Genomic DNA, 71,130 nt, shown 5'->3' with positions numbered 1-71,130 from the left:
GAAATTCATGATCAATAACAGGACAGACGCACGAAAAAACTGCCGTCAATTTGTTAAAAACATGGCTTCGGATAAGTAAAGTTACCGGGACTTTCGAGAAAGGGGCTCCCGGTCACTTTTTACCTAAGGCGGTCATCCAGTTGTATAAGGAGTCGTACCTTAGTTGGGAGTTAAAACAGCCTCGTACTACTCTATAAACTTTCTAAATGCGACCGCCACAAACGACATAGCAAAAAGTATATCCATTCGAGAATCTTACACATATATTCTTATATCCAAATTTGCTTACAAGAGTTTTGCAATTATAATGAAGGAAAGGTGCTAGCTAACATTATCTTTACGTCGGACTCATGTGAACCTTCATGTTAATGTCTATTTAGCAAATAAAAATCACTTCACTCACAGAAAAAAAAGAAACTGTCTTACGGGACTTTGAGCTTGTATGTTTTATTGACAGTTCTTTGGTCAGTTCAACTGTCACCTCAAACAGCACTGTTGAGCTTGTTACCCAGACGTTTTTAGCAGAGTAATCAGATCCTGCAAGGCTCCTGCGCCCTGTGGCTTCAGTCAACAGACGACAAGGCTTACACAGTTTCTGTATTTTGACCTTGAGGTTATACATGTATATAACAAAGCTATTTACATCACTGATGTGTTAAGCTACTTTCCAGCACTATTATCTCTGTTTCTCTTCTGGCCCCCTCCTCCACCTCCTCTTCCACCCCCTCCTCCACTATGATCTCCTCGGCCTCCGCCTCCGCCACGACCACCACGCCCTAATGATGAAACAAATTTAAACCAATGAAAACTAACACTTTTATTGAATCAGTACATATGGGATTTTCTCAACGATGCTATCTTCACAGGACTGCCTTCTGTAGCTTTTTTGCAGAGTCATAATAGACAAAACCACAGGATAACAATTCAAATGAAAGCTACTGAGCAGTACATTCACGTGGCACTGTTTTTACATTGTACAAGATGGTTCTAACGTTTTTTAACTTAAAAGTCAGTGAATGAAACCCTAGTGTGTGAACATTAAAAAGAAAGCCATAGAGTAGCATTTTCATGTAGTACTGTTTATTGAGCTGTACAAGGTGGTTCTAACTTTTAGGTCTGTGGAGGAAACCCTAGTGTGTGACCATTCAAATGAAAGCTATTGAGCAGTCCTTTCATGTGGTACTGTTCATTATGCTCTACAAGGCAGTTCTACTTGTATCAGTTAAGTCTGTGGATGAAACCCTTAGCAAATGTGTGACCACTAAACTGAAAAGCTATTTAGGAGAACATGTAGTTTCATGTTTGCCCTTTGGCCTTCTTTGGAGGAACAGTAGGGGTTTAAAATGCAGGTGTCCGGTAATTTGTCATACCTGGTCTTCCTGTGCCTCTGCTTCTTCCTTGTTTTACCATTTCATATTTTACCATGTCAATAACCTACATGCAAGATGCCAAAGATGTTAGCTTCGCTGAGCAGATTTTGGTTATGATGTCAAGGCCAAAACCTGTAAACATTAGTGATACCCCAAAGCAAAGGATGATGATTCTATTCATTAACCTATTCATACCTCATCTGGAATCCTAAGATATTTTATGTTGCTACCCCTGACATAACATTCAGGTATCTTCTAAAACCTGTCTCCATCCTGAAAGGAGAAAACAGAGGTCATCTATTTAACAAAAGGCGATCAAAGCATGACAAAAAGAGTTTCATAAAACATTTTCAGCAAGAGGGCAACTGGTTTTCACAGGCGGGCAACATGTTTGGAATTGAACTTCTTTATAAGAAAAACTTTCCGCTAGATGGTCAGACCAGGTAGGCAAAATCATCCTCACATCTGGCCAATTTGCCCTGTGCCTGGCCCTTAATGAAACCCCTGCAAAATTGCACTTAATGTATGCAATGACATTTCAGCAAATATTTGCAAGGATACAGATAATTTAAATACAGACAAGGGTAGCAACTGTAGCTGTTACTGAAGAAACTTACTCTGGAAGTACAAATGACTTCTCTTAGATTTATGTTCATCCAGTTGTCACAGCTTACAAGATGTCCATTATATGCCTCTCCTTTCTTTAACTCTACCAGCTGTGAAAAAAATAAGAAAAGTTCTGCCAATGTCAAAATTTGTACATTCATATATCAGAAAATAAAGTCTGTAATTTATTTATTTTTTTGGATTAGTATAGGTGCCTCAGACATAGTAAAGTTTGCATATGAGCCAAGTGGCCCATTAGGCCAAAGCTTATCCTGGTTTCTGTGGCATGAAGTGACTAGGAGTATTTCTATTCCCCCCTGCATGGGATGCTAGACCACCCCAGGGCTACCCCAGCATTAAATTCACCTGTGTGCATTTATACACCTGGGTGAAGAGAGGCACTGTGAAAGTAAAGTGCCTTTCACAGGAACAGAACACAATGTTTCCGGCTAGGGCTCGCACCCGGACTGCTTCACGTGGAGTCAATTGCACTAACCATGAGGCCACCACGCCTTCTGATGCCTGACATAATGTCATTGAAATGTATACCCAAGAGAAACACAGACATAAAATGAATGTCACTCCATTGTATTGTACAAGTATATGCACTGATCCACAGCTTTTAAGATTATTTATAGTCCATATCTTGTTTTACAAGTTTTTCAGCACAATCACTCAGAATCACTGCATGCTCTTCACAATTGAAGGGGTACAGGAAAAAGACCCTCAGTGACATCCGATAGACTGCAAAATTCTCCTAGCAAATTGCTTTTCACTTCCTTGTACAGAAAAGGAGAATTTGACATGAGATCAAGAGTCACTTAGGGCCTTTTTCCATGCACCCCTTTAATTATACCAAACATTTGCAGAACAGATTTTAATCCTCGAATTCCTAATAACACTTTTCAACGAGTCTTTCTTCATAACGCGAGCAAAAAGCCAGATGTACCTGTAGCAAGTCTTATTTGTTCACTAACTGCTAGTTTTGAGTACATTTGGTGGACAGTAAAATTCTCAGAACTAGCACGAGAGGGAGTTTATGTGACTAGTAAGGAGAATTAATATTTCGAGCTTAACAAAGAGAGGGTTTAACGGTCGCATACATAAAGACCTGTTTTAAAACCTGTTTAAAATGCATCCTCATTATAACAAATAACAAAACAAAAATGCCTGGACTGACCGAATTCAGTGCGCGTTTTTCAGAATCATGGGGTTTGTGGGTATTTGCATTCCCTCGCTCACCCCACCACCCAAAGCTTCATCAATTTTTCCATGGTCTGGCTTAGAAACACTTGCTATGCAGGCTATGTTTAGTTTATGAAGGTCAATACTTATAAAGAAACTAGAACATTTTTGACAATTGACAAGATCAACAGCTTTAATTACTTGTTGTTACAAGGAGGAGAACAAATCCTTTGGGGAAAAAAACCAAAGAACTCTTTTTGTCTAATCAAAAAAAAAAAAAGAGCATGGATGTTCACAAGTAATCTTGACATCAACAACTATCATTGAACTTAGCATCAATCCTGTCAAAAACTGCAATCTGCTGGATAATTCTCAAGGTTGAATTTCATCCTATTATGGGATATGTACACCCATGTACACTGTGTACCTGTTCCTCAAGGTGACTAAAATAAAAGTGATACACTAGTCCATGACATATAAAGAAAAACATTGACTGACCTGCCGTGTTTGATGTATTTTCCTCCACTGATATTTTTGTCATTGTTTCTTGTTTGCCCTGATAAGAGATACATGTTAGTACGAGTTTTCTTTCTTTTTTTTTATTTGCAGTAACACAAGGGAATGCAATGTTTACAATACAATTACGAACAGTACACGTACACTAGTTAGACTAATTACAACACTAGCTCTATTTACATTATATTGCTCTAATTATTTACACTATTTAAATTACAACATCTACACAACTTACACTACTAACAAATACAGAGACAACAAGGGGTAAAGAAAAAAAGGAGAAAAATAGATAATTATCATTTTTAACAACTTGAGGTTGTTTTGTAGAAACATCAAAAATAGACCAAAGGTATGTGGTACATTATAGGTAAAATGAGTTATGCACATGAGAGGAGATTAGAAATAGCCTAATGGGTAGGAGATAAATACAGATAGGTATAAAAAATATAATCTAAAATATTAATTAAATCCTTATACATCCTGTGACAGGCTTCCATTTCTTTGTGTCTCCACATTTTGTTTCTATTTCATACTGTAATTTTAGTATGCATATGAAATGCATATGATTCAGATGATCATCTTTTGTTTTAGCAAGCGATATGTGATATCGTGCTAAGAGAAAGCAGTACCGGTAATTGATAAGAAGCACAAATTGAGAGATATCTGGCCTCAGACCCAAAGCAGTAATATTTGTCAAAGCATAATCTCTAGGAAGTATTAAAGTTTAAGTGTTTCAGCCATTCAGTAAGTTTATTCCAAAAGTGAGAGGTTTGGTGGCGTGACCAAAGAAGATGAATTATTGACTCAGAGGAGGTGTGACAAAAACTGCAATTTTCATTGCCCTGTAGACCTACATGTATTCTAAATAAGAAGTTATTGGTTGGCACACATCTATGTAAGAATTTCAACTGAAACTCCATCAGCTTAGTGCTCTTTGTGCATTTTTTAGCTAAAAGATAGATGTAGGCAGCAGTCCAATTTATGTTGTCATTCATTGGTAGGTCACAATCCTCCAGCCACTTCTTTTGACTTGACTCTGGGGTTAAACTCCTGTTACTAACCAGTTTTTTTTATATATTAATGTGCATGTAGTTGCTTTTTTGACTTGTAAAATTCTTGTTGTAAGTGGCTCATATTCGTGGTCGGTGTTCTGTAAATCTTGAAAATTAGAATCAGTCTGAAAAGACTTAGTCACTTTACAGCCGATATTAATCCGTAGAAGCTGAGAGGGCAAGGGTCTACTTCATACTTACAGTGGAAATCATTTAACGAGAAAGTTGTTGTCTGGTCCTAAAACATGTTTCACCCGAGTTATTCCCTTAGTGAACCAATTTTTTTAAAAAAACTGTCTTGTTGGCTATCTTTATTGGGGAGTTATGCCAAAGTTGTTGATCCAGAAAGCGCTCTTTCAATGTTATTTCATGTTCAAAGTTAACTTCTGCCCAGATTCCTAATAGTTCTTTTAAAAAGGCATCCGAACTTGTTATTGTTGATAAGGTGACTCTAATGTTGAGGTTGTAGGAAAAAACGTTTTGACAGCCATATTTTTTGGGGGTTATATCAAAAAAGATATTCCACTTTCTCTTGTTGTTGGTATCTATTAAATATTTTTATACAAGTTGAGTTTCTCACAATTTCTTACTGCTAGTAAGTATACTTACATATACATGTAAGCATTGTAAATTTAACTGATGGAATTAGAACTAATAAGATAACTTAATATGTACAAGTGTAGGCCCTTGCAAACAACATTACTGATACCAGAAATACAAACTGACCTGATCTAACTGTATCTGAGTCCTCCATTGATCTTACTGTGTTGTTGCTTACTTCTTGTTTGCCTGATAATAAATGAAACTGTTTCAGTGAGAGACTTATCAGTTGTTGTTTATGTTTGAGTGGAAGTTATTACATGCAACATTGAAAATTGATTTCAACAAATGATTTTAAAAAAATTGATTTTTTTCAACAGAAACTTTTCTAGCAATGCATATTAAAGAGCAACTTTCTACAGTTCATATTTTGCCACTAAGAACTGTATTGAAGATTTCTAGGACTTAAGAAAATAATCCAAAAATAACCATAAAAACAATGTATGAAAACGCTGCAACAGGAATACTGTAGACTGTTCACAGTCTCCCAATTTTCTGTGAGATCGTAGATGTCAATTGTTGAGTTCGACAGGCCGCCATGTTGGTCTCTTGATGCGAGCGAAACTAGGGAGAGTACAAAATGCCTGTGGGTAGGGGTGGTGGAGGGCATGGCGGGCAGAAAAAATCCCTATTTTTTCCACCAGTTCACCCCCACGCTATTAACCCCATCACCCCTACCTATGGGCATTTTGAACTCTCCCCAGTTTCACTCGCATCAAGAGACCAAGATGGCAGCCTGTCGAACTCAACGATCAACATCTACGATCTCACGGAAAAATAGGCGACTGTGAACAGTCTATGAACACTGCAAAATTGCTTTCTCCAGGTAATTAACCCCTTGATTTAGGTAGTTCCTTATATATACACCATTAACAACTGCATCGCTAAAATGGAGGTTGGGTGCCTGAGATATCCAGGAGCTTCCACTATTGGCAGCCAGCTCCTATATGAAGACCGCTCCCATGGCTGGCAAATCCTGGCAACCCAGCCATGAGCCCTCACACAGTAAGAGAAACAGGCACCCGTCACACTGTTGAAACAGTAGAAAGAGGGAGGGAAAGGGGAGGGAGGGGAACTGCCTGCAGGATGAGCTGCCACACAACAAAAAGTGTCAGACATGCCTCCTGTATGTATGCCACACTACGATCCACGAGCACATGGAATTCCGATGCATGTGCATATGTATTGACATCACTGACTACCAAGGGAACACAAGTGCTCTTTGTTGTTAACTCCACTAGATTGCATTTAACTGCATTTAACAACTGCATCGCTAAAATGGAGGTTGGGTACCTGAGACATCCAGGAGCTTCTACTATTGGCAGCCAGCTGCTAGATGAAGACTGCTTCCATGGCTGGCAAATCCTGGCAACCCGACCATGAGCCCCCATGGCATGCCGAAGGACCTCCAAGAAAAGCAACAGCCAGCTCAGAGAGAATGGGGCTCATGGTGGAGGCAAAGCCAGAGCCCCACGAAACAACACCCAAGTCCAGAGGCACCCAGCTACTGAACGCAATTAGTTAAGGTAAGTATCATACCTGGTAGGACATTCTACCAGCTACACTGTATAGAAAGGATGGTGCCCACAGGTTTGCGCACGCACAAAATATAAGTTTCACTCCACCAGCATCCCATGGACTTAATGAGGTAGTCAAGAACGCCTCTCTGGGCGGGCAGAGTTGCAGTGCTGATTCTAAAGCTGTGACCTGAGAACTTCTCAGGAATGCCAGCTGCCTGTAAGGTGGATTGCAGAAACAAAGATAGAAGAGCCCTCAAAAGAGGCCCAATACCTAGTCCATGAAGAGGACGGTAGCTTGTCAACACAGAGACAGGACAGAGAGGTGCAGAGCCACAGCCAAGGAAAATGAAACAGACATGCTGAAAAGGATCAGTCTAAGCACACTTAATGAACACTCTAAAGCTTCGAGAAATTGACTTGAAGATCGGCTGGAGTCAAGTCTACAGAGGGGTCAAAAGAACTATTCTTTGTGAATTGCCCGGCTCGAAGGAACCTGAAGAAGCCAAGGCAACAGGTCGCCCACAGCATGACATTATCCGGGTTAGATAAATCCAAGGACTGGACAGGTGTAAAACACACATAAGGACAGCAGTCACAGGCTGGTGTTGAGGGAGTTTTGAAACCTGAAGTCATTTAATCCCTCTTTAAACTCATCACAAATAGATGAGCTTGGGAACTGTTGCCTGAAAGGTTAGCGGGGAGCAGAAGCCGTATGCAGAAGGGGTGGTATCCATGGCAGCCCTGGAAGCGGGAGCCACCCCCAAAAGCAGCCTCTAACTGGCACCGTCACACCGAATGAATCAGTGGAAACAACTTACCTGACCCATACTTACCTAGAGACCAGCAACCAAGAGGGAGGGAAGGGAAGGGGCGAGAATCCGCAAAGATTCGCCAAAATACAAAGCAAATGATCCGCAACGATAAGCTGGCAGCACAGTACATGCAATGCAATGTGACACAACAGCCCTGCAAATCTCCAAAGGGTCGCCCCGCAAGTCGTGTACTGTAAAATGGGAAATTGCTGACTGCATTGGTTTGAGTCTAACTTTGCCTAAATCATATTTAGCCACATTAAAAGACATTTGGAGAGTGGGTCTGGATAGCCATAGTCAATGTGTAAGGAGCAAACTGCCAATAATTAAACCTTAATGGAAGAATGATGAAGGCGATCTGCTGAGTGGGCACAGAAGTGCATCAAAGTTTGTTCACTGGCAGGTGGGAGAGAGTGACCAAGATCAGAGGGAATATCCTAACTGCAGAATTCTAGGAACTGGCATTGAGCTAAGCCACAAACTTGACGAGTTGAAGAGGAAAGGCCATTAGCCAAGTAGAATTGGCACGTTCCAGTCAGTTCATGAGAAGCTGGGCCAGCAGCGACAGCGGTATTGGTGTAGCCATGTGAGCGGCATGTGGAGTTAGATGATGGAAACGCTGGAAGTCAAAACGAGATAAGGCATCAGCAATAGAATTGTCCCACCCAGGTGTATAAGATGTAGTAAAGGCAAAAGTATTATGGGCTGCTGCGAGGGATAAGTAGCGAAGAAGTACCATCATGTTTGGATCCTTTGAGGTGCCTGATTGTAGAACGCTGACTACCGCCATATTATCCGAACAGAACTCCACCCGTTTTGTGGCCCATCTGTGGCCATAGCGTAGCTGCCACAACTTCAGGGAAAAGTTCCTCGTAGGCTATTGACAAAGGTTGTTGAGCGATGGACCATTCAAACCATTCATGGTCAGAAATTGCAGCGTAGTCAAGAGCTCCAGCTGCACCAGAAGACACTGAGAAATCAGGTAAAGGTGCCCATGTGGGGGAGAGCAGAAAACTAAGTCTGTCCCAAGAGATGAAAAGTTCACATCACCAAGAAAGGTCTACAGTAAGTGGAAGTCTTGGTTAAGCCCAATGGGATGGTTGTCTCACCGGAATGCCAACAGTAAATTAATCATACGCCATATAAAAGTATGTCCCTGAGGAATAACTTTGCACACGTGATGGAGGGTGCCAATGAGAGATTCCAACTCCTTCCTTGTACAATGCCGTTTGGCAGACTAAGATTGTAGTAGGGCAGCAATGCACTAAAACTTGTCACGTGGAAGATGAGCCTGGAGGGTGCAGGAATCCAACTCAATACCAAGCACAGTTAAGCAGGTAGAGGGTCCCTCCGGTTTATCCGGGTGAAGAGGAATACGCCAGTCCTTAAAGAGCCGGAGGCATGTATCAAGGTTGTTCTGGCAGGCAGGAGAGTTGGCAGGACCCAATGTATAGAAGTCGTCAAGATAGTGCAGAAGGAAATTCAAGATATAATTGTGTCTGAGAATCCACTCTAGCAAATCTGCAACAGACAAAAAAATGAAGGGTGCTGAATGTAGCCCAAAGGGAAGAGCCATATCGATGAAGTAAATACCCTGCCATTTCATGCCAAGCAAACAGCGGTTCTCTGGATGGACTGGAATGTTTTGATAAGCACTTTCAACATCAAATTTGGCCAGAAGTGTACCTCAGCTGAGGGACATGATCCCACTAATAACGTCATCCGCCATCATGTACTGTACGGAAAAAGGTTCTTTTAAAATGCCATCATTGATGCTATGACCCAATGGACCAGATAGATCTAAAATAAGCCATCACTTTCCAGGTTGGCGCTTCTTAGGGATCACCCCAAAGCAACTAATGTGGAGGTTTGGAATTGGTGAGATAAGGAAGGGGCATGCTACATGACCTTTCTGAAGCTCTGAAAGTAGGTACTGATCGATCCCTGATGGCTGAAGAGATGCTGATAGCATATTATGGACTGCAGAAGAGCCATATCAATGAAGTAAATACCCTGCCATTTCATGCCAAGGTCCAGTCCACCAAGGGGTCAAAACCATGACAAAAACCATTCCAAAGACCTGTAATCGCATAATCCACTTTCACTTGATCGGCGTGAAAACGAAGTTCACATCAAAGTTTTTGAGCATCAATGGGGGTAGCCCTAGAAGGAAGGACCAAATCTTGCAGGTACTGGCAACCAAGCACGTACTGGAAAGGGGGACTCCCTGGGGCCGGCTGCTTGTTGGTGCAGCTTGTGCAGAAGACACAACCACCTTAACAGGAACAGGAAACAAATTATGTGAAGTTTAAAATGAATGACATAACTGTACACTATTGTTCACTGAAGAGGTGTGCATCCTGGTCACAGTCTCAATGCCACTGGCATTTGCTCCCTGGAGGGGTAGAGGATCATGAGGGCTGAGCATGCAACGTTAAGGCCAGTAAGGGGCAGTTAACACTGGCATGCTCTCCTCCACACTTCTCACAGCAGTGACAGTAACTACATCGACCATAGGGCCAGGCATAGGTGCCATTATGCCAGGATCTGGGTATGAAAGTTGTACAGATCACTGTACATACGGGACCAGTCAGCCAGACTTGACGCAGCTGCGTCTTTCGGAAAGGCTGTGTCATACTGGAGCCATGCCTTGCCGGAGAACTGGCAAGCGGTCTGCAAAATCAGGAGCTTGTACTGGGTCATGTCACCATCTAGATGGGTGGGTGCAACAAAAGATCCACATATACACTGTAGCTAAAGGCTTCCACCCAGGTTACAAGATCTGTAATCTCTCGTACCCTCTTCTTGAAAGACACAAGCAGTTTCCCATCCAGGTACATTTGGGGCTCGGAATCCTAGGCCTTGACATTTTCGGGTAACAGGTCTGTAGATCAATGAATTGCCCAGCCTTTATTTTTGTAACCAGCTTCTCCGGGATGGGTGAATATCCCGGGTTGACGACAAAAGGCTTGTGCAGCAAAGAAGTGACTGAGTGAGCCAAGGTAGGTGTGGAAAACGCTGGAGAGAAGAACTGGCTGGTGGCGGGTAGCGCCCCGCTCGAGGCACCATGGGAGCCAAACAACCATGGATGTGAAAGAGATGAATTACCTAACATACAGTAGATGGAAACGAACAAAGGTACAATGATGTTACCTGCAGAGAGCCAGGCCCTGCAGCGAGTTACCCAGTGCAAGAGAGAAAGCTTGAGAAAGATCCTGAGTGGTCAGTACAAAGGACGGAGACATGGTTATCGGAGCCAAAGAAACCACAGAACTTGCCACTGAAGAACCCACGGAGGAAGTCGCCGAAGAATCAAACATGGCGGTGGCACTGTTGTTCTAAAGTTGACTACCCTGAAAACTGATTCATTAAGACAAGAAGAAAAACAAGCTAAAGAAGCTATGCAAACACACAAAGAACCTGTAATGTTGATTTTCCTAGGGGAACTGCCAGGGCAATGAGCTGCCACACCACAAAAAACACTGGAAATTGCCTCCTGTACGTACACCACGCTACGATACATGAGCACGTGAAATTCCAACATATGCACAAATGTGTTGACACCGCTGACTACCAGGGGAACGCAAGCGTTCTTTGTTGTTAACTCCGTTAAATTGCATTTAACTGCACAAAATTACCTTTAATACTTGCAGCTGTATCTGACATCAACCATTATTCTTTCAGTGCTTCAATAACATCACATCCATGTGCTTCATGTTTTGCCTGATAAGTAATACAGACATTTTGATAAGTGATTTACTGTCTACTTTTTCAATTACAATAGTAACCTCATGCCCACAAAATTATGTTCAAACAATCACTCAAGAAAATATATTATTACTAGTAAACAGATCAAATGTAACCAGTAAGGGATTGTCCATATTATTGTTAGAAGAGGAGGGGAGAGAAATTTCAAAACAGGAAAAAACAGGTATAAAAAAATTTCCCAAAGGACTGGAAGGAGGAACAATAATATTGTTTATTATATGGCTGTGTCTCACAAGGACTGGGAACTACCGATTCACGAATTTGATTGGCTGAAATCGATATTGACCGTGGTGTAGATTTTCTCATCTAGACCGGCATCTAGACTGGTTTCATTTTGCGTTGACAAAGTAGCAAACTGATTCTAAAATACAAAAACATTCACCATTTTCTTTTATTTTGTTCTCAATCATTTATGGAAGTGCCAAAAAGCCTGATGACAAAAAAAAAAAAAAAAAAAAAAGGAAAGAGGATGAGCAAATTTCGGCAGGTTTAACTTAAGCTCATCACCGTTCCCAAGCAAAATGTCAGCAAACCAGCTACATTAAAAGAATTAAAGTTTTCTTCTTTGCCATATAATAAACATCTTATTAACCGAGCTAAGTCGGTCTGTATGGGAGAATCTTGACCTCAGTTGTGTGTACAGACCTCACTGCCTTCGGTCTGTACTAACGACCTCGGTCAAGATTCTCCCATGGATACAGACCTCCAGCTCGGTTAATAAGAGCTAAGTACAAATGTGATGTAACACCACCCCCTGCCCCCTCCCTCCCTCTCCGCATCAATAATCTACATATACTGGTCCATCCATAACTGCATATTAAACGAAGATCTCTTTATGCACCCATACACTGTCACTGGAAACTCCCACCCTCCAACCCTGGGGAAACATAGGGCATGGCTGGGACTTTGTGAGGCTTTAAATCGCTACCTTGCCCAAAGGGGTGGAGGTTTGATTCATTTCTCACTTTGCCTTTGCAGAGATGTGGAGGATTAGTACATTTTAGCCTTTGCTTTGCCCTATGGGGTGGGGGATAAGTACATTTTAGCCTTTGCTTTGCACGATGGGGTGGGGGATTAGTACATTTTTGCCTTTGCTTTACCCAGTGGGGTTGGGAAGAAGTACATTTTAGCCTTTGCTTTGCCCAAAGGGGTGGGGGATTAGTACATTTTAGCCTTTGCTTTGCCCAATGGGGTGGGGGATTAGTACATTTTAGCCTTTGCTTTGTTCTATGGGGTGGGGGTCTGTTGCATTGCCTGAGCATGGGCGAGTAGCAGAAAGGACACTTTAACAACTTGATATGAAAGGGATCTGGAATGAGAACCTGGTAACAAGTGCTCCACCATGTTGGAAACATGCAGCTGCAGGAGTTTCACTAAAGGCTGGACTCTGCGCAAATTGACCGGCAGCGTATGGGGCGCCATTTGTAAATTTATTATTTAGACCGAATTTATGCCATTTTCCCCTTATTTATAAATAATTGGAAATGCCACAAAATTTGTATATAAATAAGACACAAGAACTTGTCCATTGATATGTAAATAATTATTTTAGGTACGTCCTGATTTATAAATAATCTTAAATTACCATAGAGTTATTATATATAAATAAGAAACTAAACAACCTCACTTATTTATAAATCAGGTCATCTCTAAAATAGTTATTTACATAATTATCATAAAGTTCGTAAATCCCATTATTTATAAATAAATTACTTTGCCAGGAGTGTAAATTCATTATTTAGAAATAATAAATTTCACCTTGCCGAGTGTAAATTTATTATTTATAAATAATGAACTTCACTGAGTGTGTAAATTCATTATTTATAAATAATGAATTTCACCTTGCTGAGTGTAAATTTGTTATTTCTAAATAATGAACTTCACGGAGTGTGTAAATTCATGATTTATAAATAATGAATTTCACCTCGCCGAGTGTAAATTTATTATTTCTAAATAATGAACTTCATTGAGTGTGTAAATTCATTATTTATAAATAATGAATTTCACCTTGCCGACTGTAAATTTATTATTTCTAAATAATGAACTTCATTGAGTGTGTAAATTCATTATTTAAAAATAATGAAGTTTCATCTCGCCGACTGTAAATTTATTATTTAGAAATAATGAATTTAACCGTGTGTGTAAATTCATTATTTAGAAATTCATTATTTAGAAATATTGATGTTTCATCTCGCCAAGTGTAAATTTATTACTTAGAGATAATGAACATCACTGAGTATGTAAATTCATTATTTAGAAATAATGAAAGTATGAATGGCTGACTGACCCAGTGTCTCTTGTCCGATCAATTTCAGAGGCTGTTTCTTGCACTATAAGTGAGACAGTTAATGCTGCCCTTGCTCAGGTAGGTATGCAGCCTGACATTCAGCAGTGGCGGATCTAGTGGAGGCTCCCCCCCCCCCCCCCCCTATTTTGGTTAATCGCGTTTAAGCGAGAATCACGCTTCAAATATCTATTGTGTAGTTCTTATTCACTCAACAATTCGGCAGCTCACGCTGCAACAGGAACAACGACAATGACACCAACAACGACAACGACAACGACAATGACAACGACAACAATTACTCAAAGGCCAAGGTAACAGGTAAATTAAAATTTTAAGACAAGAAATTGCTGCATGAAGAAAAAGCAGAACTTTTAAAATCGGGAAATCAAATAATGTATTTACTTGTTTAGATAATTCTTTGTAGCCTACGAACAGGCTCATGTTGGAGCACAAACACTCTCGGTGTAGCTGAGAGCGAGAAATCGACGGGCGAAGCCGCAAGAGGAGAAAGTCACTTTCTTGGAGCCTCTTTCCCGCCCATCGCTATTCCTCTTCGTCACTTGTGCGTTTGACTCAAACGTGAGCCTGCTCGCAGGTTAAATGTTTTGTGACCTTTGTGACCTTTAGACGGATAGCTGTGTGACACACTTTGTTTGGCTTGATCAAGTCACAGCTAGGCATGTCTATTCCAGGCAAGTCCAAAGATCGTACACGTGGAAAGCTAAATTCATTTACGTTTAAACCATTGTTGAATAGACCTTTTTTGACTAGGTGGTTTGTTGCCCCATTTCAGACCATGTGATGATACTCTTGAGAATTCTTCCTTTCAAATTTTCAAATAGTTGCACGTATATGAATAAATAATTTTTAGATGAATAAAAGAGCAATTCTCTAGAGAATATCGCGTGGTCTGTAATGGGACAACAAACTGCCCAAGCGAAAAAGGTCTATTTCAATAGAAATCAGACCTTTCACTTAACACACCAAGCGATTTTTATTTTCTTCATGTAGCAGTTTCTTTTCTTAAAATTTACCTGTTACCTTGGCCTTTGAGTAGTTGTTCCTGTTACAGTGTGAGCTGCCAAATTGAGTGAATAAGAACTATATAATAGATATTTGAGGCGTGGGGTGGGGGGGAACAGGCCCCTGGGCCCCTCCCCCAGATCCACCACTGCTGAATTTCAGGCTGCATACCTACCTGAGCAAGGGTAGCATTAACCGTCTCACTTATAACGCGAGAAACAGCCTCCGAAATCGATCGGGCAAGAGACGCTGGGTCAGCCATTCATACTTTCATTATTTCTAAATAATGAATTTACATACTCAGTGATGTTCATTATTTCTAAGTAATAAATTTGCACTCGGCGAGATGAAACTTCATTATTTCTAAATAATGAATTTACACACACGGTTAAATTCATTATTTCTAAATAATAAATTTACAGTCGGCGAGATGAAACTTCATTATTTCTAAATAACGAATTTACACACTCAATGAAGTTCATTATTTAGAAATAATAAATTTACAGTCGGCAAGGTGAAATTCATTATTTCTAAATAATGGATTTACACACTCAGTGAAGTTCATTATTTATAAATAATAAATTTATACACGGCGAGGTGAAATTTATTATTTCTAAATAATGAATTTACACTCCCGCCAAGTAATTTATTTATAAATAATGGGATTTACAAACTTTATGATATATATATAACTATTTTTGAAATGACCTGATTTATAAATAATTGAAGCTGTTTAGTTTGTCACTTATATATAATACATGTAACTCTATGGTAAAAGATTATTTATAAATCAGGACGTACCTAAAATAATTACATTTACATATCAACGGACAAGTTCATGTGTCTTATTTACAAACAAATTTTGTGGCATTTCCAATTATTTATAAATAAGGGGGAAATGGCATAAATTCAGTCTAAATAATAAATTTACATATGGCGTCCCATAGCAGCGTGGATGATTTTGCCTGACTGGTTTGACCATCTAGAGAAAAAAGTGAGGGTTCTCCATCACTTGGATTTACATGTACAAGACATTTCCCATCATTTTCTGTTACCTAAAGAGACACCTGACTGTCAAAATGCAGATATGTTGCCATTGCATACTGCACGTTGTAATTGACTTATGCCGTTATGCACCAATCAATGTTAAGCCCCAGGGTAGGGGGGGTCAGGCATCCCCAGGGGATTTACCTGTATTTCGTTTCCCATGGGTGGGGAATAGTTAAAGAGTGGGAACGTTTGGCAAGACCATGCAAGAGTTTGGAACCTAATCAGGCCATCTTGAAAGCATTACCCAGAGTTCCTTGGGATTGCTACGCCATTTTCAAAGCTGCTTTGTGCACACGTGTGTTCATTGCCCATTGATTGTAGAATATTAATCCATGTTGGACTAAGCAGCTTTAAAAGGCACTTGCCGGAGAAGTGTCTCTTCACAAAGCGTGGGTATAACTAGACGGAAAACAAAGGCTGTGGCAGTGAGTGGATACAAAGAATTTGTCAAAGGAGAAGGCAAGGGGTATTTGACTTCAGTGTTTTTCCCCTGGGTAAAGAATTTGATGTGAAAATAGGCTAAAATGTCAAATCCCCCTGGGTATGACCGGCCCCCTACCCTGGGGTTTCACACTGATTCAGGTGCACTATGCTAAAAAGAAAGAACCATAAAAACAAACTGTTATCTAGATAAGCTTAGCTTCTCAATTTTCCACTCAACGTGAACTTACATGTATTTACCACCAGTAATGATCTTATGAAATCCAAGGCGAGGAATTTCACCTTTAAGAACTAATATGGTTTTCATGGAACCTTAGTTCCGGGATAAGCTAGTGAAGAAAAACTGGTCGTCATCAAACAGTAATACTCCAGCTTGACATTCGATTTACCGAGCTATAATTCCGAGATATCGATTTATTTCTGGCTAAATAAATTTCTCAAGGCATGTAACATCTCTGCAACCGTTAGAGTACTCGAAAGTAGCAAACACATAGGCTTAAAATACCGTGAACATACCGAGGATGGTCAAAGACGACACTTCCATCTTGAGGTCGCTTGCCGTTTCTGGCACTTGAATGAAGTACCACCAGTGTCTGAAACACGTTTGGGAGACACTTCTTTTAATGTAGACACGGCATTAGGCAAAGTTTGAAAGAAGAAGCGAGCACTGAACCTCATGCAAATTACAAGAAGGAACGAAAAATTAAATTGAGTCCCAGGGCTCCTTTCGGGCAGCCTGTCTTTCTTAGCCGGCGGGGCCTTGGCACGATTCAAAATAGCAGAAAACGAAAAGAGACGAACTCAATGACAAACTCTACAAGGTTTCCCAATTTTTCCGGCAAGCAGGAGCATTTTCACGTCGTCACTAATGGAAGCTGGATATTGTTTTCGTAGGGAATCAATTTTTTTCATACCTATTATTTAACCTAAAGAAGGTTTGCGAAGACACATTTTTTCCACAAACCCTCTTTACATATTGTATCCATATAATCATACCACTGAATGTATAAGCAAGAGAGCCTCCCAGCCGGTAAGGGGAGACCGTGTTTCTTAACAGTGAAATGTCAAAAAAAAAAATCATTCTTGCCCAAGTATAAATAAATCAACCCACCGACATCCTCGCGCACCTTAATTATTACGGTCCGCCGTTCTTTCCACCATCGTAGCTCGCATTAATAATAACAATTAGTAGAATTCCACTAGTATACTAATGCAAATGCTGCAATCTGATTGGCTGAGCTACGCGTATACTATCAGCCATTAGAATGCAGTAGCTGTCGGTCGTCCACGAAATGCGACGTTTTTATCGTTTTTCCGAAGTTTTGGAAGAAAGTTTAGATGTAAATGGATAATTATATTCCTGAGAAAACAAAAAGAAGGACATAAACGAATTCTTGACTTTAAAAACTTGAAATTATTGAAAAACCGGTGCGCACGCGTAAACAACTGCAAATTTACCAAGGACAATTCAATACGTGCGATTTTGTTGCGGCGTAAAGTTCAATAATGCGTCGAAAAATATTTGGAAACCATTATTTGCGTTAATTTAAGTTAGAATTCTACTAAAACAATTAGATTATTCGCTCTCTAATTGTTAATTATTATATGGCTGTGTCTCACAAGGACTTGGAACTACCGAATTCACGAATTTGATTGGCTGAAATCGATATTGACCGCGGTCTAGATTTTCCCATCTAGACCGGCATCTAGACCGGTTTCATTTTGCGTTGAAAAAGTAGCAAACTAAAATACAAAAATGTTCACCATTTTCTTTTATTTACTTCTCAATCATTTATGCAAGTAAAAAAAAAGCCTGATGACAAAAAAAAAGTAAAGAGGACGAGCAAATTTCGGCAGCTTTAAGTTAAGCTCATCGCCGTTCGCAAGCAAAATGTCAGCAAACCAGTTACATTAAACGAATTAAAGTTTTCTTCTTTGGCATATAATAAACATCTTATTAACTGAGCTAAGTCGGTCTGTATGGGAGAATCTTGACCTCGGTCGTGTATACAGACCTCACTGCCTTCGGTCTGTACTCACGACCTCGGTCAAGATTCTCCCATACAGACCTCCAGCTCGGTTAATAAGAGCTAATAATAGATTTATATAGCGCTAAAATCATAAAATATTCTATAGTGCTTTACAATGTGAGATTAAGACTACAGTAAAAACATAAGAAAAATGTGTCTAAAAATAATTCAGTTTAAAAACATGTTAAAAAAAACCAAGGCACGCTATACCCTAATATGCTAATAGGAATATTAGCTTTAATAACTGTGGCATGCTATACGCATGCGCAAAATTATACGCCTGAGTCGATTATTTAAGCCCGCAAGTGGCCCCGCAAGTACGCATAGAAAGCTACGAAGTACGTTTTTCCGCTCTGAAGAATTTAGCAGGAAATCCGATATGAAGTCGACCAATTTCAGTTTTTGGAGAACAAAAACCTCGTACCAGAATAATCTTAAGTATATGTTACAGTCCTTTTTGCATTTGCTAAGATACAGTCGCCTGAAATAACACCTAAAACAATTTCCCATAGAAACTCGAGAGAATAAATTTCAAAGTTCAGAAAAATCGTGCAAACATCAATTTCATTTCTCGAGTAATTTCAAGTGTTTCATATGAGCTTCCAAATTATTTTGGACGGTTATTACAAAATGATTTCTTGTGAGAAGATATTTAAAACAGTCGCACAGAAGTTTGCAATACGATGTAAATAATCTCAGTACACAGTTTCACTTGTTACTCGAACTTTCTGGTGGATTCCTTCTTAAGTGTTACTATGATCAAATACGTATCTTTACTATCTAAACCATTTAAAAACATAAACAGGTAGTCTGTACGAAAGGAAAAATGCTGTTTGCTATTTTCAAATATCTCTTTTCGTTGCAGAGATGTTCAAGTTTTCAAGGGAGCTAGGACTAATCATGGAAATAGCAATAATTAGGGGAGGAAATGAAACACACAGAGTGCTAGGGAGGAAGTGGTATGAGGGATACGATACGAGGAAGGCAGGAGAGGCACTAGAATGAAAAAGAGATGGAGCAGTGGCGAAAAAAAGGAAATAGTAAGGGGTTGAATTAGTGGAATAATTAGAGCGGAAGAAAACAAGGAGTGCGGGAGAAGGGAAGAAAAATGGGGGGATGGGTAGAGAAATGGGTAGAAAAGGGTCAATGGGGAAGGAGCTTAAACATAAAGGGAGATGAAAAAGATCCTGTTGAAAGATGTCAGGCGCAAAACGAAAAGAAGGGGTTTTGAATAGGGAGTATTCATTTTCTTTTGTTTTTTTGGAAAAAATAAAAAATAAAAGCGAAGACACCACCGGGCAACATACGATATCTACTCTTTTAACTACTCTATTCTAAGTCTTTGACGAACTTGGATCACCATTAAACATTTTACAACCTATCTTTTTTCATTTCCGTTCACCCATTTAAGTTTCGAGCAACATCCGTCGGCGAACTACAAGAACTTGCAGAAAGACCCAGAAACTTACCTTACTTCCGATTCTCTCCAAATATGAAGAACAGATCGTTGATAGATTTCGCCAGTCACTCAATGACTGTGCAAGGTCAAGGAATTTTGGCCGAAAATGGCGCGGATTTTGTCAAACGAAGTTAGCTGTATGAGACAAAGGACGCTACAAAGTGGCGCGAAGATATGAATATTATCAGTTCTAGTGGTAAAATATTTTTCACACAAGCGTAACGAGTAGGTAAAATGTTGTTTTCAAGAAAGTAAAATTCATATCTTCAAACTGTAATGTTCTTTTTCAGTAGACAAAGTGACTGTTTGCACAAAAAACCGGGGAAAAGCGGGAAATGACGTCATCAATATCCTGAAAATATCGAAATATGCCATTAGGGCCCCGGATGTAGTTTCGTATGAATTTTACAAGTGGCCTATTTTCCGAAAAACACTCACGCCTATATAATAAATATTATATAAACACCAATGAAATAGCAGGTAAGCTTTCGACCGAAAACTGTTGATATCTTCACACGTGAAAAAGATCACCGTTGCTATGGTTACATAATAACTGGTGCGTTTCGCAGCGAAACTGAAATGGCTTGGGAATGCGTCGATGTTTATATAATAAAAAGAACATTACATGGCCACTTGAAGATACGAAATTTCTCTTCTCGAGTCGAAAACTATTTCACTCGTTCGCTGCGCTCACTCGTGGTTCGTGAAATATTCTTCAACACTCGAAGGGAAAGTTCGTATCTCCTCGCGGCCATCCATGTCAAATCTTCTATTTAAAGAGATTATCAGGCACTAATTATCTTACCATCACAGGCTTTTTTTTTCAATGCAACTACAGCTTGGTAATTCTTTTGGAGTTTAAACAAAGAAAATCTTTATCCTGCTGATCTTAATTAGCATAAATTTTGACGTTTTATTTTTCCGTTTTCTCCTAAGTTTTAGTTTCGATTGAGAAGATATACCTTATTGTTTTATAGCGTACGGCTAAGAATCGTAAGAAGTTTTATATTATCATTAACATTATTCCGAGCAAAGCAAAGCACCCGAGCTTTCCCAGTTCCTTTCATTCAGTAACCGCATCGCTATAGTCGTTTTCTGAAGCTTTCTAGGGCTAGAATAACATGATTACTTCTTCCTCTTAAAAGTGAAATCTTCGTATAGGTGATCATACGGTTTTGAGTTCAGTTTGGAATTAATTTGCACTAGTGAGTTTGCACGAAATTACACGAGCCGCTTTGGCAAATGCAATTCCAACTTTTTGAAACACTCACAAGTGCAAATTAATCCCAAATTGAACGAGGAAAACCATATGATTGCTTATTAATAATATAAACATGAAAACCTTTCCGTGGAGGAAGTGCTTGAAGCCTTGCATTTTTTTTATTCGAGAAAACTGTTTTCAAATTTTCTGCACAAAATTTTCGTCATCATGTTACGTGATACCATTGGCTTAGAAAATTTCCTGTTGTCTTTCAGCCAATCATAATCCAGAATTACGATGTGTAATTTGCACTGGTTTTACACTTTTTACATTGGTGTTACACTTGAACTGCTTGCAGTCAATCAGAATCGAGTAATTTTTTCCCGTATATTAATTATTATTATTAAGAAAGAAAAACGTTAACTCAAATGTCTAACGTTGCCTCAGAAGTTGTTTCTAGTGCCACAAGAGCTGGTCTGCCATTTATCTTTCCTTGCTATTTGGAATCAGGGTGATGGAGATTCACAGTTTCCTTCATTTCACTGTGAATACTGATCGCAATATTAGCTAATATTAAAGGAGGTGAGAATTAATCATATGAGTGATCACATGATAAAGGTTATAAATACCGTCTACAGAAGGGGTTCCCTTCAAAGAGAATTGATCCTGGTTTCCCCGTATTGAGTTAATAAGCAATTTAAATTTCGTTTTCGATGATTTAGTTATAAACAAGAATGGAAGGATTCCCCCAAATGAGCTTACGTCATTACCTATTCGTATGACTTTACTCGCTGTCCGCTTCAGAATCGATCACATTTATTTTAAGATGGTGGAGAACAGATAAACATCGAGTTTTTGGCCATTTGTGACCATTTTTCCCTTGTAATAATCCAAATTTTCAGTTTCTAATCGATGGGTAACTTACACACTTACACACTCACACAAGACACGTGCTACAGGGGCAATACGATGTGTGTTTTTGCCATCAGCCCGTTTTTGCTAAGCCTCCCGTCCCTAATAAATGTCCCCTCCCCCCTCTTTACTAACTGCCCTCCTTGAGCTAGACCGAATCATTGCGATATGTTAGGTAGATCTAATGTGCACACTTCAATTCTTCCCTGAAGAATTTTCAAGCAGTTTAGTCTAAGATGGATATAGAAACCAGACGGTTTTGGTTTTGAATAGAATTGCAAAATCAAGTTGATCATGGTCTAGTATAGGGTAACGGTTTTCATCATGCCAGCGGCACGCCCACGCCGACCCCCTCCACCCAAAGATTTACACAGCACGCGCCCCCAGGACGTCTTCTCCAATTCAAACAAGATAACGTCCATAACACGTATCCGTGTCATAGTGTCATCAATGTCCTTGATTTTACAAGCTTTCTGTGAAAGAACAATTAAATAGGGCAGAAAAACATTCCGGCGAAAAATTTTAAATGTTTTCACACGTTTTCTGGAAGCGAAAGCTCATGTAATTAGCCTCGTTTAGCTGCATTAGATTGTATATCTTTTCCTTGACCAACATTTCAAGGAAAATAGGTTGTGAAGGTCACGTGTGTGAAGGTCACATGCCGGTTTGGTTGGTCACGTAAGTTGGGTTAGAGATCAGTCACGTGTGTGAGCGATCTCGGAACATTCAATTAGCATCCAAGAAAGGAAGAAGGGCGATCAGAGAGTTAATTTCCCCAACTTCGCATTTTTGATTTGAAATATACCAAAAGTGGGGGGTAGGGGTAAAAGGAACGAAAAAAAAAAAAAGCAATACCAGGATTAGGGTTCGAACCCACGCGGACAATACGTCCATTGGAACTTAAGTCCAACGCCTTAACCACTCGGCCATCCTGGTGTTAATACAAGTAAGGTAGTTAATTGTTTGGTGTTATCCATATTCAGGCAGGTTGTAGCTATGAAGAACAAACGGCCCCACGTTCAAGACATGCGCACCAAATTACTCCATGAAGCTACTAATCTACTCCCTGATGGAATTGAATCTATTAATCATTCCCTAAAATCAAGCATACCTATTGTCTGATTAATTTTTAAAATTAAGCTGTTTGGCCTCATTAGCTCTATTTAAAAATTATGTTGTTTTCACCTATATTACTTCTAATTAATTTCACCCTATTATGATGGGCGGGACGGTCAGGGGGGAGGTGGTCAAATAAATTTGGTATGACATGTCATATTACTCGGAACTTTACGTTGCCATGACTTTCGTACTTTCGTGTGATCATTCTTTCATTTTTATGACTCTCAGCCATTATATTATTAACTTTGATTTAGTTTTAATCGTTTTCTGACGAAGAAATCCAAATCCAAGATGGCGGGTCTAAGAGATCAAAATGGCGTCTGTTTAACTAACATGACACAATTAACACTTGATCTGACGTCATCTCATGTTGTTTACTTCAAGAGAAACATTTTTGAGTATCCTCGAAAGTTCGGTTATAAATAATCTTAAAGTTACGAAAGGGAGGGTGGATATACGGCCGTATCTACGGAAATCCGGTCCGGTCCGGAAATCCCCGGCTAATACCAGCTATCCACCCTGCCTGGCCGAACAAAATAAACTAAAACGGAGATTGAGTTCACGGCATAAAGAACATGGTTTTGTTGGTTTCCTCTTACAATTGCGCGCTTGGGTAGCCAGCTACATTGCAGGGGAACTTAAACGCAGTTTTCTGGCCTTTTCCGTGCTTCAACGCTAGCCCGCGAAATTAAGTGGTTGCGTGTCCTCGCCGTATCCAGGTATGCAAGATAGAGGAACTTACACGGCGGCGCAAGATATAAATTTTACTTTCCAGTGGGGGAAGGTGAAAGAGCAACTTCCTTATAAAAAGGGCGGGGATGCTCATCATACCTTTAAGGGGATTCGAAAGTGGTTTTGGTACCTCTCGGGGTGTTCAGCCTCAAAAGGTCCAGAGTGGGAACTTTTTCAGTGCCATTTTATAGGCTATATTAAGCCGATAAAAAGATGACAGAAGATGACGTGTTGTTTTAGAATTAGTATCTCTTGGGGGTGAAAATTGTTTTACGCCACGCCCACAAAGCTAGATCTTGGTATCTTTTAGGGGGTATTTTCAAAATTCCGACGATCAACCCGTCCTTTCTATATGGGAGTTCCCCGCCCCTCCCCCCCCCCCCCACCCCTGGGGCTAATGTAGCTGAGAAGAAGCCTGCAGAAACGGAGTCCAGCTGAGATTTATGTTTCTTCCAGTTTTAATTTATTCTTCGAGAGTAAAAATGTAAAAATTAACAAGAGGCCCGTCAACTTTACCTAAGGAGGACATGCTTAAAGGATAAAAAGAGTTCTTCTTGTTTGGCTACAGTACAATGTTCACGATAAATGTGATAAATGTCATGCGAACAATTTCTGACGTCACTCTATTTTAAACTCTCATTTACCTTACAAACATTTAACCAACAGGTCAGCGTTTTTGTTTCACTATTTACAAAGCCAGCTGTACACCTTACTAGTAAACAGGAACTTAAATCCTTAAATTTAGACTTCCATTGGCCTTTGTGTTCGACAAAAATTCAGTCTATTTTTTATACACTTTTCATTTTCTACTCTAATCAATCGATTCACAACGGATTGGCGAAATTTCAAATCGTGAAGCTCTTTTGTCTTGGAAACAAGGTCTGATTTATGAAAATACTAACAAAACTAAGATATTCAGAAATATAATAACGTCAAATAAGGAAATGCATGTTATTTCTGACGCTAATTTACTGTACTTTAAAATCCTGCTTTCTTCAAGTTATCTTAACAATTGCTACAAAGTGTTACGCTCAATGCTTTTTCATCAGGTACATTATTTACAAATTGAACAACGAATTTCGCTGGTAAAACACTAGATGTATCAGTTAAGCCTTAGTTACACTGCTTATTTTTCCTCGCAGCGAAGATCCAAACAATTTAAATCATCATCTTACATTCCTATGCTAAAAGTTATCTTACGCACTAAGCTTGTTCAATTCTTGAGGTTTAAGCGGTTATTAGAGTCCAACACGCACCTGTACGTACACTGCGGTAAAATAACTTGTAACCAACTGTTCTACAAAAACTATTGTATACTTTACTTGCTAGAGAAGCAACGGTTTATCCTAAAAACGGTGAATATATATGAAATAAAACTCAAAAGTTTTATTACGCATATCTCTCCCGATGCATCCTTTTAGACAGAAAAATATCAAAAGTTAAAACGTCAATTTAATTTATATACAGGTTAGCACTAGCAGTAAAACTGTCCCTCGAGGTCATGGCATATTTCACTTCTCATGCGATCACTCGCTGCCGTCCTGGTCATTCTTGCCAACACCTGACAGAGTAAATAAAGAAACAACAACAAAAAATAGTAACCACCTAAATTTATCTCCTTAAATTAAAAAAAAAAAATTCGGGGCTGCGCGCGCTCTGATTAACTCAGTATTATAATTTATGCTCAAAGCAAGACAACCCTGTTTTACTGTCTGTCCCGAGCAAATAATCTGAAGCCTTATATCGTCATAAAATATTACGATATGTTGAAAAACTCACGAAATCTGTGAGGCACTCGCTTGTAGCTCTTACTTTCCTAGATTTCTCGTTTTCTAAAATTTCCTTTCGAATTCGTGATAATATGATAAATGGCTGTGGCCTCTTGATTACGTTGTATTACACTGTAGGTAATTTCATGGTTTACACTCTCATGATCGACAGAGCTAGTTAGCAGTCATAAAAAACAACCAATACGTGAGCCGCAAAAGATCAAACAACAAACACTTAAAAAAAAAAATAGCTATAGAAACCTAAACACACTTTCGAAAATACACCCAGCTTGATCGACACCATCTCAGGAAAACTGTAAGTAAATGCCAAAAGCCGTTTATTAAAAATTAGAAAGCACTTATGCATGTTTTCATTGAATCTTACCTTTCTCTTCAAAATCAAATGTCACGTCATCTCCAATCAGTATAAAAGGTGCCCACTGGTTCACGTCATAGCCCTTACTTCTCATCCACTTCATGGCCTCGTGTAGAGATTCACCAGCACTTTCCCCAGCGACAAGGTGATCGTAGAAATGAGTCATTAACTGCTCTGTTGCTTTGTCCTCCAGGGCCCACAGTGATACCAGTACTGAGCGTGCGCCGGATCCTAAGAATGCTCGGGCAATTCCAACAGCTCCCTCGGCCTTTGTCTGCCCACGAGCACTGTGGCAACAGCTAAGGACTACCAGTTTAGCTCGCAGTTGAATCTTTGAAATGTCAGACATTGTCAATAAGTAGAGTCCTTCTTGAGGTATTCCGTTTGGAATACGAAAAGATGGTGCAAGGGCAATTGCTCCTCTTTCAACATCACCGTGTGCGCCGATATGAATCAAGGCCACTGAATTCATCGCTTGAAGTACTGCCTGCTTTGTTGCTTGCCGTCCTAACAAAGGCTCAACTCCTAGCTTTTTTGCTACCATCCTCGCTTCGTTTTCTGCACATTGCAGTCGAGAAATCTTTGTGAGTTTTCCTTTGAAATGCACCTCACCAACATCAGGATTTCCCACTATCAAAGCACCCGTCTGACAGTGGTAGTCCACTGGACATTCATTAATGAGCTTGAGAGTTGTTAGAGAAGGAGCAATACGGATCCTGAAAGTCTCGGATAAGTACTTTCCGCTTTCAGCAGTTAAGGCGGCAAATGGAATTTTGTATAAAGCGCGATCAGGGACAATGATGATTTCAGGGCCCTCAAGAAAGCTCACCACAGGAGCAATGATTAGTTTGTAACAGATGGGAAGGTTCATTTGCGGTCCTTGGTTAGCTTTACTTTCCTCTCCAATTCGCCAACCTTCATGGATGTCTTCATTCCACGTTTTCGATTCTGGTAGAAAATCGTGTAAGCATTGGTCTTCGCAAATCTCCTCTGGTAAAATGTCAAAACTTCTAAAATCCAAAAATTGTTCTAAATGCTGACTTGATCCTTCCCGAACTAACAGGTCATTTCCTTTTATCACCTGGAAATGTATGGTTCCGCTTGCTTTAAGAATCCACAAATGTATTTTGTCAGAAGAATATGAGACGTACAGACAAGTGCGGTTTAGCACTTTTCCCACCATGCCTTCAAGATCCGACAATGCTACAGAGTCAGCTGGCATTTGATTGTCCAAAGAGTACTGAGCTGACATTAAATCTGCCAAAGCCCTGGCCTTCGAAAGCTCTGAAACATACAGAGCTTCAGTAGGATTCCCGGTTTCGCAGAGTAAGTTACTGAGCTTTCTGTAGCAAAAAATATTGTGATCCGAGATAGAAATCTTAAGTTGATCGTTGTCGCGGAGGGAGTTGCGCATTTCCTCGCATTTTTCAATACCAGAACGTAAATACGAGATTGCTTCCTGAATCTTTCCTTGTCTCTCTCTAAGCTTTGCCATCCTAATGAGAGACTCCAACAGTCTCACAACATCTCCAGTCTTCTCACTTAATGCAAGTGCCTTCTTGATATATTCTTCCGCTCTATCATAGTCAGACTCCGCGAAAACAAAACCTCCAAGCTGTGAATAAGAATGTGCTTCTTGTTCCCTGTCTCCAATGTTTTGGCTCATAGCCAGCGCCTTTTCAAAATATTCTTTTGCTTTCGTTAAGTTACCTACAGCTTGCTCCACAGCTCCTTGGATGAGGCAAACCCTGGCCACTCCTTCTCTGTTTCCAATGTCTGTAAAGATGACAAGTGCTTTCTGGTTATATTCGTTAGCCTTGTGGTACTTTCCAAGAGAGTAAAATGTATTTCCCAGGTGACAAAGAGAGCAAGATACAGTCCAAATGTTGCCAATATTTCTGCCCATAGCCAAAGATTTTTGCCAGTGTTCTAAAGCCTTGTCATATTCGCCAACTGAATTATAAAACACTCCAAGGCTTGTGTAAGAGGAAGCTTCTAAAGGTCTGTCTCCAATTTCTTTCGCGATCGCAAGTGCTTTCTCGTGAAGTACTCTAGCCTTCTCATATTCGCCAACTGATATATATATCACTCCAAGGTTTGTGTAAGTCGAAGCTTCTCCACTTCTGTCTCCAATTTCTTTCTTGATCACAAGTGCTTTCTCGTGAAGTTCTCTAGCCTTCTCATATTCGCCAACTGATTGATACACCACTCCAAGGTTTGTGTAACAGGAAGCTTCTCCTCTTCTGTCTCCAATTTCTTTCTGGATCACAAGTGCTTTCTCGTGAAGTTCTCTAGCCTTCTCATATTCGCCAACTGATATATATATCGCTCCAAGGTTTCGATAAGAGGAAGCTTCTCCACTTCTGTCTCCAATTTCTTTCTGGATCACAAGTGCTTTCTCGTGAAGTTCTCTAGCCTTCTCATATTCGCCAACTGATATATATATCACTCCAAGGTTTGTGTAAGTCGAAGCTTCTCCACTTCTGTCTCCAATTTCTTTCTCGATCACAAGTGCTTTCTCGTGAAGTTCTCTAGCCTTCTCATATTCGCCAACTGATTGATACACCACTCCAAGGTTCGTGTAAGAGGAAGCTTCTCCACTTCTGTCTCCAATTTCTTTCTGGATCACAAGTGCTTTCTCGTGAAGTTCTCTAGCCTTCTCATATTCGCCAACTGATCGATACACCACTCCAAGGTTTCTGTAAGAAGAAGCTTCTCCACTTCTGTCTCCAATTTCTTTCTCGATCACAAGTGTTTTCTCGTGAAGTTCTCTAGCCTTCTCATATTCGCCAACTGATTGATACACCGCTCCAAGGTTTCCGGAAGAGGAAGCTTCTCCTCTTCTGTCTCCAATTTCTTTCTGGATCACAAGTGCTTTCTCGTAAAGTTCTCTAGCCTTCTCATATTCGCCAACTGATTCATACACCACTCCAAGGTTTGTGTAACAGGAAGCTTCTCCTCTTCTGTCTTCAATTTCTTTACTGATAAGGAGAGCTTTTTCCAAGAGATTTTTTGCTTGTGCGTATTTACTTTCACGGAAATACACTTCTGCTAGTTCTAAGCTCAGCTTAACTACGCTTTCTGCGTATTTTATGGCGTTTGTGGTATCGCTGATAAGACTACATGCTTTCCACATTGTAAAATATATCTTTACGTAGAATGATTTGGTGAGTTTCTCGTCTTTTATACCTGCTCTTTCTTTCAGAATGAACAAGCATTCCTTGCATAATTCGATTGCTTTTAGGAATCGATTAGTGTTGAGAAGGTAGCCTGTAACAATGAGGCCGATCGAGATGACTTGTATAACTTCGTCTACGTTGTACATGTCACTGATGAACTTCTATTAGAACAAAACAGAGAGTAAAAGTGGACAAAAATTTGGGACCATGTCGGTTTATCCATTTGTTAACTGCGGTTGTTATGATTTTAATATAAACATTTAGTAGTATACTATTGCAGTCTGACTCAGGAAATCGTAGCGCAATTAGAAGATTGCAGCGAGGAGAGTTATACATTTATTTTACATGGAAAGACAGTGAGCTCTCGACTGTCTATATATGTTTGCAGTGATTGCTTGCTTGATCTGCTGAGATTAAAATAAAGGATTTTTTATGAATATCTATTCTGTTATTTGCTTTTCAAAATCTGGAAGCACTTATATACTTAAAAAATTCTTACCTCTCCGTTAGTACACAGCAGGATGCAAGCTGGAATTAATTTATCGCACAAATTTGGTTACATATTTTAGATCAAGTTTCGGTTTAAACTCCGTTTAACTTTTAGTAGTAATTTCTGAAAAGAGAAATTTATCCAAATTATTTTTGATTTTACATTGCTCTGATTAGAACACGAATGCATTATTTCGACTGGAACTTCCAACGCACATTACAATTATTTGGCAATTTAAATAAGTGAAAAAAGTTACAAATCGAATGACATCTCAACAATACGTCTATCATTCAGGCATGTGTATTATTACACAGTAAAGAACATATTTTCAGATTTCCTCTGCCTTCAGAAAGACAAAGTTTTAGAGTAAAGTAACATAGGACTGCCATAATATTGCCGTTGGAAATTGTTGGCGTGGAAATGTGATTAGCGTCTCTAATAACTATGTCCTTACTATTATATCATCAAGGTAATCTTTCTTTGAAAACAACTTATAACAATATTAAAATATAAATAACTTAGTAAACTCACCACTCCCCTTTCTCTTGGTTTAAAGAGCACAAAAGCGACAGTCTTTCTTTACTTTGCTTTCCTATAGGATAAGAGAAAAATTAAACTAACACCAGGTCTGATTCAAGACTTTTATTCCAATTTAATAAGTCCATGTTTTTGCCTCTAACTTCATGCTGATATAAAAGTACAACAGGGATGACAGAGATACATGACCGAAACATACAGAAATAAATATAGAAAATAAATAAATAAATAAATAACTTTATTTGAGTGCCAAATGTATTTCGCATTATTGTGCTAATTGAGGACACTGTAATTGAATAAAAGAACATTACAAATAGAGCGTAAACGTTTTAGAATACCAACTTGTGAGAGGCTGACCAGTTGGCTAGTGACACAACGTGGTTGAGAAGTTGAACCCCGAACTACCGAGAACAAAACCAGAAAACAGTAGGGTGGAGGATTATTTTGAACCAGCACCCCAAGATTTCCAACCCAGCGCACTAAACCACTTGACTACCCTGCCCTTTCCTACAGACAAAGGTTAACCCCTCAGAAATTCAAAGTCACGGACAAACATAGAAAACATACATTCCTTCAAATTTACAGACAAATATAAACAAACGTAATTGGATTGATTTGCCGAAGATAAGCTCACAAAACTGAAAGTCACAGATGTACAGGAACACGCAAAACTGAATTTTTTTTCTCAGAGATAAATTTAGACGCAAAGCGCCCAATAAACGCTGAAAACTGGAGGTTACAGAGGAAGAAACACAAAACTGCAGGTCAAACATGAATATAAAAGCATGTCGCTGCCAATCTGAGGGTGACAGTCGTACAAAACTGATAGTCACAAACAAAATGAACACAAAAAAAGAAACCCACAGACGAAGATATTCGTGCACGAAACTAAAAGTCAGTAAGGATTATCTTCCAAGGCATGAATTTCTGCAATTGAAATTACAATTACTTCAACATCCATATTCCTACAATATAATTTTAAACTTAGTATTTATAATCATTAAAGCATAGCTTCAACTTAATATTTTAATCGTTGCTTGAGATGTTCAGAAAGAAATCCAATTTCATCCACGTCATCAACGCGGCGTTTCCCCTAAGAACAATGTGTGTTTAATATTAATAACTATACAAATGAATATATGAAAGATCTTATATTTGAACCGCTGAGAAAGACATCTACATTCTTCATCATCTACGGGCATATTACGAACTCACAGCGGAGTGACCAGCTCCCAGCTGGCTTGATAGCTCAGTCGGTACGTAGAGCACTGCACCGGTATCGTGGAGGTCATGGGTTCGAATCCCGCACAGGCCTGAAATGTTTTTTTGTTTTTGTTTCAGGCTTTAATTGCACAACTGCTTAAGTTGTGTGTATAACTGCGATGATCAATCATGTCTTCATTAATAAATATATATGGAAAAAAAAATTTGCACAGTAAAGAGGAGGGCATACATCGAATAGACGATATCTTATAACTACTAGGTTAAGTTCACTGTTCTTACCGTTACTAGATGAGTCAAAATCAGAATGAAATCCAATTCAGTCTGGATCAGCAAAATCGATGTTCCTTTGAAAAGGACAATAAATTATCAGTGTCATTTAAGTCTTTTCAATGCACAGTTACAACATCAAACATCTTAGAGGCAATCCATCCTTGACTTTTTTCCTCCACTGTGGCTAGCTGCGTAAAACAAACAAAAGCTTTATGTTCTCAGTTTTGCAAGATTACAACACAATCAGTGTACACAAGTATTTTGTAGGCGTAATCGTGTTATCCCTTCTAATGTATTGTTAACAATCATTGTAACAGTTTCAGTCTTTTTTAAATTTACTTTTCCTTAAAATCACCACTTGCGAGGTTCAATAAAGTGTGTATGTATGTAGAAATAAAAGGAGAGTAGATGAGGATATCTACCGAAAACAAAATGAATACTCTCAGAGCTGCTACGAACCTGATGATACAAATCAAATGAATACTCACCTCTACTTACAATTTCCTTTTCCACTGCGAAAGAAAACCTTTCAAGGCCTGTAACACCACGTCACATCACAACAGGGACTCTGTCTGCAATCAAGTGACAGAAGAATCACCAATGTATTGTTTACGTTTTCTTTCCAGTGCGTTAATTAACACCACGATACTGAACTATATAACGGATAACTTTCTGATTAGAAAGAAGTCCAAAATCCTTATTTTTATTTTGTTACTTCAGAGATTCAAAGAAAAATGTTCCGTTCAGCGCCCACTCATCAGAATTAATTTTCTGAAAGAGGTTATTATTTTTCTATTCCGCTACATAATGTTACATTTTTGAGCAATTTTATGTAATGTATGGCAAGGTTTACCAAGCATAACATCTCATTGACTATCAGCCAGTTAATGTGACGAGTTTATATTTCTCAGTGGCCAATTGCAATTTATAAATGTCAATAATTGCTGTGTTCAAGTAATGATATAGTTTATCTTAAATATACAAAAGTTATCGTTGATTCTTTAGTTCAAAAAGTTATTGTGATGTGTTACGATTTTTATCGACCAAATTAAATGTAGATGCACATGTGAGGTAAAAACAATTACTTACCGTTCGATGAGAAAGCTAAATCAGAATGAAATTCAAATTTCTAGCCTCTAGCAGCTAAAACAGCGTCTCCTTCAGAATAACATTGACGTACAAATTATCAGACTTTCGAACCATGGGACACGCTTTCAGTTTCGACGGGCTGTGGGGTCTTTTTTTATATGTGCGGAACATGTATCGAATTAATTAAAAAAGTAGAGCGAGAAGCTATTTCACATTTGAAGACCACAGTAGCTATACTGGCATTTGTAATTCTCTTTAGCCAGTATCCAGTCTCATCACTTATTTTGTGGCTTTTGGCACAGTCTTATTTTGGCTTTTAATAGCATCTGTCACTGCCACACGATAGGGAGGTTTCATTTTTCCCTTGCGTTTCAGTTTTCATTCGCAATTTACGTTACAATTACGAAGTTTAGGTACATGTTTGTTTCCTCGATACGGTCAACTCTCGCCATAGCGGATATGCTCAGCGACCTCATTTAGTATCCGTAATAGCGAGAGTCCGTAATAGCGGGGTGTAAGATAACAAGTGCCCCTAACATGCCAATAAATAACATAGACAATGTCGTCTGTGAAGCAAGGACTATTGTGCAGAAAAAAAAAAAAAAGAATTCATATGAAAATAAACATTCCAGAAGTCTTTCGAAGTGTATTGTGACAAGTGATTAACACCAGAAAATGATTTTACATAATTACGTTATATGAGAAGTACCCGGTGTCCACTTTATCGAGAGTCAAAACAATAAAATTCTCATTTTGGTACCTGACGAAAGTGTCCGTAATTCCGTACTGGCGAGAGTCCGTAAATAGCGGGAGTCATTTCCAGTCAAACCTCTATAGCTTTTGCCGGGGATCTGGATTTTGTTAGCATAGCGGGGTGTCCGCAAGTCGAGAATTCACTGTATATATACTGTACATACATGCATGACTCAATGTGTAAGATTTTAACCTTTCGTCTGTGTTGCTGACGGCCAAGGAAATGCGCGATAAGATGACTGACACGACACGGGAGTTCCACTCAGTGTTAACGGCACCTTTCCTTCAAGCAAATCATTCCATTAAAAATCTGTTTTCTAGGGGGAGGTTCTTCGGAGAGGGTGACCTAATCTTCTCCCAAGATCACTCTGTTTGACGCTGGCCTTGGAAGATCTTGGGCTTAAGATTATGGGTGACCTACCCTAACCCGCTAAAAGATTTTCTGCGGGGGTTAATGGCTGGCTGAGTTTGATTTTTTTCCTGAGTTACTGACAAGTGATTAACTCTGTGAATTAGCCTTGCTACTCTCCCCCCACCCTCCACCACCCCCCACTCAGCCTTCCCAACCAATCCTAAAGGCGTGAGTTACGCCCTGTGACCACACCCAACCACCCAAAACAGTCAGACAACTTTTTTTTATCTCATACCCAAACACACATGCAAGGCTGTACTTACTACGCAATCCGGAGCTTAAGCAACTGCGACGCCAAGGAGAGCGCGGAGTAAAAAATGAATTTACATTTTACTTTGTTGTTAAGAATCTCGCAATATCTAAGACTATTCAGTGCGTCTATCAGTTTAAACAACTAGCTCCCGCTGAAAATGCAAAGAAAGCGTTTAACTCTAAATAGAAATTGAAAGAAAGAACCCCTCGTGATTCACTTTCTACAAACAACTCTGAATTTGGTTTGAATTTACCTTTGTTCTTTTTTAAAGTATAGTTAAGAATTTTACCAAGTTCTATGTTGTTATTACGTGCACAGCCTTTGTTTCTTTCGTTACTAGGCTGCTGTAGGTGTTTGCTGAACGGCTCCTTAATATTATAACAATCCGTATACTTCTTCTTCTTCTTCTAAAAACTGAAATATTTGCAAGCTGACTCAGATGTGTCACGTTATTCTCAGAAGTTGTTGATAGTGTCATAAGAGCTGGTCAGTCATTTAGCTTTCCTTATTATTTTGGAATTGGCAATGGGGTTTCTCAGTTATCCTCTTTCATATAATAATTAAATAATGCGCGCGCCTTAATTGGTCAATCAGCTATGGTTTATTGTGCCAGTAAACTCATGGAAATTTCGAGTGTCTTCTGAATTATTATATAAAAGCAATATACCACAAGTTTCTATGGTTTAGAGGCACGATAAACCGCTTGTGACGTTGGAAGAACACTCGAGGAATTCGTAAATCACTCGCCAGCGGCTCGTGATTTACGAATTCTTCTCGTGCTCTTCCAACATCCCGCGTGGTTTATCAACCTATAAACCATCAAAACTTGTGGTCTATTGCTTAATTTACCGTGAGCCCTGATAGCAATATTCATGGGGTGACAAGAAAGCCTGTGAGTTATCATAAGATATAGGTTATAAATACCTTCTACATAAGGGATTCCCCTGAATTGGTTTACTAAGCAACTTACGTTTCCTCTTTGGTGAATAGCTAATAAACAAGAACGGAGGGATTCCCCTGTTTTAATTTAATGAGGAAGTCACGTTTCGTTTTTGGTGATTAGGTAATAAACAAGAACGAAGGGATTTCCCCTTATGAGTTTACGTCGTCACGTGTTCGTATGACTTTCCTTTGTTCTGTTTTGACTGATTACAATGAGAGGGGGCTGAATAGGGTTGCTGGAACTGTCGGTTCTCAGTTAAATTTTCGGCGATTTCTCAGCTATCAGTAAACTTTCCGAGGAACTCAATGTTTTCCGAGAAGAAGTCGAGGGAAACATTGAGATTCTCGGGAAACAAAATTCACTGTTCCCCTCGGGACCAGTCATAAAGTGTTAATTATCAACTTCAAGATATCCATAATCTCGCTACCTGTTACAACTATTGTAACGACGTAGTATCACGATGTTCAAGACACCTGTTTTCTTTATTGTGTAAATTTTAGAAGTACATCGCGCACATTGTGACGTCATAATTACATAATTTATGACACTCTCCCGGGCCGATTAATAATGGTAATAGGACTAAGTGGAGTCCAATTCGGTGTGTAATCATACGAGTGATTAACAAAATCGGACGACCGCGAAGCGGGAGTCTGATTTATTAATCACGAGTGTGATTACAGACTGCATTGGACGACACGATGTCCTGTTACCAATTAATCAAAACTATGACAAAATTCGAGAAACGAACAAACAATCGATTGATCGCTGAACGATTAAACGTCGTTATGAATGTTGAAAAACACAACAGTTTACTCAACAAAGTGCACCGCAACAGCGCGCGCAAAATGACGCGTACTGTCCAATTACAAGCATTACGCGTATACACTGTCCAATTAATGCTCAAATCGGGCTACTAATAGCCAATCACGTGCGAGAATTTTGTTATAGTTTTGATTAGATGAGAAATAGTATGGAATGATATATTAGCAAAGGATAAATATTTAAGAATAGTATCGTAACGAATCTGATATCGTTCATGTCAAGTATTCATTTCTGATTGTTCCAGGATTCTATGAATTGCCTTCTGAGCGGCAAGTCCTTTTGGGGGATGTTGTTTATCGGCTATATCTTCTTTGTCTTCCTTTTCAATACCTTGCGCATTGTTCTCGCTCGACACTTCCCATGGATAAAGCTTCTCTATAGGTCTTAATAGTTCACTACCAGGACTTATTCTTTAAGATACAGATCTTACTAATCCGTCTTTCCCTTTTTGTAAATCAGTAACGACAACTATTTTCCACTGATTACGTGGTACATTATCATGTATGAGAACAACGTCTCCTATAGCAACTGCTGTCTTGTTTGGTGCTTTCTTTTGGTAAGAGTTGTATTCACGCAGACTTGTCAGATATTCCTTTTGCCATCGTGTCCAGAAGGCCTGTATCACTATCTCATGATATTTTGCTCTCTTCGTTAGCTCTTTTGTCGAAATATCAGTTGGGATATAGTCTGGATCTGATTCTTTGACGCTAACTCTTGTGTCTGGTAATGTCAGAAGATGGTGTCCACATAAGAAATGTGATGGGGTCAAAGGAGAGGCATCTTTAATAATAATAATAATAATAATAATAATAATAATAATAATAATAATAATGGGAATTTGCAGTGGCATTTCCACGTAAGGACATGTTAAGGGACGGGTGTTTAACACTGCCTCTACCTCAATGAGTATTGTATTTAGTTCAATCATGTTCAGATAGGCTTTGCCTATAGTTTTTTTGAGACATCTTTTCGCTAGTCCAACACGTCTTTCGTAGAATCCTCCCCACCATGGGGCTCGTTCTGTTATGAATTTCCATGTGATGTTATGGTTGGCGAGGAACTGTTGTGATGTATTTGGCTTGAGGACTTGGGTTTTCATCGTTTGGAGTTCTTGAGTTCCAGCTTTGAAGGTTTTTGCATTGTCGGAAATAATACATTCGGGAACTCCTCGTTGACTGATAAATCTTCCGAATGCCCTAAGAAAGGCCTGGCTTGTCTGATCTTCCACTAACTCGAGGTGTAACGCTCGTACTGCGGCACAAGTGAATAGACAAATATAAACTTTAGATGAAGTGTGATTTCCTTGATCGCGAACATAAAGACCGGGACCTGCGTAATCGACGCCTGTAAATTGAAATGTGATTGCAGAACTCTTGATTTCGGTAAAGGTGGTGTGGGTACAGATCGAAATGGTGGTCCTTAGATTTTTCTGCATATCACACACTTGGAGATGATTCTTTTAACCAACTGTCGAACTTGCGGTATTCAATATGTTTGTCTGATGTGAGTTAATGTTTCACAAACTCCACCATGAATAACCGTCTTGTGCATAGATTAGACGATGAACGTAGTCAAGTAATTATCTTTTGGCATGAGGATGGGGAACTTTGTATCATGGGGTAGATTTGTGTACTGTAACCTTCCACGACAGCGAATTAGGTCTTCATCGTCAAGATAAAGGTTGAGTTGTCGTACGATGGCAGGTTCTTTGAATTTATCGCTGTTCTTTAGGTATGATATTTCTTGTTTGTGAGTCATTTGTTGAGTTGCTTTTGGTAACAAATTTCTTGCTTCCAGCATTTCGTTTGTGGTAGGGATGTTATCATTATACACTTCAGGTGTTTTCCACTTTCTTGCAAAGAGGACAAGAAGGGCAGTGACTCTGACTACACGTATTAGAGTGCTGTATTTCGTTAAGTCAATGATGTTCAGTACGTTAGGATTTTCTTCAATATCTGCCATAATTGTAACTGCCATTTGTGGGCTCTCGTACTCTGCGTGGATTGACAGATGTTCCGGGTTGTGGAGGCCATGTGTCTTCTGGCTCTCTCAGCCATGGAGGTCCTTGAAACCATAGATGTTTCCTGTCGTTGAACATTTTGGTATCAAGCCCCCGAGTCAGCAAGTCGGCTGGATTCATCGATGTTGGGCAAAATCTCCATGTGTTCGATGATGTTATTTCTTTTATCTTGTGGACTCGCGTACGAAAAAATTGTGGTAATTGTTTAGTAGACAATATCCAAGATAACACTATCTGGGAATCACTCCAGTATGTGACTTCGCATTTGGTTTTTGCGAGCTGTAGTGTCTTGGTTAGATATACAGACAATTGCTCTCCTAAGAGTGCTGCTAACAGTTCCAGTCGTGGAAGGGTCTGTGTTTTAATAGGTGCAACTCTGGTTTTAGCCATTGTGAACGCAGTGTATATTTCAGCTCCTGACATTCCTCTTAGGTAAGCTACTGCTCCGTAAGCTAGTTGGCTGCTGTCGCAGAATATATGAAGTTGTCTTGTAGAAATGCTTGTGAGGAAGTATGGTCTGGGTATTTCAATCGACGTCAAATTGCTGATATCGCTGATCCAGTTTAGCCATTGGTCCTTATGTTCGCTTGGAAAATCCTCATCCCAGCTTAAGTTTTGTTTCCCTAGATCCTGGATCATGATCTTTGCTTTAACTGTAATGGGTTCAACATATCCCTGGGGGTCAAACAATTTTGACGCAAAACTGATCGTGGATCTCTTGGTAAGTTTTGTGGTAGCTTCTGATTTCCTGATCATTTTTTTGAGTGAAAGAGATAGCATGTAATTTGTTGAGTTCCACGCGAATCCTAGGATTTTTGTCGTTTGAGCTGCATGTGCATTATCTTCTTTTGCTCTGCGATTTAAAGCGGTTGAGTTAGAGGTCCATTGTCGTAGATTCATGCCTGCTTCTTGTAGATAACTGTGCGACAAAGAATAATATTCTAAAGCTTTATCGTCGCAGTTAGTTCCTGTGACCACATTGTCCATATACATGTTCTCTGTTGGCTCCTTCGTTATCCAGTTACCTTTTTCGTTGAGGTGATATCGTATTGTAAAGTTTATATGAAATATTTCATATATGAACTGCGGTTATAGGTGAAAGTGAAGAATGATCGTCGTCGAAGAATGATCGTCACTTTCACCTATAACCGCAGTTCATATATGAAATATTTCATATAAACTTTACATCATTTCACTCCTCACGGGAAGATATGAACTCAATTAATTGACCTCGCTCCCAATGTGTAGCTTCGTAGCTCAGTTGGTAGAGCATCGCACCGGTATCGCGGAGGTCACGGGTTCGAATCCCGTTGAAGCCCTGATTTTTTTTTCAGGCTTCTTCTTTCCAGTTGCTTAAATTGGAAAGTTAACTGTGATATCGTATTGTTGCATTTAGTAGAAAGGGTGAGGGCGCTGCTCCAAATAGAACGCGGCAAAATCTGTAAGCTTCCAGATTGTCCGCACTGTTAACAGATTTGTTTATGTCTTTCAGCAATAAGAATCTAGTAGCGTTCCTATCTTGGTTATTTAGTTCGCTTTGTAGGAAAGCTTTTTCTATATCTGCTGTGAAGGCTATTCTGTGGGTCCTGAACTTTAATAGGATGCCAGTTAGATCCTGCCTTAGATTTGCACCTGTGTGTAGACAGTCATTTAGACTCAATGCTTCTGATGACACTCTGGCTTTAATAGTCCCGGCACCAATGTTACAACTATTGCAACGACGTAGTATCACGATGGTCAAGGCACCTGTTTTCTTTATTGTGTAAATCTCAGAAGTACATCGCGCACATTATGAAGTCAATTACATAATTTATGACACTACCGTTTTAAGTACAGCCGACGCTACAGTTATTTATTTATTTTTTTCAAGAACCTAACATAGTTGAAAAGTAGTCTACAGAATTGGACTCGAGCTGAGATTTATATTGCTTACAGTTTTAAGTTATCCCTCTGGACTTTGAATTAAAAAAAACAAAACAAAACAAAAAACAGGCCCGTCCTGTGCGTTATGAGATTGGTACTTGTTGAAAATTTCCGAATTACTAGAGAAACATTTCAATTTATTTTGAACGAGATCGACGGTGAAATAACGAAGCGAGAGACCATAATACGCCGAGCTGCTAGTGCTAAGCGTGTGGCCTCGTTGGGCCATCTCATTCCACCGCTTTTCCCGAACGGGAAAGTGTTTGCATCTCTTCTGCTGCCACTTTTGTGAGAGTTAAGCATGCGCCAGGGATGGATTTATGACAAAAAGGCCTGGAACCTCACGGGAGAGCATTTACACAAACGTAAATCTCTGCACGGTGCATCAATTACCCGTGCCTCCAAGAGGTAGACTCTGCACCCCAACAATTTTAGGTACTGGTGCCACATTTCATTTGGAACCGTTACGTTTACACGAGGAGAATTTGGAGTGCCGTGCCCGAAAATAGGCAGCATGTTGCCAATTATGTGCCGTGCCGTGCTGATGTTTTAGCGCGTGTAAATGGGGCTTCTATCTTATCTCCGTACTTGTGCATGAAAGAAAATTAGTTTTCGATGCAGTATAGGTTTGATGAAAACTGAGTGCAGACACATCCTGTGAATTGTGTTTCTGTATAAGACCAGAATTCAAACTTGCATGTGCTTACGAGGTTCCAGTAGGAGAGAAAATAGTATAACTTTACCTCTGACTCATTCATCTAGAAAGAATATTTTCAAAAGACATTATCAAATACAGCAACGATTAGAAAATTCTTGTTGACGTGAAAAAATGTTATAAATCCAAAATGTGTATGGTGGAGAACTTTCCTTGACCTTTTCCATGATCTTTCCGAGTTTTCCCTGATTTATGTTAAGCAGTTGTTCTCAGAGTATTGTCAAAACAGTCTATTATTTAAGGTATTTTCCCACATTATGACGCACAAAATGCATCCTAGTGTTAATTGTTTTTCTGGAATTAACTGGTTTCCTGACTTGTCTGCTGTTTTTCAAACTTTTGATATTTTTTGGCCTGTTCATTCTCAGCAATTTTATTGCTTTTCCACGACTTTCCATGACCCAAACTTCATTGTCAGGACTTCCCATTCCTGAAAATGAAATTATATAAAAATTCCATGACTTTCCAGGTTTTTCATAGGAACCCTGAGTTAACTTGCGATGAAAGGGAGAAAAGTAACAATAAACTGCACGACAGAGCAATTTAGAAATGAAAAATAACTTCCCTTGAAAACTAAACAACCAACTCGCGACGGAAAGCTGCCCAAATATTATTCAAAAAAGAAAAAACGACAATGACACAGTGCAAGGTGCAACTTGTAGCAATATGGCCGCCACTTGAACCCTCGCTAGTACCCAGTCCACCTGATAGACAATGATCTTCGATACCCTGTATAATAAAAAACAACCGACTGCGCATGCTTGCAATCTTACATCCGACAAAAATTTTGAATTTTTCCCGCTATTGGCAAGAATAGGCTGCTGTCTCGCTAAGGCTCACCAGCAATTACCCTTGCAAGCGACGGGTGGGATCTTCTATCTTCTGCCCTGACTGTTTCTCGTTGAAAATAACTTTAAGCCCCTAATTCTGTGGAACTATTGTAGCCCCTCTGCCCTCTTGTTCCAATCCAGACATTAGGTTCTTTTTCTGTCAGTTTTAAGGGTTAAAGGAGCTCAGTCACGGTATTTACGTTCTAATTCGCTCTGCTCAAACTAACGTAAATTACTTTCCTCTTACATGCAGTACATTCAAAACAACCAACACTGTTTGATGGTTGGATGCTCAGGCATTCCAACCTCATGAGAAATAACAAAATGAAACAGAGAAAGGAAAAATTTTACCGCGAAAAAGCTGATTATCACCGTCAGACTTAATGCGCGTAGAAGTACCCGGCTTAGACTTGTCGGAATCCTTCCTCTTTTTGTCCGCAGCATTCTTCGCCTTCCTGAGGCGATTTTCGTCTCCGGAGTTTGAGGCAATGTCATCCGACTCATATTCTTGAACCACTAGCCAGCGGTCTTTGCTGCGATCAGCAATCTTTATTATCTTCTGCCTCTTTTGAATGATTTGTTGTGCTTCCTGAGACAAACTATGTACTTGAGCAGGGTCGTCAGCACTGGTCTTTATTCGGGAAAGAAGGTTTTCTAGTTTGGCGTTCACCTCAACCTGCTTTCTATTACCCTTGAATTTAAATTCTGAGGCGGACCTCTCTATTTCCGACTGATCTTCTATCAGCTTTCCCTGGGCTTCGAGTTGTGTGTTAAGGTATCCCTTGAATAAGGAAATACTTCGTCCATCAGCTCTGAACTTGGAGGTTTAGGATTCTCTGGTGTTTCTTTCTCTTTCCTTCTCTCAACGTTAGATTCCGAGTCGGACGTTACAGCGAGTAAAACGAAGGGCAAACACGTCGGCAACTGAAGCGCGCGAGAGAGAAAGAAGCACCTCGTGCTAGTGAATATATGGTATGCAATAGCCAATCAAAAGGTGCCACAGAAACTCCTGGAAAGAATTGCTTACATACCAGCGGAAAATACATTTTGTGTCAGTTATTTTGGCGTCATGCAAAATTAACTTTAAATTTAAGAAAACCTGAGAATAATAATTTACAAAGATAGAAAAAGACTGAAAAGACAATAATAAACCATAAAGAAATAAGGATGGCTAAGGATGGAGAAGATTGACACGGATTATACAACAGACGAACTCAAAAAACTTAGGCTAAACTTTTGAAAATGCGCAAACCGTGACATAGCTCCTTTAATACATTCAGTTAAATTGCAGAGTTTTCTTTCTTCTTTTTGTTTTTCCAAGGTTATAGGCCCATCCTAAAAACCAGTCATGAATATGATCCCTTGTTGCCTCAGTAACACGGACCTTTCTAGCTGACCAATGTAAGTAAACTTTCAGTGAGCGATGGAGAATGTCCTCAAAGTCTTAAGGTCTTTTGGCAAGCCTATGCTAAGGCCCTGTCCATACTATACACCGGAGGAATTTGATAACGGAGGTTTCACTTTGAGAACGCAGCAAATGTTTTCCGTCCACACTACGCCGGAGGAGTTTAAAAACGCAACAATCACCCGCCATTTTAGATTTACTCGTTCAGGAAAATCACGATTACCGTGACGCTGTCGTTTTTCAAAATGCTCCGTTTTCGAATTGTTTTCCGTCCACACGAACTGATGAGAAGGCGTCGTTTTCATTTTCCTCCGGTTTGAAGAGCGTTTTCGAAAAGCTCCGTTTTCGTGACGGATTAGTGTGGACGGTAGGACTAACCGTAGAAATAAAGCTGCATTTTCAAATTTCTCCGGTGTAGTGTGGACTGGGCCTGAGGAGTCGGCTTCCTGTCCAATCTCTTTGCTGGTTTGATTCAATGCACAGCTCATAAATAGATTTTGTTTTTCCTCAAAATGAAAATCGATGCCTACGGTCTTTAGCTAAGTTGTAAGACAGAAACAGAAACATTTGGACCAGGTTGTAAATGGCAACTGGGAGAAGCTTATAATAACCATTAGATGAGGGGCCATGCCTTCATTAACCCCCTCCACCCTCCCCTCCCTCATCTCATCATCCTCTCGAGTTAAAAAATATTTCACAAAGGAGTATAAGTGATGCCAATTTTGGTCAAAGGTGATAACGTCAGAAGTGGAACAAAGGCCAACGCTCGTCATGGCCGGTTACAGGCGGCACGGGAGTCAGTGGGTTATTTTACGATAACTACAAAAATTCTGGTGCGTTCATTGGCTAATTTTTATTGTCATTAAGCGGACAGACACATGAATTTATCATCTATGCGATGCATCAACGAGCGAGAGTGGACAATTTGACAATTTGTTCTCGTAAAAAACAAATTGATGTCAGCTTTTAATGCATCTGTCCTGTTATTGACAATGAATTTCGTCATAACATTGTCAAAGTAGTCTGCGAATCCACTGGGCTATTCCCTCATGGATTCACAGCTACAGTACTTTAACAATGTTATGACGAAATTCATGATCAATAACAGGACAGACACACAAAAAACTGCCGTCAATTTGTTGAAAACATGGCTTCGGATGAGTAAAGTTACCGGGACTTTCGAGAAAGGGGCCCCCGGACACTTTTTACCCAAGCCGGTCATCCAGTTATATAAGGAGTCCTACCTTAGTTGGGACTTTTAACAGCCTCGCACTACTCTATAAACTTTCTAAATGCGACACAAACGACATAGCAAAAAGTATATTCATTCGAGAATCTTACACATATATATTCTTATATCCAAATTTGTTTATAAGAGTTTTGCAATTATAATGAAGGAAAGGTGCTATCTAACATTATCTGTACGTCGAACTCATGCGAACCTTCATGTTAATGTCTATTTAGCAAATAAAAATCACTTCACTCACAGAATAAAAGGAAACTGTCAGGAACACACATGTATACCAGTCTTACAGGACTTTGAACATGTATGTTTTATTGACAGTTCAGTGTTTGGTCAGTTCAACTGTCACCTCTAACAGCACTGTTGAGCTTGTTACCCAGACGTTTTTAGCAGAGTAATCAGACTCTGCAAGGCTCCTGTGCCGTGTGGCTTGAGTCAACAGACGACAAGGCTTACACAGTTTCTGTATTTTGACCTTGAGGTTACACATGTATATAACAAAGCTATTTACATCACTGATGTGTTAAGTTACTTTCCAGCACTATCATCTCTGTTTCTCTTCTGGCCCCCTCCTCCACCCCCTCTTCCACCCCCTCGTCCACCGAATGAGCCTCCTCTGCCCCCTCCACCACCACCTCCTCCACTATGACCTCCTCGGCCTCCGCCTCCGCCACGACCACCACGCCCTAATGATGAAACAAATTTAAACCTATGAAAACTAGCACTTGTATGGAATCAGAACATACGGGATTTTTTAACCCATGCTATCTTCATAGGACTGCCTTCTGTAGCTTTTTTGTAGACTCATAATATACAAAACCATAGGGTAACCATTCAAATGAAAGCTATTGAGCAGTACATTCACATGGCACTGTTTTTACATTGTACAAGATGGTTCTAATGTTTTTAAACTTAAAAGTCTGTGGATGAGACCCTAGTGTGTGACCATTCAAGTGAAAGCTATTGAGCAGAACTTTCATGTGGAACTGTTTGTGGTGAACAAGGTTGTTCTAACGTTTAAGTCTGTGGATGAAACCCTAGTGTGTGACCATTCATATGAAAGCTTTGAGCAGTACTTTCATGTGGTACTGTTTACTATGCTGTACAAGGTGGTTTAATTGTGTCATTTAAGTTTGTGGATAAAACCCTTGGCTAAAGTGTGACCACTAGAGTAAAATGAAAGCTATTTAGCAGAACATGTAGTTTCATGTTATATTTGCCCTTTGACCTTCTTTGGAAGCAAAGTAAGGGTTTAAAATGCAGGTGTCCGGTATTTTGTCATACCTGGTCTTCCTGTGCCTCTGCTTCTTCCTTGTTTTATCATTTCGTCTTTCACCATGTCAATAACCTACATGCAAGATACCAAAGATGTTAGCTTCGCTAAGCAGATTTTGGTTATGATGTCAAGGCCAAAACCTTTCAACATCAGCGATACCCAAAAGCAAAGGATGATGATTCTATTCATTAATCTATTCATACCTCATCTGGAATCCCAAGATATTTTATGTTGCTACCCCTGACATAACATTCAGGTATCTTCCAAAACCTGTCTCCATCCTGAAAGGAGAAAACAGAGGTCATCTATTTAACAAAAAGCGATCAAAGGATGACAAAAGGGGTTTCATAAAACGTTTTCAGCAAGAGGGCAACTGGTTTTCACAGGTGGGCAATATGTTTGGAATTGAACTTCTTTATAAGAAAAACTTTCCGCTAGATGGTCAAACCAGGTCGGCAAAATCATCCTCATAGCTGGTCAATTTGCCCTGTGCCTGGCCCTTAATGAAACTCCTGCAAAATTGCACTTAATGTATGCAATGACATTTCAGCGAATATTTGCAAGGATACACATAATTTAAATACCGACAAGGGTAGCAACTGCAGCTGCTGAAGAAGAAACTTACTCTGGAAGTACAAATGACTTCTCTTAGATTTATGTTCATCCAGTTGTCACAGCTTACAAGATGTCCATTATATGTCTCTCCATTCTTTAGCTCTACCAGCTGTGAAAAATAAGAAAAGTTCTGCCATTGTCAAAATTGTACATTCATATATCAGAAAATAAAGTCTGTGATTAGTATAGGTGCCTCAGACATAGTAAAGTTTGCATATGAGCCAAGTGGCCCATTAGGCCAAAGCTTATCCTGGTTTCTGTGGCATGAAGTGACTAGGAGTATTTCTATTCCCCCCTGCATGGGATGCTAGACCACCCCAGGGCTACCCCAGCATTAAATTCACCTGTGTGCATTTATACACCTGGGTGAAGAGAGGCACTGTGAAAGTAAAGTGCCTTTCACAAGAACAGAACACAATGTTTCCGGCTAGGGCTCGCACCCGGACTGCTTCATGTGGAGTTGATTGCACTAACCATGAGGCCACCACACCTTGTAATGCCTGACATAATGTCATTGAAATGTATGCCCAAGAGAAACACAGACACAAAATGAATGTCACTCCATTGTATTGTACAAGTATATGCACTGATCCACAGCTTTTAAGATCATTTATAGTCCATATCTTGTTTTACAAGTTTTTCAGCACAATCACTCAGAATCACTGCATGCTCTTCACAATTGAAAGGGCACACGGAAAATGACCCTAAGTTACATCCGATAGACTGCAAAATTCTCCTAGCAAATTGCTTTTCACTTCCTTGTACAGAAAAGGAGAATTTGACATGAGATCAAGAGTCACTTAGGGCCTTTTTCCATGCACCCCTTTAATTATATCAAAAATTTGCAGAACAGATTTTAATCCTCGAATTCCTAATAACACTTGTCAATGAGTCATTCTTCATAATGCGAGCCAAAAGCCACATGTACCTGTAGTAAGTCTTATTCGTTCACTAACTGCTAGTTTTGAGTACATTTGGTGGAGAGTAAAATTCTCAGAACTGGCATTAAAGGGAGTTTATGTGACTAGTAAGGAGAATTAATATTTCGAGCTTAAGAAAGACAGGGTTTAACAGTCGCATACAAAAAGACCTGTTTTAAAACCTGTTTAAAACGCATCCTCGTTATAATAAAAAACAAAACAAAAACGCCTAAACTGACCGAATTCAGTGGGTGTTTTTCAGAATCATGGGGTTTGTGGGTATTTGCATTCCCTCCCTCACCCCACCACCCTCTGCTTCATGAATTATTTTTCCATGGTCTGGCTTAGAAACACTTGCTATGCAGGCTATGTTTAGTTTATGAAGGTCAATACTTTTAAAGAAACTAGAACTTTTTTGACAATTGAAAAGATCAACAGCTTTAATTACTTGTTGTTACAAGGAGAAGAAGCACCACTTTTAGTTGACAAATCCTTGGGGGAAAAAAAAGCCAAAGAACTCTTTTTGTGCAATCAAAAAAAAAGAGCATGGATGCTCCCAAATAATCTTGACATCAACAACTATCATTGAACTTAGCATCAATCCTGTCAAAAACTGCACTCTGTTGGATAATTCTCAAGGCTGAATTTCATCCTATTATGGGACATGTCCACCCATGTACACTGTGTACCTGTTCCTCAAGGTGACTAAAATAATAGTGATACACTTGTCCATGACATATAAAGAAAAACATTGACTGACCTGCTGTGTTTGATGTATTTCACTTCCTCCACTGATATTTTTTTCATTGTTTCTTGTTTGCCCTGATAAGAGATACATGTTAGTACGAGTGTTTTTTTTTCCCTTTTTTTTTATTTGCAATAACACAAGGGAATACAATGCTTACAATATAATTACAAACAGTACACTAGTTAGACTACTTACACTGCCACTAGCTCTATTTACATTATGTTGCTCTAATTATTTACACTATTTAAATTAAAATATCTAGTACACGACTTACAGTACACTACAGTACTGACAAATACAGTGACGACAAGGGGTAAAGAAAAAAAGAAGAAAAATAGATAATTATCATTTTTAACAGCTTGAGCTTGTTCTATAGAAACATCAAAAACAGACCAAAAGCCTGTGGTACATTATAGGTAAAATGAGTTATGCACCTGACGGGACACTAGAAATAGCCTAACAGGTAGGAGATAAATACAGATAGGTATAGAAAATATAATCTAAAATATTAATTAACTCCTTGTATATCCTGTGAGAGCTTTCCATTTCTTTGTGTCTCCACATTTTGTTTCTATTTCATATTGTGATTTTAGTGTGCATAAGAAATGCGTAAGATTTGGATGATCGTCTTTTGTTTTAGCAAGCCATATGTGATATTGTGCTAAGAGAAAGTAGTACCAGTAATTGACAAGAAGCACCAATTGAGAGATATCTGGCCTCAGACCCAAAGCAGTAATATTTGTCAAAGCATAATCTCTAGGAAGTAAATTAAAGTTTTTCAGCCATTCAGTAAGTTTATTCCAAAAGTGAGACGTTTTGTGGCGTGACCGAAAAAGATGAATTATTGACTCAGAGGAGGTGTGACAAAAACTGCAATTTTCATCGCCCCGTAGACCTATTCTAAATAAGAAGTTATTGGTTGGTACACGTCTATGTAGGAATTTAAACTGAAACTCTACCAGCTTAGTGCTCTTTGTGCATTTTTTAGCTAAAAGATACATGTAGGCAGAGTCCAATTTATGTTCTCATTCATTGGTAGGACACAATCCTCCAGCCACTTCTTTTGACTTGACTCTGGGGTTAAACTCTTGTTACTAATCAGTTTTTTTATATATTAATGTACATGTAGTTGCTTTTTTGACTTGTAAAATTCTTGTTGTAAGTGGCTCATATTCGTGGTTGGTGTTCTGTAAATCTTCAAAATTAGAATCAGTCTGAAGAGAATTCATCACTTTACAGCCGATATTAATCCATTGCCTGATTTCATACCGTGGGAGCCTGGCACAAGTTATCGGTTTTGCCGGATGGAAGTGCACTTCAGTTTGATGGCATAGAGATGGCGACTTACACGAAAACTTGGCATTGGAATTGTGCCAGTTCTTTGTGTACGAATAATTACAGAACTAAAGGAATAACGTACTACACTTTGCCCAGCGATCCTGAGCTTCAAAAAGGATATAGGAAAGTTCTTATGAACGAAAATATTAACTGGAGAAAACATGTTATATGTAGCGCTCACTGGAGCTCGGGGAAACGAGAGAAGAACAAGAATCAATTGCCAGACATAATTTGTACAAAAGAATATGCTGCTAATCTGGAAAAAGAGTACTCCCAAAAACCATCTAGGGAATTCAAAAGGAAGATTGACTGTACAAAAACGGTTCTTGCTTCGTCGAATGCCAATACCGTGAGGAGTACTCCGAGGAAAGCCCCTGCAAGTAGGACGCCGCTTCCTTCACGCCCTGTTAAGAAAAGGAAAATTTTATCAGAGAAACTGGAAGCTGAGAATTCCAGCTTAAAATGCCAGGTTGAGAGTTTAACTAAAGAACTCGAGCAGAAAAATAGTTGTATTGACAAATTGCAACAAGAGCTAAGAAAGCTTCAAACGGAAATGATAGCCTTACAAGACAAAATGAAGTTTGAGATAGATTCTTTCGAAAAGAAAATAAAAGAAATGAAATTCGACCTTAATAAGAGAAGATTCACCTATGACTGCTTGAAGAACAGGGAAAAGGAATTCTTTGACATGTGTGGACTCACTGTGAATGAATTTGACTGTCTTTTTGCATGTGTGATTCCTTTCTTACATCTGATTTTGTATCCTGACTGTGTTCAAACTTTGGAAAAATTAGATTCACATAATAAACTTCTTGACAACAGAACAGAACTCCTTGTCACACTGACTGTGGTAAGACATGCAGTGGATCTAGTCATTATGGCCAAGTTAGTAGGTGGAAGTTCCTCAACTATTTCAAGAGTGTTTGTTGCTTGGATGGTTTTCCTTCGCTGTGTGCTAGACGAAGTTAATCTGAAGCCATTGCCTGGCTTTATAGAAGCTTTCCTCCCTAGAGTTTTTGTTGATGCAGGGTATGCTGACTGTGGAATTCTTGGGGACAACACAGAGACCTGGATTGCTCAATCGGAGAATTTTGAGTTGAATAACCTCACCTTCAGCCATTACAAAAATCACACAACTGGTAAAGTATCTGTGTGGATTTTTCCTCATGGTGCTTTATGCAAATGCTCTGATGCTTTTCCTGGGTCAATCTCAGATGAACAACTCACTGAACAACTTGGAGTTATAGACTACTGTCCTAAGGGAAAGGTGGTTATGACTGATAAGGGCTTTGCAATTAGTGATTTATGTCATGAAATGGGAGTACATCACAACAGGCCACCATTGAAGAACAATTGTCAGTATGATGAAAATGACATAAATCTAAATTTTGATATTGCAACCCTTCGCATTTATAATGAAAATGCAATTGGCAGAATTCGTGACTGGTCAATCTTGAACAAATGCTGGCCTTCAGGGAGAGTTGACCTTCTTGGAATTTGTTGGATTGCACTGGCACACATTGTTAACTTGACTAAGAAACCTGTTGGTCCCAAGGAAACACAAGACAGCAAAGTGCAGTAAAATGACATTTAAATACAACTCGATATCATGCTAACAGGCATTGTTACAAGACATGCTATCTTCATAAACAGAAAACACTTTACAGTTTTAATATTTGATTTCTAAATTAACATTTTGTACAAGTACTATATTTGTAGCATAATGCAAATGAGCTGCAGATGGTCAGAGAACAAATAAGAGCTCATGTTTGTAACCCAACAATAATCTCTGTCAGCTTGCTTATGTCCTTCACAGCTATTTTTAAGACAAATTTGAGATTATTAATCTGAAGAGTTTATGTCGATTTTCATTACTTTTTTGGCTTCTTCTTTTACCCATGATCTCAATGGTTTTGTGCTTTGAAAGGTTGGCACCCTGCCAACATTCAGCTCACCCAGCTTTTTAAGGAGTTTGTTCTCTTCATGAGGCCATTCACAGATAATACTTTCAGTGATCATGTGATCAATGATGGTTTTTGTAACAGTGAGAAGCAAGTTGTTTTTCTGTATTAAAAATAGATTGAAGCTTTTTGTTTCAGGATGATAGGATTGCAAAAACACAATAGTTGCTCCAGTGATTGCCATCTGGTAATTTGTCTGGAGAAGATGGTTAGCTGTTATAGCGATGAGAGGTCCCTCACTCCCTGCCACCCTTGTTTTAACTTCCAATAAAAAACCCAGGCCAACACCATCTGGGCTTCCCCCATAGTTAATATCACTTGGGTGGGCAAAAAAACCACATAAAGTGACTGGCAGTTTTGTTGCTGTTACAAAAGCTTCAACAGCTTCACCCTCAAACTGTCTACCTCTGGTAAAACTAGCAAATTTCTTTGGGTTAACTTTATTAGGATCTATTTTGTTTTTGACACATAATAAATAATGCAAGTGCTCTTTCTCTCCAGCAAGTCCAATCAGATTACCTATTATACTGCAGGTTACTTTTCCAATACGGAGATGAAACCATTCTTGGGTATTTTGTTTGACTTCATGGTAATTAAAACCAAATGCATAAACTGGTTTCAAGGGAGGAACTGATATGGACAGAACTTTGGTATTTTTGTCCCCCTCACTAACAAGATTACCCTTAGCAGCCTCAACAATACCTTCTAACTGCTTAACATACAAATGTACTGTTTCATGTTCATACATAGTTTGATTCTTTGCCACTGAAGCACCAGGGGCATGTTGATCCTCAGCTGGGGCTAACATTCCTGTGACAAGCTGATCATCTTCAGTGTTTGGATCTTCAACAATGTTATCAGTCAATAGCAAAGGTGCATGCCAAACATCACAATCATTCGCAGAAAATCTTGGCTTTAGCACTTGCTCATCATGAAAGGAGTCCTTTGCATAGTTGTGATCTTGAAGGGCTTGTTTTAATCTGTAATTATAATTGTAATGCAGCTGCTCAAAAAGCCCAGATTTCACATCATATTTCTTTAGCTGGTCATAGATATGGCTCTCAATGTTAACCTTAGTTTCTTGAATCCCATTTCTGATTCTAGATACCATTCCATCGATATCACGTTTCAACCAATCATTTTTCTCCAATGACTCATCTGACAAGGCTTGGTCATTTGAAACATTCAACTTTCTTTTTGGGCGTGAACTGTCCAGTGTCTTTCTGGATGATCGCACATTTCGGAGTTGGGACAGAGGTACATGACACAGCTCAGTTTGCTTTGTTACACCCTTTCTGTGCCACTTTTGAATTTTCTGAGTGCAAGTAAGAGCAAGAAATTTAACTCCATGGCTGGTGCAATGTTGCAGATATATCAGTAAGCAAACAACATGACAGCATAACCCTGAAAGTCCCACTGCACATTCACAGTGGCCCTTAATAGGTGTACCATCCTGGAACAGAACAACTGCAGGTCTTGTTACTCCATTGTTTGTAGGTGTAAAACTTTTAAATATATGTGCTTTTACGAAAATAGAACTTCCTTCTTTGCAGACTTTAACGGTTTTAACTTTCCTGCTGTTGAACATGCGGAGAGCTTTCCGGTACTGACCTAGGCTACCTTGGCGCTTGAGAGCTTGATAATTTTTGATCATGGCACCTGTAACCTAAAACAAAAATTCTACCCATTATACATTGAACAGCTATACTTAAAATAAACTTCATTGAGTCCCAGCTCGCAAATTACCAGTCTAAATAGAACTTACAACAGTTTACTTTCAATGGGAATTCTTGGTTAGAAAAAAAAAATCAAAATAAGAAACAGGTAAGACTCATTTGTTCACGCAAACATTAAAAGTGAAAAAAAAAACAAAACAAAACAAAAATGAATTACCTTTGGATAATGACTTGAATCTGATGTCCAGGTTGCTTCTGGTGGCGGAATGTTGCGTACTAAGAGCCGTGATTTGAACTTGAAGGATTTCTTTCTCCTTAATGTAATCTTATCCAAGATCAGTGGGTTTTTTTTTAGGTTAACGATTCTCTTGACCAAGAGTTCCTTCGATCCAGACACACTTTGCCCAAGTTTAAGTAAGCACTTCTGAAGGCATTCTACGCTCCACTTCGATGGATCCTCGGAAATAACCTTCGTTTTAACTTCTCCAAGGGAAATTTCGGGCTGGCTTTCCTTTTTCGCGGTCTTTTTACTTGATTTGCTTTCCATGTTGTCGAGAAAAGGCAAGTCATAAGGTCACGAAAGAAAAGCCAAAAGGCCACTTCCGTCCAGATAAAATTAAATTAGTGCCAGTCTCTCTCGGTTTGAAATTGGGCAATAGAAGCTGAGAGGGCGAGGGTCTACTTCATACTTACAGTGGAAATCATTTAATGAGAAAGTTGTTGTCCGGTCCTAAAAGATGTTTCACCCAAGTTATTCGCTTACTGAACCAATTTTTTTAAAAAACTGTTTTGTTGGCTATCTTTATTAGGGAATTATGCCAAAGTTGTTGATCCAGAAAGCGATCTTTCATTGTTATTTCATGTTCAAAGTTAACTTCTGCCCAGATTTCTAATAGTTCTTTTAAAAAGGCATCCGAACTTGTTATTGTTGATAAGGTGACTCTAACGTTGAGGTTGTAGGAAAAAAAGTTTTGACAGCCATATTTTTTGGGGATTATATCAAAAAAGATTTTCCATTTTTTCTTGTTGTTGTTATCTATTAAATATTTTTATACAAGTTGAGTTTCTCACAATTTCTTACTGCTAGTAAGTATACTTACATATAAGCATTGTAAATTTAACCGATGGAATTAGAACTAATAAGATAACTTAATATGTACAAGTGTAGGCCCTTGCAAACAACATTACTGATACCAGAAATACAAACTGACCTGATCTAACTGTATCTGAGTCCTCCATTGATCTTACTGTGTTGTTGCTTACTTCTTGTTTGCCTGATAATAAATGAAACTGTTTCAGTGAGAGACTTATCAGTTGTTGTTTATGTTTGAGTGGAAGTTATTACATGCAACATTGAAAATTGATTTCAACAAATAATTTTAAAAAAATTAATTTTTTTCAACAGAAACTTTTCTAGCAATGCATATTAAAGAGCAACTTTCTACAGTTCATATTTTGCCACTAAGAACTGTATTTAAGATTTCTAGGACTTAAGAAAATAATCCAAAAATAACCATAGAAACAATGTATAAAAATGCTGCAACATGAATACTGTAGACTGTTCCTAGTCCCCCAATTCTCTTTGAGATCGTAGATGTCGATTGTTGAATTTGACAGGCCACCACCTTGGTCTCTTGATGCAAGCGAAACTGGGGAGAGTACAAAATGCCTGTGGGTAGGGGTGGTGGAGGGCACGGCGGGCTGAAAAAATCCCCATTTTTTCCACCAGTTCACCCCCACATTATTAACCCCATCACCCCTACCCACGCGCATTTTGAACTCTCCCCAGTTTCACTCACATCAAGAGACCAAGATGGCAGCCCGTCAAACTCAACAATCAACATCTACGATCTCACGGAAAAATAGGGGACTGTGAATAGTCTATGAATACTGCAAAGTTGCTTTCTCCAGGTAATTAACCCCTTGATCTAGGTAGTTCCTTATATACACACCATTAACAACTGCATCGCTAAAATGGAGGTTGGGTGCCTGAGATATCTAGGAGCTTCCACTATTGGCAGCCAGCTCCTAGATGAAGACCGCTCACATGGTTGGGAAATCCTGGCAACCCAGCCATGAGCCCCCATACAGTAAGAGAAACAGGCACCCGTCACACTGTTGAAACAGTAGAAAGAGGGAGGGAAAGGCGAGGGAGGGGAACTGCCTGGAGGATCAGCTGCCACACAACAAAAAGCGCCAGACATGCCTCCTGTATGTACAGTACCGCTCAAAAGTAAGTTACCACCCCTCGTCTCTCGTCTCGCGAGACGAGAGTCTCGTCTCGAGAGACGAGAGTCTCGACTCGCGAGACGAGAGTCTCGACTCGAGAGACGAGACTCTCGTCTCGCGAGAACCAATGAAGCGTATATTTTGGAATAAATTACAACAATTAGCTTGGGAGGAAACGATTAATTTCTCGCGACGCGTTTGTTGCAATGTATGATTCGTGAAGTTCACGCTAATACAGCGTGAAGTGGTCTTGGATTGAAACTTGCTTCGCTAGATTCAACACGGTCATTACAAACGAAGAACTTTCATGGACTGGAATTATGGAGAAAAGTTACGTGTATGAAGAAACGAACGCCAAGACGTTAGCGAACTATTGTGTAACATTGCATCGCACCGGTCGGTGAAATGTCCTACATGTAGTTTTAGGTTTTTAGCGTGTTGAATTTCCATGTTACATGCGTGCGAGCGAATTGAAACGAAACTTATTTCGCAAGATCGGTACTATCGCCAGAATTGAAGAAGCTGATCCGTTGTGGAAAGCGCTTGATAAAGTTTCAACTTTCTCCGATTACTCAGAGTTATTCCTCGATGCATCGAATTTGCATTTCGTGCCTGTGCGTGAGTCCATTGATCTGGAACTCATTGTTTTTATTACAGATGAAAAAAACTTAGCTTGAACGTACTAATAAATGTTGTCATTACAGATGAAAAGTCTTGAATGTAAGTACAGCTCACAATCAATACACCAACCATTGATAAAATCTCTTGGCATATTTGTTGTTTGCGACGTTGATTACATAACAAATCGAAAACGTGACTAACTACACGTGGTTTCATAACAAAGGCACGTGATCGCGAAAGACGTGTTGAAAGGAAAGGATTCAGCGGCGATCAGAAAATTTGAAAGAAGTATTTCTCGCCAAGCTAGGCCATAGGCGGCAAGTTGAATGGGGCTCTTCATATAAAAGGGGTAGCCGAGAAATATAGTTCGAAAACTGTGCAAATCAACGGGAAATGGGAAATATTAATAAAACGTTGCTCCAGTTTTGCAATACATGTTTATTACTATTACAATTTATACAGAATACCATTACTACTAAGTGTAATACTTATTATTATACATGTTAATTACTTTTACAATTTATACAGTATACTAGTACTGGTTACAACTAAGTGTAATACTTAGTATTATTGTTGATATAGTCTACTACTGGTTACAACCAAGCGTACATATAATACTAAAAATCCTAAGCAGGCATACTACAAGCTGTTCAATGTCCTTCAAGGTCAATACTAATAAGGAAAAACCTACAAATTTTTCGTATAACGATATATTTGAAAACATAATAAGTCGATAAAGCATGTGACAATGTCAGATAAAGAAATTTTTTCCTTGGAGAAAACATGTAGTTCAAACCAAATAGAATCCTACAATTCGTCAAACTTAATTTCTAATTAACTACCTTTTCATGAGCCCTACATTTCCAAAAATTTATTGTTGCCTATTACCTTTTCCCTTTGCCCTACGTAAATACTCGTCTATTGCGACAATGCACTTGCGCCATTGCGCATCTTCCTGTGCTTGTCCGCAAGGATACAACTTAAACACATACTTTTTTACTATACCCAGCTTCCCTTGATCTAGTAACATTTTCCCCCTTGTCCCTGAACAATTTCGGCCTTCCAGTTCCCCAGGTTGAAATATAGTTTCAACAATTCTCTTGGCAAAATTCCCCACGCTAGAGCTCCCACTTTTGATTTGAACTGCCTCCTGCAAAAAACCATCCCCTTCCTCCCCGAATTGTTCCATGTTCCCACTATCCCCTACTGAATTAGAACTACCAGAAGCAATTGCATCATCCCTTAAGTCCCTAACTGCGTCAGCTCTGTTGTTCTTAACCATAACATCCCCAAAGTCCTCAACCATACCATCCCCAAAGTCCCCAACTGCGCCATCCCCAAAGTCCCCAGCTGCGCCATCCCCAAAGTCCCCAACTGCGCCATCCCTTAAGTCCCCAGTCGAAATCGTAGTAAACCTTCCCGAACATGGTTTTGGCGAAACCCTAACCCTTTCCTTGACGCAATGACACCCGCAACATTTCCTTTCCCTGTTTTCCCTCATAAAATTTGTAAATAATTCCCTGAGTTCCCTGTTTTCCCTCATAAAATTTGCCATTAACTTTAACGTCGCTTCCTGGTTGTCTAAAAGACGGTTTAGTTTTTTCTTATCTGAGAATTCCCGCAGATCCTCGTCCATTAGTTCCCCTAAGAAAGATTGTGCTGGGAGGTTCGGAGCTGCGGGCAACCATGATGTTGGAGGACTTAGAGGAGGAGGAGTTGACGTACATTCAGGATGGAACTGCACCTCGTCATCCTACGAAAAACACACATAATAAAATTAATCGAATTACAGAGTGTAATAATAGAAAAACATAGGCTATGCGCATTTTTCAGTAAACGTTCTTCACATTCCAGACAAATTGGGAAGTGGAAAACAGTCTTGAGAAAAACAAAAAGGTGACTGTATAGCTACCTGCTCGATTTCTTCCTGATCGGAAATGACTTGTGGGGACGCCGGGTCAATGGCAATTAATACGCGGCATTCGTCCTTTTTAGCTGCCTTTGTTTTTTTGGCTGACGTGGTTTTGTCCTAGAAACCAGAAAGAGCGAAACTTTTGAGGTTAAAATACGCTACATATAAGTCACTTTAAGGCGCTACGGCAGTTTGATGACGTTCATACTTAGGGGTGGTGAAAGAAAGTGAGCCCAAGACTTAAAAATGTTTTAAATGCATGAGCGAGAAGACATCATTCTCTAAGACGTTCAGACAGGTTTATGACTGCAAGACACACTGTTAACGCTTAAAAACGAGACTGCGAGAAGGGTGAAAGAGACCGCCAAAATATTTGCGCGAGCCAGGTTTTTTTGAAGGACTATTCGCCACCCTATACTTCACCTTATTCTTCCGTAATTTTAACTATTCCGACTTTTTTTCACTTTAAACCTAGATGTATAACAAGTATTTTTGTGGATCACTTCATCAGTCAAAAATGTTGTTGTTCGTTAAGGGACGGAGGTGTCAATCAAAGTCGAGGTGAGATAACGCTTAACAATAGCTCTTAATTAAAGGCGGGCCGCCTTCTTTACAAAGCAGTTCGTCAACGAGTTTCTTTAGTCAATAAGAAAATTGTTACCTGCTTCTTATTGCCCTCTTGTGACTTCGTCTTTTCCTTAGCAACCTCGGTAGTGTTTTTCTCCTAAAACCAAGTAAAACGACGACTTTGTTAACGAATTGAAAAACACAATTACAAAGGGATTTTGTAGTCACTAAGAACTTTGACTTTTGCAAGCACACGACTTGTTCTTTGTTGTTTGTTTTCTGTATAAAAACAATTAATTTGATGCGAAATGCTGACTGACTACTAGTATCACAAACATGCGACATGGTTTTTTTGGTTGCTGTTGTTTGTTTCCTGTTTAAAAACGCTCAATTTGTTGTGATAAATAAGGTAAAATACACACTGACTAATAGAATCACAAGCACGCAGCATTTTTTCCTTTTCAAAAACACTCTTACATGTCAGAATTGAAACAGCGTATGATCCGAGCGCGTACCAGAACTGACTAGTGGAGCACGTAACAATAATATACTATGAGCACGCGCTCATTTCAAACATTGTTAATTAAGTTACACTGGAGTGCGCTTAAGTAGCTAAAAATCTATGATTCCTTCGTGTCAGAAACGAAACAGCCGAGTTACGAAACATGTACGTACGCAGACGCTAGACCCTCGATTGACTTTGATGCATTTAAAACTGCCCACAACAACAGGCAGGCATTCCTTTTTAACAACTAAGTATCCAGCACACGCTAGATTCGTAATTGACTGTGACATAACAGAGATCTCTACTTACGGAACGAGGTTTTTTCTTGAGCGGTTCTGTGCTTGATTCCTGCTTTAAATTGTCCTTAGACCAGGCGAGATCTATCTCGTTCAGCTCCTTGAAATTATCTGCAGTGAAAGATGAACAAGCAGAAGGTAAGGATGGGATAAATAGACACAGGTACTTAATGCAATTAAGCGTCAACAAACTCGAAACAAAGTGGACGTAAAATCTACTTACCACTTAGCGCAAGAATTGTGGCTGGAACTCTGTCGCCTTCCCAGTTTACGGTAACAAGGTTACCTACAGCAACTCGGTCCTTCTCGACAACAAGTCTGGTCGGGGCAATGCCCGTTTTCTCTTCAGCAACGAAATGATACAGTGCCATTGACGGGATTTGAGTGTTTCGGCACAACTGTCTTAAAGTCATTTTTGTCTATTGAATCTGGATTGGAGCAAGTTGGTAAGACTGACTGTGGGCTACTGGTAAGGATAAGCAGTTTATATAGCGTAAGCTTAAGCCTCTATTGTTTAAAACGGATCGAAAATCCTTGTCATCTATTGGTTGTTTTAAATGCTAATATTTTTTCAGGTCTCAATGGAATATGACTATATACATTACTGACCACTCATTGGTTACAAGTAATCTTTTCTTTTAAGTCAGTTTTAAGACTTTTTTTAAAACTCTAAGCATAGCTTAGTTATGCTCTAAGATCAAATCGTTATCATGGGTCGTTTGACACACGAGCAAAAAGCAAAAATTGTGCGACTTCGAGAGCGGAATATGAACATCAGTGAAATAGTTAGAACTTTAGCAAACGATGATTGTAAAATCAGTCGCCTGAGTGTAAGACGTTTCTTAAGACTAGCTCTATTTACATTATGTTGCTCTAATTATTTACACTATTTAAATTAAAATATCTAGTACACGACTTACAGTACACTACAGTACTGACAAATACAGTGACAACAAGGGGTAAAGAAAAACAGAAGAAAAATAGATAATTATCATTTTTAATAGCTTGAGGTTATTCCATAGACACATCAAAAACAGACCAAAGGCACGTGGTACATTATAGGTACATGTAAAATGAGTCATGCACCTGACAGTAGATTAGAAATAGCCTAATGAGAAGGAGATAAATACAGATAGGTATAGAAAATATAATCTAAAATATTAATTAAATCCTCATACATCCTGTGAGAGGTTTGCATTCCTTTGTGTCTCCACATTTTGTTTCTATTTCATACTGTGATTTTAGTGTGCATATGGAAGGCGTAAGATTCGGATGATCATCTTTTGTTTTAGCAAGCCATATGTGATATCGTGCTAACAGAAAGTAGTACCGGTAATTAATAAGAAGCACAAATTGAGAGATATCTGGCCTCAGACCCAAAGCAGTAATATTTGTCAAGGCATAATCTCTAGGAAGTAAGTTTACGCTTTTCAGCCATTCAGTAAGTTCATTCCAAAGTTGAGATGTTTGGTGGGGTGACCAAAAAAAGATGAATTATTGACACAGAGGAGGTGTGACAAAAACTGCAATTTTCATCACCCTGTAGACCTATTCTAAATAAGAAGTTATTGGTTGGTACACGTCTATATAAGAATTTCAGCTGAAACTCTATCAGCTTAGTGCTCCTTGTGCATTTTTTAGGTAAAAGATACATGTAGGCAGCAGTCCAATTTATGTTGTCATTCATTGGTAGGCCACAATCCTCCAGCCGGGTAACCCGAAAACACTGACCCCCGGTCCGCGGACCCTCACTACGGACCATGTCCACGGACTACCTATGGACCAGTCCATGGACTACCCCTGTGGACCCCCTCTATGGACCACCCCAAAATAGTGTAAAAATAATAACTAAAGATTTCACCTATGGGTTGTCCAATAGATTACTCGTGTCGGTAATTTTTCAAGTGTTACATGGTGCAAATGTAGCAGACTTGGGTTTTTAAACCCCCACCGCCCTCCCTCACAAAAAAATGCCTAAAAGCTCTTTTCAGCGTAGGGAGATGCCAATGGCAAAAAGAAGGAAAGTTCTTGCTACCATTCGTGGCTCAATCTGGCTATGGAAGATATATTTTTAGGCCATCTATTCTTGTTTGTATCTGTAATTCCGCTGAGCAAAATGTGAAGCCTGGAAGGAGTCCACCAATCCACGGGAGAATGGGCTGTACAAAATGGCAGAGGGGAAAAAGCACAAATTTCAACGCTTCCTGGAGGTTTCCCCATCTTTCATATACTTTATGGCGACAGCAAAGGAAACAGCAATGTGTAATCATAGAAATTGCACCCGAGCCTGAAGCCAGGTCTGTTACAATTGCACAATGTAACATCCGAAATTTCACTGTCACGAGTAATCTATTAGACAACCCGTAACTGAAATAGTTATTTATTATTTTTATTCTATTTTGTGGGGGTGGTCCGCAGAGGGGGTCCATACAGTATTTTCGGGTTACCCCCTCCAGCCACTTCTTTTGACTTGACTCTGGGGTTAAACTCTTGTTACTAATCAGTTTTTTTATATATTAATGTACATGTAGTTGCTTTTTTGACTTGCAAAATTCTTGTTGTAAGTGGCTCATATTTGTGGTCAGTGTTGTGTAAATCTTGAAAATTAGAATCAGTCTGAAGAGACTTAGTCACTTTACAGCCGATATTAATCCATAGAAGCTGAGAGGGCGAGGGTCTACTTGATACTTACAGGGGAAATAATTTAACAAGAAAGGTTGTTGTGCGGTCCTAAACAATGTTTCACCAGAGTTATTATATTAGTGAACCAATTTTTAAAGAAACAACTGTCTTGTTGGCTATCTTTATTAGGGAGTCATGCCAAAGTTGTTGATCCAGAAAGCAATCTTTCAATGTTATTTCACGTTCAAAGTTAACTTCTGCCCAGATTTCTAATAGTTCTTTTAAAAAGGCATCCGAAGTTGTTATTGTCGATATGGTGTCTCTAATGTTGAGGTTGTAGGGAAAAAAAGTTTTGACAGTCATATTTTTTGAGGGTTACATGTATATCAAAAACGATTTTCCATTTTCCCTTGTTGTTGTTATCTATTAAGTATTTTTATACAAGTTGAGTTTCTCACAATTTCTTACTGCTGGTATACTTACATGTAAGCGTTGTAAATTTAACTGATGGAATTAGAACTAATAAGATAACTTAATATGTACAAGTGTAGGCCCGTGCAAACAACATTGCAGATACCAGAAATACAAACTGACCTGATTTAACTGTATCTGAGTCCTCCATTGATCTTACTGTGTTGTTGCTTGCTTCTTGTTTGCCTGATAATAAATGAAACTGTTTCGGTGAGAGACTTATCAGTTGTTGTTTACATTTGAGTGGAAGTTATTACATGCAACATTGAAAATTGATTTCAACAAATAATTTAAAAAAATTAATTTTTTTCAACAGAAACTTGGTTTATATTTTTCCAGCAATGCATATTAAAAAGCAACTTTCTACAGTTCATATTTTGCCACTAAGAACTGTATTAAAGATTTCTAGGACTTAAGAAAATAATCCAAAAATAACCATAGAAATAATATATAAAAACACTGCAACATGAATACTGTAGACTGTTCAGAGTCCCCTATTTTTCTGTGAGATTGTAGATGTCGATTGTTGAGTTCGATGGGCTGCCATCTTGGTCTCTTGATGCAAGTGAAACTGGGGAGAGTACAAAATGCCCGTGAGCAGGGGTGGTGTAGGGCACAGTGGGCAGAAAAAATTCCCATTTTTTCTGCCCCTTCACACCCACGCTATTAACCCCACCAACCCTAACCACAGGCATTTTGTACTCTCCCCAGTTTTGCTTGCATCAAGAGACCAAGATGGCGGCCCGTCAAATTCAACGATCGACATCTGCCATCTCACGGAAAAATAGGGGACTGTGAACAGTCTATGAATACTGCAAAGTTGCTTTCTCCAGGTAATTAAGCTCTTGATTTTGGTAGTTCCTTATATATACACCATTAACAACTGCATCACTAAAATGGAGGTTGGGTGCCTGAGACATCCATGAGCTTCCACTATTGGCAGCCAGCTCCTAGATGAAGAATGCTCCCATGGCTAGCAAATCCTGGCAACTCAGCCATAAGCCCTCACACATTAAGAGAAACAGGCACCCGTCACACTGTTGAAACAGTGGAAAGAGGATGGGAAAGGGGAGGGAGGGGAACTGCCTGGGCGATGACCTGCCACACTACAAAAAGCGCCAGAAAACGCCTCCTATACGTATGCCACGCTACGATCCACGAGCACATGGAATTCTGACACGTGCCCATATGTATCAACACCACTGACTAACAGGGGAACACAAGCACTCTTTGTTGTCAAATCCATTAAATTGCATTTAACAGCATTTAACAACTGCATCATTAAAATGGAAGTTGGGTGCCTGAGACATCCAGGAGCTTCCACTATTGGCAGCTAGCTCCTAGATGAAGACTGCTCCCATGGCTGGCAAATCCTGGAAACTGAGCCATGAACCCCCACGCCATGCCCAAGGACCTCTGAGCAAAGCAACAGCCAGCTCGGAGAGAATAGGGCTCATGGTGGAGGCAACGCCAGAGCCCCAAGAAACAATGCCCAAGTCCAGAGGCACCCAGCTACTGAACGCAATTAGTTAAGGTAAGCATCATACCTGTTAGGATATTCTAACAGCTACCGAAAGGATGGTGTCCACGGGCGTGCAAATGTACAAAATATAAGCTTCACTCGACCAGCGACCCATGGTCTTAATGAGGTGGTCAGGAACGCCTCTTTGGGCAGCTGTAGCTGCAGCGCTGATTCTTAAGCTGTGACCTGAGAACTTCCCAGGAATGCCAGCTGCCTGTAAGGTGGATTGCAAAAACAAAGATAGAAGGGCCCTCAAAAGAAGATGGCCACCAGGAAAATGAAGAAAGGCCCGATACATGGTCCACAAAGATGAAGGTAGCTTGTCAATGCCGAAACAGGACAGAGAGGAGCAGAGCCACAGCCAAGGGAAATGAAACAGCCATGCCGAAAAGGGTCAGTCTTAGCACACTTAATGAACACTCTAAAGCTTTGCGGATTCAATGAGGAATCGACTTGAAGATCGGCTGGGGTCAAGTCCACAGAGGGGTCAAAAGAACTGTTCATTGTGAATTTCCCGGCTCGAAGGAACCTGAAAAAGCCAAGGCAACAGGCCGCCCACAGCATGACATTGTCAGGGTTAGATAAATACAAGGACTGGTGTAAAACACCCATAAGGTCTGCAGTCACAGGCTGGCGCTGAGGGAGATTTGAACCCTGGTGTCATTTAATACCTCTTAAAAGACGCTGAAGTTGAAGACAATTGGAGAGTGGGTCTGGATAGCCATAGTCAATGTGTAAGGAGCGAACTGCCGCTAGATAAACCTTAATGGAAGAATGATGAAGGCAATCTGCTAAGTGGGCACAGAAGCACTTCAAAGTTTGTTCGCTGACAGGTAGGAGAGAGTCGCCCAGATCAGAGGGAATATCCTTAGTGCAGAATTCTAGGAAATGGTGTTGAGCTGAGCCATAAACTTGACGAGTTGAAGGGACAGGCCACTAGCCAAGTAGAATTGGCACATTCCAGTCAGTTCACGGGGAGCTGGGCCAGCAGCAACGGCGGTATTGCTCCAGCCATGTGGGCTGCATGTGGCGCTAGATGATGAAAACGCTGGAGATAAGGCATTAGCAATACAATTGTCCCACCCAGTTGTGTAAGATGCGGTAAAGGGAAAAGAATTACGGTCCGCTACGAGGGATAAGTAGCGAAGAAGTACCATCATGTTTGGATCCTATGAGGTGCCTGGATGTACAAAGCTGAGCACCGCCATATTATCCAAACAGAACTCCACCCGTTTTGTGGCCCATCTGTGGCCCCATAGCGTAGCTGCCACAACTTCAGGAAAACATTCCTTGTAGGCTATTGACAAAGGTTGTTGAGCGATGGACCATTTTCCCACAAACCATTCAGGGCCAGAAATCACACCGTAGCCAAAAGCTCCAGCTGCGTCAGATGACACCGAGAAATCAGGTAAAGGTGCCCATGTGGGGGAGAGTAGAAAACTAAGTCCATCCCAAAAGACGAAAAATTCACACCACCAAGAAAGGTCTAAGTGGAACTCTTGGTTAAGCCTGATGGGATCGTTGTCATGCCGGAACACCGACAGTGAATTATATGCTGTAATAGTAATCATACGCTGTATAAAAGTATGTCCCTGAGGAATAACTTTGCACGCGTGATGGAGGGTGCCAATGAGAGATTCCAACTCCTTCCTCGTACAATGCCATTTGGTGGACCAAGATTCTAGTAGGGCAGCAATGTGCTCAAACTGGAGGGTGTGGGAATCCAACTCAATACCGAGCTCAGTTAAGCAGGAAGAGGTTCCCCCCAGTTTATCCAGGTGAAGAGGAATACGCCAGTCCTTAAAGAGCTGGAGGCATGTATCAAGGTTGTTCTGGCAGGCAGGAGAGTTGGGAGGACCCAATGTATAGAAGGTCTTTTAAAATGCCATTGTTGACGCTATGATCCAATGGACCAGATAGATCTAAAATAAGCTATCACTTTCCAGGTTGGTGTTTCTTAGGAATCACTCCAAGCGACTAACGTGGAGGTTTGGGATTGGCGAGGTAAGGAAGGGCCCTGCTGCACGACCTTTCTTGAGCTCTGAAAGTAGATAATGATCGATCTTTGATGGCTGAAGGGATGCTGATGCCATATTATGGACTGCGGACTTTAAGGACACCACCGAGGGGTCAAAACCACGACGAAAACCACTCGTAAGACCTGTAATCACATAATCCACTTTAACTTGATCGGCGTGAAAACAAAGTTCTCACCAAAGTTTTTGAGCATCAGTGAGGGTAGCCCTAGAAGGAAAGACCAAATCTTGCTGAAAGGTACTGGCAACCAAGCACGTACTGGAAAGAGGGACTCCGTGGGGCCGGCCGCTTGTTGGCGCAGTTTGGGCAGAAGACACAACAACATTAACAGGAACATGAAACAAACTATCTGAAGTTGAAAATGAATGACATAGCTGTACACTATTGTTCACTGAAGAGGTGGGCCTGGTCACGGTCTCAACGCAGCTGGCGTTTGCTGCATGGAGGGGTAGGGGACCATGAGGGCTGAGCATGCAACGTTGAGACCTGAAAGGGGCAGTTAACACTGGGATGCTCTCCTTCACACCTCTCACAGCCGTGACAGTAACTACAGTGACCATAGGGCCAGGCACAGGTGCCATTATTTCAGGATCTGCAGAAAATAGGCAAAGAGGGAACCGACCTAGAAGGCAAGGATGAAGGGGTAGGTAGCTGGTACTGTTGTTGTTGAGGTAAGCGGGTATGAAAATTGTACAGATCACTGTACATATGGGACCAGTCGGCCAGACTTGACGCAGCTACGTTTTCCGAAAGGCTGTGTCATAGTGGAGCCATGCTTTGCTGAAGAACTGGCGAGTGGTCTGCAAAATCAGTAGCTTGTACTGGGTCATGCCTCCATCTAGATGGTTGGGTGCAACAAAAGATCCACATATACACTGTAGTTAAAGGCTTCCACCCAGGTTACAATATCTGTAACCTCTTGTACCCTCTTCTTGAAAGACACAAGCAGTTTCCCATCCAGGTACATTTGGGGCTCGGAATCCTGGGCCTTGACGTTTTCAGGTAGCAGGTCTGTAGATCGATGAATTGCCCCGCCTTTATTTTTGTAACCAGCTTCTCTGAGATGGGTGAATATCCCGGGCTGACAACAAAAGGCTTGTGCAGCAAAGAAGTGACTGAGTGAGCCAAGGTGGGTGTGGAAAATGCTGGAGAGAAGAACTGGCTGGTGGTGGGAAGCGCTCTGCTCGAGGCACCGTGGGAGCCAAACAACGATGGATGCGAAAGGGACGAATTACCTAACATACAGTAGGTGGAAAGGAACAAAGGTGCAACGATGTTACCTGCAGAGACCCCGGCAGCAAATCCTGGTGAAGAATTAACAAACATGTGCTCGACAGCACGCCTCCCGATGCAGTGACATTCGATGCCGTGAGCTGAGTTGTTTGGTTTTGCTCGGCCCCTAGAATTTGAGGCAGTGAGTTGCCGAGCGCTCAAGAGAAAGCTTGAGAAAGATTCTGAGCGGTCAGCACAAAGGACGGGGACATGGCTACTGGAGCCAAAGAAACCATGGAACTTGCCACTAAAGAACCTAGGGAGGAAGTCGCCGAAGAATCCAACATGGCAGCAGCACTGTTGTTCTAAAGTTGACCACCCCGAAAACTGATGCATTAAGAAAAGAAGAAAAACAAGCTAAAGAAGCTATGCAAACACACAAAGAACCTGTAATGTTGATTTTCCTAGGGAACTGCTATGGCAATGAGCTGCCACAGTACAAAAAACACCAGAAAACGCCTCCTGTACATACACGTTAGGATCCATGAGCACATGGAATTCCAACATATGCGTATACATGTCGACACTGCTGACTACCAGGGGAATGCAAGCGCTCTGTGTTGTTAACTCCGTTAAATTGCATTTAACTGCACAAAATTACCTTTAATACTTGCAGCTGTATCTGACGTCAACCATTATTCTCTCAGTGCTTCAATAACATCACATCCATGTGCTTCATGTCTTGCCTGATAAGTAATACAGACACTTTGATAAGTGATTTACTGTCTACTTTTTCAATTACAATAGTAACCTCATGCCCACAAAATTATGTTCAAACAATCACTCAAGAAAATATATTATTACTAGTAAACAGATCAAATGTAACCAGTAAGGGATTGTCCATATTATTGTTAGAAGAGGAGGGGAGAGAAATTTCAAAACAGGAAAAAACAGACCTGTATAAAAAAATTTCCCGAAGGACTGGAAGGAGGAACAATAATATTGTTTATTATATGGCTGTGTCTCACAAGGACTGGGAACTACCGAATTCACGAATTTGATTGGCTGAAATCGATATTGACCACGGTCTAGATTTTCTCATCTAGACCGGCATCTAGACTGGTTTCATTTTGCGTTGACAAAGTAGCAAACTGATTCTAAAATACAAAAACATTCACCATTTTCTTTTATTTTGTTCTCAATCATTTATGGAAGTGCCAAAAAGCCTGATGACAAAAAAAAAAAAAAAAAAGGAAAGAGGATGAGCAAATTTCGGCAGGTTTAACTTAAGCTCATCGCCGTTCCCAAGCAAAATGTCAGCAAACCAGCTACATTAAAAGAATTAAAGTTTTCTTCTTTGCCATATAATAAACATCTTATTAACCGAGCTAAGTCGGTCTGTATGGGAGAATCTTGACCTCGGTTGTGTGTACAGACCTCACTGCCTTCGGTCTGTACTAACGACCTCGGTCAAGATTCTCCCATGGATACAGACCTCCAGCTCGGTTAATAAGAGCTAAGTACAAATGTCATGTAACACCACCCCCTCCCCTCTCCCTCCCTTTCTGCATCAATAATCTGCATGTACTGGTCCATCAATAACTGCATATTAAACAAAGATCTCTTTATGCACCCATACACTGTCACTGGAAACTCCCACCCCCGAACCCTGGGGAAACATAGGGCATGGCTGGGGCTTTGTGAGGCTTTAAATCGCTACCTTGCCCAAAGGGGTGGAGGTTTAATTCATTTCTCACTTTGCCTTTGCAGAGATGTGGGGGATTAGTACATTTAAGCCTTTGCTTTGCCCAATGGGGTGGGGGATTAGTACATTTAAGCCTTTGCTTTGCCTGATGGGGTGGGGGATAAGTACATTTTAGCCTTTGCTTTGCACGATGGGGTGGGGGATTAGTACATTTTTGCCTTTGCTTTACCCAGTGGGGTTGGGGAGAAGTACATTTTAGCCTTTGCTTTGCCCAATGGGGTGAGGGATTAGTACATTTTAGCCTTTGCTTTGCCCAATGGGGTGGGGGATTAGTACATTTTAGCCTTTGCTTTGTTCTATGGGGTGGGGGATTAGAACATTTTGGTCTGTTGCATTGCCTGAGCACGGGCGAGTAGCAGAGAGGACACTTTAACAACTTAATATGAAAGGGATCTGGAATAAGAACCTGGTAACAAGTGCTCCACCACGTTGGAAACATGCAGCTGCAGGAGTTTCACTAAAGGCTGGACTCTGCGCAAATTGACCGGCAGCGTATGGGGCGCCGTTTGTAAATTTATTATTTAGACCGAATTTATGCCATTTCCCCCTTATTTATAAATAATTGGAAATGTCACAAAATTTGTATATAAATAAGACACAAGAACTTGTCCGTTGATATGTAAATAATTATTTTAGGTACGTCCTGATTTATAAATAATCTTAAATTACCATAGAGTTATTATATATAAATAAGAAACTAAACAACCTCAATTATTTATAAATCAAGTCATCTCTAAAATAGTTATTTACATAATCATAAAGTTTGTAAATCCCATTATTTATAAATAAATTACTTCGCCGGGGGTGTAAATTCATTATTTAGAAATAATAAATTTCACCTTGCCGAGTGTAAATTTATTATTTAGAAATAATGAACTTCACTGAGTGTGTAAATTCATTATTTATAAATAATGAATTTCACCTTGCCGAGTGTAAATTTGTCATTTCTAAATAATGAACTTCACTGAGTGTGTAAATTCATGATTTATAAATAATGAATTTCACCTCGCCGAGTGTAAATTTGTCATTTCTAAATAATGAACTTCACTGAGTGTGTAAATTCATGATTTATAAATAATGAATTTCACCTCGCCGAGTGTAAATTTATAATTTCTAAATAATGAACTTCATTGAGTGTGTAAATTCATTATTTAGAAATAATGAAGTTTCATCTCACTGACTGTAAATTTATTATTTAGAAATAATGAATTTAACCATGTGTGTAAATTTATTATTTAGAAATAATGAAAGTATAAATGGCTGACTGACCCAGCGTCTCTTGCCCGATCAATTTCAGAGGCTGTTTCTCGCGCTATAAGTGAGACGGTTAATGCTACCCTTGCTCAGGTAGGTATGCAGCCTGAAATTCAGCAGTGGCGGATCTAGGGGAGGCTCCCCCCCCCCCCTATTTAAGTTAATTGCATTTAAGTGAGAATCACGCTTCAAATATCTATTGTGTAGTTCTTATCCACTCAACAATTCGGCAGCTCACACTGCAACAGGAACAACGACAACGACAATGACACCAACAACGACAACGACAACGACAACGACAACGACAACAACTACTCAAAGGCCGAGGTAACAGGTAAATTAAAATTTTAAGACAAGAAATTGCTGCATGAAGAAAATGCAGAACTTTTAAAATCGGGAAATCGAATAATGTATTTACTTGCTTAGATAATTCTTTGTAGCCTACGAACAGGCTCACGCTGGAGCACAAACACGCTTGGTGTAGCTGAGAGCGAGAAATCAACGGGCGAAGCCGCAAGAGGAGAAAGTCACATTTTTGGCGCCTCTTTCCTGCCCATCGCTATTCCTCTTCGTCACTTGTGCGTTTGACTCAAACGTGAGCCTGCTCGCAGGTTAAATTCTTTGTGACCTTCGTGACCTTTACACGGATAGCTGTGTGACACACTTTGTTTGGCTTGATCAAGTCACAGCTAGGCATGTCTATTCCAGGCAAGTCCAAAGATCGTACACGTGGAAAGCTAAATTCATTTACGTTTAAACCATTGTTGAATAGACCTTTTTCGACTGGGCGGTTTGTTGCCCCATTTCAGACCATGTGATGACACTCTTGAGAATTCTTCCTTTCAAATTTTCAAATAGTTGCGCGTATATGAATAAATAATTTTTAGATGAATAAAAGAGCAATTCTCTAGAGAATATCGCGTGGTCTGTAATGGGACAACAAACTGCCCAAGCGAAAAAGGTCTATTTCAATAGAAATCAGACCTTTCACTTAACACACCAAGCGATTTTTATTTTCTTCATGTAGCAGTTTCTTTTCTTAAAATTTACCTGTTACCTCAGCCTTTGAGTAGTTGTTCCTGTTGCAGTGTGAGCTGCCAAATTGAGTGAATAAGAACTATATAATACATATTTGAGGCGTGGGGTGGGGGGGAACAGGCCCCTGGGCCCCTCCCCCAGATCCACCACTGCTGAATTTCAGGCTGCATACCTACCTGAGCAAGGGCAGCATTAACCGTCTCACTTATAGCGCGAGAAACAGCCTCCGAAATCGATCGGGCAAGAGACGCTGGGTCAGCCATTCATACTTTCATTATTTCTAAATAATGAATTTACATACTCAGTGATGTTCATTATTTCTAAGTAATAAATTTGCACTCGGCGAGATGAAACTTCATTATTTCTAAATAATGAATTTACACACACGGTTAAATTCATTATTTCTAAATAATAAATTTACAGTCGGCGAGATGAAACTTCATTATTTCTAAATAACGAATTTACACACTCAATGAAGTTCATTATTTAGAAATAATAAATTTACAGTCGGCAAGGTGAAATTCATTATTTCTAAATAATGGATTTACACACTCAGTGAAGTTCATTATTTATAAATAATAAATTTATACACGGCGAGGTGAAATTTAT

General features: G+C 39.8%; 6 protein-coding genes, 1 long non-coding RNA gene and 1 other non-coding gene across 9 annotated transcripts; 1 reads left to right on the top strand and 7 right to left on the bottom strand.

Annotated features, from left to right (window-relative positions):
- Positions 1 to 1,305: 1,305 nt before the first annotated feature.
- Positions 1,306 to 17,814, bottom strand: LOC145468490 (uncharacterized). Of its 2 annotated transcripts, none has more exons than XR_014042210.1 (7): positions 16,747 to 17,814; positions 11,300 to 11,384; positions 5,456 to 5,518; positions 3,660 to 3,717; positions 1,988 to 2,086; positions 1,566 to 1,643; positions 1,306 to 1,434 (listed from the first exon to the last, which is right to left on the bottom strand). It is a non-coding gene; the product is annotated as an uncharacterized LOC145468490 (long non-coding RNA). The 2 variants fall into 2 exon arrangements; XR_014042209.1 differs by having other exon boundaries at positions 1,988 to 2,079.
- Positions 17,815 to 22,684: 4,870 nt separating this feature from the next.
- Trnal-uaa (transfer RNA leucine (anticodon UAA)) lies at positions 22,685 to 22,768 on the bottom strand. The gene has a single exon. It is a non-coding gene; the product is annotated as a tRNA-Leu (tRNA).
- Positions 22,769 to 25,209: 2,441 nt separating this feature from the next.
- Positions 25,210 to 29,153, bottom strand: LOC145468931 (uncharacterized). The gene is made up of 3 exons (XM_081452645.1): positions 28,005 to 29,153; positions 25,838 to 27,764; positions 25,210 to 25,244 (listed from the first exon to the last, which is right to left on the bottom strand). Exons 1-3 carry the CDS (start codon positions 29,151 to 29,153, stop codon positions 25,210 to 25,212), a joined length of 3,111 nt encoding a protein of 1,036 aa, XP_081308771.1.
- Positions 29,154 to 37,748: 8,595 nt separating this feature from the next.
- On the bottom strand, positions 37,749 to 38,813 carry LOC145468748 (uncharacterized). The gene has a single exon (XM_081452448.1). The coding sequence runs from the start codon at positions 38,811 to 38,813 to the stop codon at positions 37,749 to 37,751; it is 1,065 nt and encodes a 354-aa protein (XP_081308574.1).
- Positions 38,814 to 44,117: 5,304 nt separating this feature from the next.
- On the bottom strand, positions 44,118 to 46,334 carry LOC145468746 (U6 snRNA-associated Sm-like protein LSm4). Its single transcript, XM_081452446.1, has 5 exons — positions 46,302 to 46,334; positions 45,838 to 45,936; positions 45,416 to 45,493; positions 45,221 to 45,284; positions 44,118 to 44,622 (listed from the first exon to the last, which is right to left on the bottom strand). Exons 1-5 carry the CDS (start codon positions 46,332 to 46,334, stop codon positions 44,465 to 44,467), a joined length of 432 nt encoding a protein of 143 aa, XP_081308572.1. The 3' UTR covers positions 44,118 to 44,464.
- A 2,497-nt stretch (positions 46,335 to 48,831) lies between these two features.
- Positions 48,832 to 50,432, top strand: LOC145468408 (uncharacterized). The gene has a single exon (XM_081452110.1). The coding sequence runs from the start codon at positions 48,832 to 48,834 to the stop codon at positions 50,413 to 50,415; it is 1,584 nt and encodes a 527-aa protein (XP_081308236.1). The 3' UTR covers positions 50,416 to 50,432.
- A 23-nt stretch (positions 50,433 to 50,455) lies between these two features.
- LOC145468407 (uncharacterized) lies at positions 50,456 to 52,778 on the bottom strand. The gene is made up of 2 exons (XM_081452109.1): positions 52,688 to 52,778; positions 50,456 to 52,460 (listed from the first exon to the last, which is right to left on the bottom strand). Exon 2 carries the CDS (start codon positions 52,446 to 52,448, stop codon positions 50,676 to 50,678), a length of 1,773 nt encoding a protein of 590 aa, XP_081308235.1. The 5' UTR covers positions 52,449 to 52,460; positions 52,688 to 52,778; the 3' UTR covers positions 50,456 to 50,675.
- A 1,914-nt stretch (positions 52,779 to 54,692) lies between these two features.
- On the bottom strand, positions 54,693 to 58,971 carry LOC145468745 (uncharacterized). The gene is made up of 5 exons (XM_081452445.1): positions 58,887 to 58,971; positions 58,614 to 58,825; positions 57,894 to 57,956; positions 57,233 to 57,349; positions 54,693 to 57,073 (listed from the first exon to the last, which is right to left on the bottom strand). The coding sequence occupies exons 1-5, from the start codon at positions 58,969 to 58,971 to the stop codon at positions 56,192 to 56,194; spliced, it is 1,359 nt and encodes a 452-aa protein (XP_081308571.1). The 3' UTR covers positions 54,693 to 56,191.
- Positions 58,972 to 71,130: the final 12,159 nt, after the last annotated feature.

The sequence above is a fragment of the Orbicella franksi genome, chromosome 14, assembly GCF_964199315.1.
Source record: "Orbicella franksi chromosome 14, jaOrbFran1.1, whole genome shotgun sequence".
Taxonomy (NCBI): Eukaryota; Metazoa; Cnidaria; class Anthozoa; order Scleractinia; family Merulinidae; genus Orbicella; species Orbicella franksi.
This window is presented reverse-complemented; position numbering and strand designations above follow the sequence as displayed.

Excerpts from the sequence above, each read along its gene's own strand:
- LOC145468748 (XM_081452448.1), bottom strand. The coding sequence starts at position 38,813 with ATGTATATGGACAATGTGGTCACAGGAACTAACTGCGACGATAAAGCT.
- LOC145468746 (XM_081452446.1), bottom strand. The coding sequence starts at position 46,334 with ATGTCAGGCATTACAAGGTGTGGTGGCCTCATG. Across the intron at positions 45,937-46,301 it reads CAAGGTGTGGTGGCCTCATG|CTGGTAGAGCTAAAGAATGG; the intron begins GTTAGTGCAATC and ends TATTTTTCACAG. Across the intron at positions 44,623-45,220 it reads CAGAGGCACAGGAAGACCAG|GGCGTGGTGGTCGTGGCGGA; the intron begins GTATGACAAAAT and ends TTTCATCATTAG.
- LOC145468407 (XM_081452109.1), bottom strand. The coding sequence starts at position 52,448 with ATGATCAAAAATTATCAAGCTCTCAAGCGCCAAGGTAGCCTAGGTCAG.
- LOC145468931 (XM_081452645.1), bottom strand. The coding sequence starts at position 29,153 with ATGTACAACGTAGACGAAGTTATACAAGTCATCTCGATCGGCCTCATT. Across the intron at positions 27,765-28,004 it reads CAGTTGGCGAATATGAGAAG|GCTTTAGAACACTGGCAAAA; the intron begins GCTAGAGAACTT and ends GAATATGACAAG. Across the intron at positions 25,245-25,837 it reads ATTTGATTTTGAAGAGAAAG|GTGTTGGCAAGAATGACCAG; the intron begins GTAAGATTCAAT and ends TTACTCTGTCAG.
- LOC145468745 (XM_081452445.1), bottom strand. The coding sequence starts at position 58,971 with ATGGCACTGTATCATTTCGTTGCTGAAGAGAAAACGGGCATTGCCCCG. Across the intron at positions 57,350-57,893 it reads AAGAGGGCAATAAGAAGCAG|GACAAAACCACGTCAGCCAA; the intron begins GTAACAATTTTC and ends TCTGGTTTCTAG. Across the intron at positions 57,074-57,232 it reads ATCAGGAAGAAATCGAGCAG|GATGACGAGGTGCAGTTCCA; the intron begins GTAGCTATACAG and ends TGTTTTTCGTAG.
- LOC145468408 (XM_081452110.1), top strand. The coding sequence starts at position 48,832 with ATGGCGACTTACACGAAAACTTGGCATTGGAATTGTGCCAGTTCTTTG.